The sequence below is a fragment of the Hyalella azteca genome, unplaced genomic scaffold (assembly GCF_000764305.2).
Source record: "Hyalella azteca isolate HAZT.00-mixed unplaced genomic scaffold, Hazt_2.0.2 contig11177, whole genome shotgun sequence".
In the NCBI taxonomy this organism is placed as follows: Eukaryota; Metazoa; Arthropoda; class Malacostraca; order Amphipoda; family Hyalellidae; genus Hyalella; species Hyalella azteca.
In genome coordinates this window covers 158,757-230,845 of record NW_025941185.1, presented here as the reverse complement: position 1 = coordinate 230,845, position 72,089 = coordinate 158,757, and the positions used below count along the sequence as shown (strand labels likewise).

The 72,089-nt window shown below is 39.5% G+C and overlaps 3 protein-coding genes across 5 annotated transcripts in view; all 3 read left to right on the top strand.

Annotated features, from left to right (window-relative positions):
• Window positions 1-19,401, top strand: part of LOC108677948 (replication protein A 70 kDa DNA-binding subunit) — a 26,928-nt gene extending 7,527 nt beyond the window's left edge. Inside the window, exons 4-15 of one of the 2 annotated variants that reach the window (XM_018166267.2) lie at window positions 1,744-1,906; window positions 2,614-2,746; window positions 3,117-3,279; window positions 3,608-3,712; window positions 7,993-8,089; window positions 10,487-10,584; window positions 10,990-11,118; window positions 11,410-11,521; window positions 15,631-15,823; window positions 16,481-16,583; window positions 16,972-17,118; window positions 17,457-19,401. In XM_018166267.2, coding sequence (XP_018021756.1) covers window positions 1,744-1,906; window positions 2,614-2,746; window positions 3,117-3,279; window positions 3,608-3,712; window positions 7,993-8,089; window positions 10,487-10,584; window positions 10,990-11,118; window positions 11,410-11,521; window positions 15,631-15,823; window positions 16,481-16,583; window positions 16,972-17,118; window positions 17,457-17,564 — 1,551 coding nt within the window. In that variant the 3' untranslated portion in view covers window positions 17,565-19,401. Of the gene's footprint in view, window positions 1-1,743; window positions 1,907-2,613; window positions 2,747-3,116; window positions 3,280-3,607; window positions 3,713-7,992; window positions 8,090-10,486; window positions 10,585-10,989; window positions 11,119-11,409; window positions 11,522-15,630; window positions 15,831-16,480; window positions 16,584-16,971; window positions 17,119-17,456 lie in introns of both variants that reach the window. The other variant, XM_018166268.2, reaches the window with a different exon arrangement.
• A 7,776-nt stretch (window positions 19,402-27,177) lies between these two features.
• On the top strand, window positions 27,178-42,579 carry LOC108677947 (replication protein A 70 kDa DNA-binding subunit). Of its 2 annotated transcripts, none has more exons than XM_018166266.2 (15): window positions 27,178-27,329; window positions 32,733-32,780; window positions 33,458-33,640; window positions 34,037-34,199; window positions 34,995-35,112; window positions 35,460-35,622; window positions 35,999-36,103; window positions 36,565-36,661; window positions 37,157-37,269; window positions 37,800-37,934; window positions 38,229-38,340; window positions 38,996-39,188; window positions 40,395-40,497; window positions 40,975-41,121; window positions 41,521-42,579. In XM_018166266.2, the coding sequence occupies exons 1-15, from the start codon at window positions 27,297-27,299 to the stop codon at window positions 41,620-41,622; spliced, it is 1,815 nt and encodes a 604-aa protein (XP_018021755.1). In that variant the 5' UTR covers window positions 27,178-27,296; the 3' UTR covers window positions 41,623-42,579. The 2 variants fall into 2 exon arrangements, with proteins under 2 accessions (XP_018021755.1, XP_018021754.1); XM_018166265.2 differs by having other exon boundaries at window positions 34,980-35,112.
• Window positions 42,580-59,995: 17,416 nt separating this feature from the next.
• LOC108677946 (replication protein A 70 kDa DNA-binding subunit) overlaps window positions 59,996-72,089 on the top strand; it is a 17,036-nt gene continuing 4,942 nt past the window's right edge. The window contains exons 1-3 of the mRNA XM_018166263.2: window positions 59,996-60,126; window positions 60,885-60,972; window positions 68,219-68,289. Coding sequence (XP_018021752.1) covers window positions 60,940-60,972; window positions 68,219-68,289 — 104 coding nt within the window. The 5' untranslated portion in view covers window positions 59,996-60,126; window positions 60,885-60,939. The remainder of the gene's footprint in view (window positions 60,127-60,884; window positions 60,973-68,218; window positions 68,290-72,089) is intronic.

Sequence of the window (72,089 nt, the reverse complement as noted above, 5' to 3'; positions counted from 1 at the left end):
AGTTCACAACTATTTTAGAACGGCTTTTTCTGAGCCAACAAGGAGCAATACCGACAGACAGCATTCGATAGTCGATAGGTACCATCGAAGGCATCGATTCCCGCCATTGAAGTTCACAGAATGTAAACAAATCCAAAGCCTCTGATTGGTCAGTTGGCCAGATGTTTTTGATAGTACGCTTTTAGCTAAGCCTTACGTACGAATGTTTTGATAATGCCAAAATTAGGGTTTACTTACGTAACACGTAACTTTTTTGTCGGAAGTACAAAAAGTTACGAAGTTTTGATAATACGGCCCCAGGTTTGATCGCATCCGGGCAGGAATATCGTCCTTATACCTGAAGAAAGAACCAATTTTGAAATTATTTACCAGCAAAAGATGCAAATTAATATTTGTGAAATATTTCATGAACAAAATCTTCAGTTCTCTGGACATAGTTTCAAACGCACTACCTACCAAAATAGAGCAATGTGCAATTAATAGTTTTCTTACTATCATATTCAGTCACAGTTTCAGAAACCTTTCTGGAACTTTCACCTTACCTTTCTGATCTTCAAGCATCTCTCTCTCGTGCGGGTCATTTCTTTGAGTATCTAAACCTCAAACATTCTTCAATAAAATTCTCCATGGAATTAGAATCCAACAATTTATTGTTGTTTCTCGATTGTAAATTTACTAAATGTGGCGGTCGTTTTCAAACTTCCGTGTATATCGAAAACAGACATTTACCGGCTTGGGTATGAGCTTCTATAGCTTCTGCTCGTTTTGTTTTAAATTGAATAATCTTCAAACTTTGATATAATGCGGCTATAGGGTTTTTTCTACTACCGTCCATGATATGCATTTGGAATTCTAATTTATTCGTAATATATATCGACTGGATGGTTTTCCATCGTGCCTTGTGTTTAGTAAAATCAAACGCTTCTTATATAACAAATTTTCTGAAACTGTGACTGAATGCGATAGTAAGAAAACTATTTATTGCACATTGCTCTATTTTGGTAGTGCGTCTGAAACTATGTCCAGGGAACTAAGGATTTTGTTTATGAAATATTTGCCGAATATTAATTTGCATGTTCTGCTGTTTAATAATTTCAACATTTGTTCTTTCTTCGGGTATAAGGACCTTATCTCTGCCCGGATGCGATCAAACCTGGAGTACAGTTGTACGTGCTGCGCATCTGCGTACGTTGAAATGACCTCGCGTAATTTCTACATCCGGGTTTCTGAACACCGCGGCGGGAGCTATCGTTCGAACTTGCTTCTCGGCAAGCCTCCTCATTCTTCCGTGCGCCTCCATGTTGAACAGTGCGACGTGGCTGTATCCCAGAGTGAATTCAGGATACTCGGTTCCACTTCTGGCGGCTTGGATTTGGAGTCTACATATGTTCAAACGAAAACCGTGTCTCAATAATGCGTTTAGTTCATATTTTTTTAAAATTGCGAATCGCTAGGATTTTATGTTTTAGTGTTTTTTATTAAGTTTTATTCTTTTCTTGACTCCTAGGACTAAGTTGTTCCATGAGTCCTGTTTTTCAATATAATTTCCCTAGGTCTTGTTTAGGTTTTATGTCTGTTTTAGAATTTTGACTTATAAAATGATTATATTCATTTATAGATTGTCCAACTGATGATGGAGCTGAACTCCGAAACATTTTCAATATCGATATGGTGAATTTGTTTTGCGTTTTCTTTGTTAAATTCTTTGTGCCAGCTACTTCATGTGGGCTCACGCCTGTGCAGATGATGATCATCCTGGGTCTGGAAGTCCTCCTAACAGCTGAAGATGTTGGAGGTGAAATAGGGAACCCTACGACATATGAAAGTGGGACATCAAATGCTCCTGCAGCTGCTCCTGCCGCAGCTTCCAATCATTCCATCACCCGACCCTCTCCTGTAGCTAATGGTGTGTGCCCCACTGATGTGTATGCGTATCATTTAGAAATTTAATGGTGTGAATAATCATTAGTTATTCAGTTTTTTATGCTGAATGCATAGTTGTACTTTGAGACATTCCCTGCATTTACTAGGAGTGTTTCTAGCAAGAGGCTAATACCTAGAATAGAACCATGCAGCTCAGTCCCTGATTAGAGAATTGAATCGCAGTTATAGGCTGGAAAAATGTAAATTCTATTCCAGTTTCAATTGCAAACATACGTTCTGTTTGACTTGGCAGTGATCAAGTGGAATGTTTTACAAGAATGAAACCTTGAGCAATCTTAGCTTTATTCTAAGCTAGCGTCTAGCTTCATTCAAAATAATGATAAATAATAAAGGAAATATTATAAAGCAATTTATGGTAATTGTTTGTGGTTCATTTTATTTTTGGTGTAGGAATGCATGTTTCCACGAACTAACATTACGTAATGCCAATATTTGGGCCTTTTTCACTACTGGTGGAACATCGAGACTGAGACCATGTTCGAAGCCAGACCCATGAATTTCTGATCATCGTTCTAATATGTGGTTTATCAATATTTATGGATGATTGAGTTCTTTATTACAATGAGAAAGCATGTTTCAATGAGAAAGCAAGTTTCAATGAGAAAGCAAGTAGCTTAATAGCGTCGTGAGAATTATTTGCTGGAGATCTTGGTTACTGACACTTTTTAGGCCGGGCTCCTTTAGTGCAGCGCAGTGCACCTGGAAATGCACCCGCTGCAGATGGAGGAGGTATGATGCCCCAGGCTCCTGATGGCTTCCCTAAAGTTCGCCCCATACAAACACTTACACCTTATCAGAACAAGTGAGTTATCTGTTGGAAGACTTATTGTTTCTGTGCTTATAAAAGTCAACTTTGCCAAAAGAGATCACGATAAGTCTCACTTATGACACATCCTTGTATGTATTTATTTTTTGAATGAATATTGCAATCATTATTTTTTGACCATAGTCTGTAGCACAATTCTTCTTTTTTCCTTGCCTTTTTATTCTTTTCAGTATCCAAATCTACAAATTAATTTCTTGGCAATTGACATAACTTATATTTCTAATTTCATGCAATATTTTTGAATAGTTTCCTAAGGTTATTTTGACAACTGTTGAATCTGCTGCAGTTTCTATCGGACTTAATCTAAGTCTCCGATTGCTTTAAACCGTATTTCATTAATTTTCAGATGGTCAATTTGTGCTCGGGTCATCCAGAAGTCAAACATTCGTACCTATAGCAACTCGCGCGGTGAAGGGAAGCGTTTTTCCATGGAACTTCTTGACCACTCGGGTGAAATCCGAGCCACTGCCTTCAATGCCGAGTGTGATAAATTCTACGATATGATTGAGGTGAGACTCGTCAGCATTTGTGGCTTTGATTATTTGCAATTAACTTTTATTGATATGGATAACCAGGGAAATTTCATCTAATGACGAGTATCTTCTCGCTAAATTGACAAATAAGGGCAAATGTAGTTGAAATGTGCTAAATTCGTGTTGGGTCTTATTATATATTTTAGTAATTAATCAGGGTGATTTGGTGATTAGTTATATACAGCTCCTTTGTATTTCTATTGTACTGAAAAGGATCCTATTAATTAATTTGGAGATGTAGGTATATTAAATGCTACTTAAATTCTGATTATGATCTGTAATTTCTTTTTTTTTATTTTCTTAGCCCAACAAGGTGTACTACATCTGTTCAGCGACACTCAAGACTGCCAACAAACAATTCACTTCTGTTAAAAACGATTATGAAATGACTTTCAATTCTGGAACGAAGGTAAGACGTAATTTGTATTGCATTGCTTTTATTTTTAAGGAAAGGCATGCTGCCGTTCCCTATTAATTGGTTTTCTTCATTGTCAGAAATACCTCAACCCTGAAGCCAGAGTTTTTGACTAAATTGGGTTCCAGTTTCCTTGTTTTCTCCTCTTGTATAGAATTTGTTGATTAGAGAGTAGGAAAAATGCGAATAGAAGTTATGAGGCGAATTGGTTGTTCTTGTTTATGTGGGGGGGACTCAGGATTGCTTAGGGAGAAATCGAAGCGACGCTCCGTTGCGGGTTGCGGGGTATATAAGTAGCTGGGCGTGCGTCAGGTGGCAGTCTCGAGCTAGTTAGCCAACTGAGCGGCCGTGTGGTCATGTCGGTGGTCTGAGTAGTATTGATGTACAAGGTGAAAGTAATACAAAAGTGACGAATACCTTGATATTAAAGAAATCAATACGAAAGTGACGAATACCGTAAGATTGACGACAGGATTTCGAAGACACCTGCGAAAACCTAGATGCGCTTGAGCAAAGATTACGGAAGCTACAACAGTGACCGAATTAAAACAATGACGATCTGCTATACGACTCGAGTTATTACCTCTTGGTGGGAAAGAGCCCGGGATTGACTCCACCGTAAGTCGAGAGTCTGCACCAGCACAGCCGCATCAAGAATACCATCGAGGAGACGCCAACACAAGGATTCACACCGGCCAACTCAAAGATTCTAATAACTACGGTAAAGTCGACCAGCCCTCAGTGTCCGGGTGTCTCCATTCCAAACCTGGTAATGTACCAGTTGGAAAACTTATGAGTAAAAGATCAAGGCAGCCAGCCGCTCTAGTTGTCAATGGCGTTTCTTAACAATGGTGTCGACAAATAACTCCCCTCCTACATAATATACAAATTTGAAATTTGCATTGGTAGTCTGGAATTATTTTCAATTCACAAACATTGAGATGAATTATGTAAACTTTATTGCCACTTTCATCGCGAGTAAATTTTTTGACCCATGACGATCGTAAAACGCTCAACTTTTTTAACATTCTCGTGATAATAGTTAATTTAACTATTTATTCTTCATTGATAGTTATACCAAGCATTTCTGAATCATTCTTCTAGTATATTAGATATATAAGTAATCCACAACAAAAAGATAAGTGAAACTTCCGTCGATTTGTCCAGGTTTCGTTGTCATATGTTGTAGGAGGAAAGAGTCACGGGAGGACAAATCATCACTTTACACTTCAAAAGGCAAATGAAGTTTCATCCTCTCACTTCTTCCTCACTCTCCTCCACGCCCCTTGTCAAGTGCTTTCGGGGCTGTTAATTTTAAAGGACCCAGACGTTTCAATTACAGTCTTCGTTGTTAGCTCGAGTGACGTGACGGTTTATGTTTGATCAGATAGAAAACTCATTGTACTGTGGTGAAATTAGACAATATTCGGGCAGGACTTGTTTAGTTGTATAGTATCTTCGAGACTCCTGCGTCCCGAAATAATTTTCTCGAAATGAGCCGGGACAGACGAAACGAGACGAGAAAATTCCGGGAAAAAAATAACGGGACGACAGAGGGTAAAATTTGTCCCGGAATAAACGTATGAACCGAGACAAGACTTCTGTCTCGGACTTAAAAACTTATTTCCCGGTTAATTATGAACCGGGACGAGACAGACAGATTTTAAACGAGACATAACGAGACGAGACGAGATTTGTCTTAGTTATTTAAAGGGGAGGGGTATACCCTAAAATTTTCGGATTTGGCTTTTCCGGTTTTTAGTCTCATCTTAAAGCTGACATTCTGCCCTATCCAACGGTACCATTGCCATCTCTGTACGTTGATTTATGCTTTCACGACAGATCATGAACTGGGGGCGGGTGGGGGAGTTCTTCAACAAATTAGATAGGAGTTAATTAGCTGCTCAGCACTTTAAATATAGTGTCTACTTGAATTGCGCTTCAGTTACCCGTTTAGTCATGCAATATCTACACATAGCCTCAGATCAATGAGCTGTGTGTAACTCCGGCTAACAGTAAATCCGCTTTGCACAACACAGCCACTGCTTCACAGCGCCGGAGCGCAACAGGCCCTATCGCAACAGGCGCAGGTTAGGTTAGGTTAGGAGTAGCCTGTTGCGGCAGGGCCTGTTGCGCTCCGGCCAGTTGTGGTCCGGCACTGTGAACCAGTGCCTGTGACTGAACGGCGCTGTTGTGGTGGGCGCTACGTGTCGAAATCCGTGAAGATACCCGGCTGCGTTACGCTCTGGAAGGTATATGAATCGCACTGTGGACTTGGGCTATGCTGACCTGTAGCTATCAACCCCCGCTGTCTGCAGTGAAGATGAGAAGTTTTTGCGGTAACTTCGGAATATCGAAAGTTTTTTAAATGGTAATATAAATGTATGCCTAAACGTGCTCTCGGACACGTCACTATCCTGGCCAGATGCTGCGGTCGAAATTTACTCTCAGTTCGCCCAGTGTGCCGAGTTAAGCAGAGTTGGAGCGTCCGTGAATGGGGCTCTTAAGGCTGGTAGTCACAGTGCGGCGGAGTCCTATAGCGAATAATTCGCGACAAGGATGTGGAAGACTTGTTCTGTGTTCAGATTGGCAAGTTGCTATGCATGAGCTTTGTTGCCTTCGTAATATAAGATCTGAACCAGTACCCATGCTTTGGTCTACGGCCGGTTTTCAGGTGGCCAATGGAATGGCCTGCGGTCGGCTAGAACTAATTGGCCTCGGCCGACCACTGACCATCTATTATTACTCGCCCCTCATTGTGCTGCTCTGTACCACAAGAGTGACAGGCTGGTTATTTACAACGTGTGATTCCCCTCAGTCTTTCTCAAACTCCCTTATCTGAACTGCAGCTTCCAAAAAAATGTAAAATCTCTGATTTAGCAGTGATGAAAACGTTTTTCGTTAGAAAATATCTACAAAATAGAGGTTGATTCAAATGTGTCTTTAATACTGATCAATTAAAAATAAATAATATTTTTCCTTATGTCTCACAAATTTAGGTAAGTCGCCTTGTATAAAGAACATGCTGAACATCAGTGTATAACCTTTTCCTCTATCATAACTGATGCTATACAAAATTAACATATTTTTCTCACTGTAGAGAAATTGTAAATAAATAGCTGAATACGCATGAAAAAAATTCAGATTGATATTTCATTTACGAGCGGAATCATAGTGACTATACTTAGTGATAGAATCTCATTGGGATCCAGCTAAGCCTGCCTGATCGAGGGCTCTCGCGGTTCTCAATCAGAGCTTTGAGTCAGACAGTTTCTTTTATCTCTCTAGAGGCGGGTGTTTTAGCAGAGGGCGGCTAGTCGATATCTGATTAACCATCACAGTTGTTATTCCTAGCTATTGTCTCTTTTCTTTAATGAGGTATGTGTCTGATTTTTATAATATACAGTGGGGGGAAATAAATATTCGTACACTTGAAAAATCGTATTTTAATGTGTGTAAGTACACAAACTTAACAGGAAAAGTGATTTAAATTATGTATTGAGACGCATAGTATTCAAAAATACTATCAAAAGAAATTAAATCTCAATGCAACAAAAAACAATGCAACATGTTCACTTTTCGGGGTGAAAAAAGTTTTGAGATTTAATTTCTTTTGATAGTATTTTTGAATACTATGCGTCTCTATACATAATTTAAATCACTTTTCCTGTTAAGTTTGTGTACTTACATACATTAAAATACTATTTTTCAAGTGTACGAATATTTATTTCCCCCCACTGTAAGTAATATAGGACGTGCTGAATCTTCCCATGTGTTGTTTATACCCTCCTAGTCAAGCGTCACGGCCAGATCGAGAATCGCAACCGCGCCTATATAGTTAGTCACTACGGCCAAACCAACCTGACAATAATGCATATCTGGAACTGTAACGCAACGTAAAACTGGAAGAACAATTGATTCCGATTGATAGTCGCAAAATGTGAGGCTATCGGAATACAGAATAGGTGTTCAAGTTTTTTTGCACTGAAACAAATTTAAATTTGATATAAACAGAGAAGTTTGATTTTTTGGAGGTATAAAGGTTATTGGCTGTTTTATTTTTTTGCATATATCTGTTTATATATTGGCTGTTTTTATTTTTTACATATATCTGCAATACTTTCATTTCAAGTCACTTCTAGAGTTTCTGATTCTTTTCAATCTAGAATTGATTATTTTCAATCCTATCACCAACTCGGTAATTGTCTTCTATAAAATTGAAATATATGATGCTGTTATGAGTAGACATTTAATTTTTATCTCTACTTCTTCAGGTGGTCCGCTGCACCGAGGAAAAATCTATTCCCGCCTTGCAGTTTGATTTTGTCACCATCGACCAGTTGGAAAACGCCCAGAAAGGCACGATTGTTGGTATGGTTTTATTTTTTGTTTACCTCCCATGGTGTAATTTCTTTTGATACGTTATTTATCGTTAACTTTTGGAGATGAATATTTTCGCATACAGAAATAGAGGCATTTTCAAACCGCGTCAAGATAGTGAAAACGCCCAGGAAGGCAGATGTTGACTTTTCCTGTCGCACTGCCTTTAGTAATTATATATGTATATGACCTGTGGTTTGACTCGGTTGTAGCGTGATTCGAGGATATTAAAGAACAGCATATAGATTAATACAATATTATTGATTATAATGTTAGGTTTACAGTCTATGGTGATACAAGAGTATATGTTGGAGCTTCATCACTGCTGTCTTCGGCTTTCGATTGATTAGTAATGAGTCTAGAGTATATACGCGTGACGTTCTCCTTTCTGACATTAATTAGGCGTTACTGTCCTGTTGATATGGACAGGATTAATGGGCTGCTTTTTTTACTAATGCAGTGAATATTTCGAACTGTATTAAGGACATGAATGTGGCCGAGTCATGGTCACTTCTCAAGGACATGGTTATGTCTGCAGTTGATGCGTGTGTACCTAAAATTAAGCTTGGTGGAGCCAAAAAAACTCGGTGGATGAACAGTACAGTTTTAGCTAAGCTGAAAACAAAGAAGAAAGCATACCAGAGTTATTTACAGACTCGTAACGATGCTGACTATAACCTATACGCAAGAGCTCGAAATCAAGCTAAAGAAAGCTGTCGCACCGCAGTAAAAACCCTCGAAAAAAGTATTGCTAAAAATGCAAAAAAAATAACCCGAAAGCCTTCTTTTTGTACGCTAGCTCGAAGTGCAAGATGCAGAACGGTATTTCTGATTTGAAAGTAGATCAGCGAAAGATATCCTCCGATGAGGGCAAAGCCAACATACTTAATCATTTTTTCAGTAGCGTATTCACTGAAGAGGACTTGAACAGTATTACAGCTATTGAGGAGCGCCCAGTCGGCTCTAAATTAACAAGCTTTGAAATACAAGAAGAAGAGGTTCTCAAGCGCTTTATCGCTGTAAATCCAAACAAGTCATGTGGACCAGACGGCTTCCACCCCAGATTACACAAAGAGTTAGCAACTGTCCTAGCCGGCCCTCTGACGTCACTTTTTCGAAAAACTTTGATCGAAGGAATGTTGCCGGCTGACTGGAAAGAAGCTCAAGTGACACCATTGTTCAAAAAAGGTGACAAAATCTGCCCGGGCAACTATCGCCCTGTCAGGTTGACAAGTGTCGTTTGCAAGGTAATGGAATCTGTTGTGAGGCATCGATTGATAGATCATTTGATTGCTAATAATCTCCTATCAGACTGTCAACATGGCTTTATTGCCGGGAGATCCTGCACCACTAACCTCTTGTCGACTCTGAACGAATGGACCCGCCTGCATGCTGGGCGAAAGGGAGCCAATAGATGCAGTGTACCTCGATTTTGCCAAGGCATTTGAAAGTGTCCCACACGAGCGGCTGTTGCGTAAATTGAAGTCTTTGGCAATTGAGGGTAATGTACTCAAATGGATCAGAGATTTTCTAGTAGGGAGGCGACAACGTGTCAGTATTAATGGGTCCGTATCAGACTGGGCTTCAGTGCGCATCATATGTTCAGTCTTAAATTGCCTAGCAAATTACGGACCAGGCAATAAGTCCAGCAGCTATCTCAATCAATCGTCAGCTATGGAAAGATCGGGTTCCAAAGGCCGGATCCCTTGTGAATCAAGTCTCGAAAAGTTCAAGAATCGGCAACAGGCCAGGGGCCTATTTCTTCATCGCCGACACTTCTATTCTATTCTATTCTACACACGGCGGTCCTCGCCCAAGACTAAAGTTCCGGGTTTTTATACGGAGCTTATATAGCTTCGCTATTCAACGTCACCAATGTCGTGAGTCGCTATCGCGTTGAACAAGGGAAGGCTAACACAAGGGAAGGTACCTACCTACATGCTATGAACATACCGCAATGAAGGAGATTATCTTTCAAAATGGAAGATACTAACGAGGGAATATTCAGGGTCGAATGGTAGTAAACATTGTCACTTAACCGCAGGCCTCTAATTACTGTTTTAATAAAATTGTGAATTCTATCTGTTGAATGAAGTAGAATTAAAATTAGTGCCTCATTGACATAAATTTATAAATTTATATCAAACGAAACAAAATCCAAAGAATCCTAAGAAGGGAAAAATAGAGGCTCCAAAAAGCCATTGAGCATTCAATGTACAATGGCATCTGATAGTTCAAGTCCTAACTAATTGAAGATATAATTACTGCGTCAGTAACTTGAATTTTATAATAAATATATTAAACAGAGTAAATTATAGAAGTATCATAGAAATGGAAAGTAGAGCCACACGAGAAGGCATTATGCATTGACTGTGAATTTAATTGCAGATCTGATTGGTTTGTGCCGCGATTCGTCAGCTGTTCAGCAGTCGCCGGGCAAGAAGCGAAAAAGAGAAATTTCTATTGTAGACCACACCAATCGAGCTGTTAGTGACCATAACCTTACATTTCTATTGTAGACCTCACCTCTCTATTGTAGACCTGTTAGTGACCTTAATCTTAATCATGCAAGAAATCTTAACCGCGCTATTAATTTGTAAATAGAATTAAGAAAAAATCTCATCATTTATACATCTTTAGCACTAATAGCCAGTAGGAAATATGTATATAAAAGCAAGTTAATCATTAGGTGTCATTCATTTCAGTTAATAACATATATGAGGAGGATGATGCATAGTTAGAAAATTTCAAAATTGATTTTGGTTTTTCTTACATTCTGATGTAACGCTTTAATGAGTCGCTTTAATAAGGTAAAGTTCTTAAATTTCGATCGTTTATTTTGTTGTATAAAAAGGAGACAAGAAATCTGATTTATTAATTTGTTTGCTCAGGTATCGCTGACCCTGTGGGGCGAGCAAGCAGAGAAATTTGACGGTACTGGCAATCCCGTGATCGCGGTCAAGAGGGCTAAAGTAACGAATTTTGGTGGCTTTTCCCTTTCTCTAAACGGCTGTTATCAGGTTAATTTTGTTTTTGTATTGGGGATTCGTCTAGAAATTCTTTTAAATTCAAAGTGTAGTTTCGCTTTGAACGTTTCATTTTCGGTTCACCCAGGCATTAAAAATTGCTTGACTAGTTTCTCAGTTACAATGATACGTAGAGCGAGTATTGGGATACGAGTACGTTTGATACAAAATTTCGATTGGTTAAATTGACTGACGTTCATTACACAAAGAACGACTAAAATTCACCACTCGATATAAATGCAAATTTTACCTGGCTTTGGACTATGTTCATGTTTCATTTCACAGGTTAACCCCGACATCAGCGAGGCCCATCAACTGAAAGGCTGGTGGGAACAAGCTGGTTGCAACTCGTCAGACATCATCAACCTGTCCAACCAGCGTGGAGGTGCTGGTAATGGTGAGTCTGACGTGATTGAATAGAAATTACATGGGCCTGTAATTCTCAAAGGTATGTGTCTAGTAATTTTTAATGATACGTCTCTTGTAACTCTCAATTCTATAGGATACTTTGCGATGATTATGATTGCTATCGGTAATTTTAGAATTGAGTGACTTTTGGAAATCAGGTGTCAGGAAATAGTTGGGAGCTTTTATTGAAATACTGTTTATAAATTATTGAGCTCTTCTTATCTTAGCTGTCACTCTAGAGGCCATAGTATAGTAGTATAGTATCTTCCGCATTAAAGAGTAGGCCTGGATAGGCCGGTCGCCGATTTTTGTGCTTTTCTTGACTAGACTGGCCTTTTGATCAGATCTTTTCAACGGACGGTAGATTTAAAATCGATTCTAGATATCAGTTGTTCCGTAGGGTACGAGGCATTTTAAGACTAAACATATGCTCTTGCATGGCCTTGTCTAGTCTGTTCTTGAACGCGTTCATACTCGGAGCGTCAACAATATCTTCAGGGAGGCTGTTCCACATGTCAGAGACTCGAAGCGAGAAGTAATGTTGTCGCGTGGATAAGTTGCACCGCAGTTTTTTAGTTTATAGCTGTGGCCCCTGGTGTTGGTTCTTGTTATGTTATGTTAAATCTGCAATTAACTCAATTTACCTTGTAACTGTCTATGTCCCTATTAGCAATAAAGGGTTAACCTGTCATTCTTCAACCCATGTTTTCAAAATGATTCGTATCGTAATCGAAAAACTTGTTTTGTCTCAAATAATTAAGACAAATCTCGTCTCGGCTCGTTATGTCTCGTTTCAAATCTGTCTGTCTCGTCCCGGTTCATAATTTACCGGGACACAAGTTTTAAAGTCCGGGACAGAAGTCTTGTCTCGGTTCATACGTTTATTCCGGGACAAATTTTACCCTCTGTCCCGTTATTTTTTTCCCGGAATTTTCTCGTCTCGTTTCGTCTGTCCCGGTTCATTTCGAGAAAATTATTTCGAGACGCAGGAGTCTACTCGAAACTAGTTAACATCGAGTCCACTGGTCGCTCCTCAATAGCTGGAATACTGTGCAAGTCCTCATCTGTGAAGACGCTGCTAAAGAACTGATTTAGGACATTGGCCTTGCCCTCGTCAGAAGATATCTTCCGTTGATTTACACTCAAATCAGCAATACCATCCCTTGTCTTGCACTTCGAACTAGCATACAAGAAAAAGGCTTTCCGGTTCTTTTTCGAGTTTTTGGCAACGTCTCTTTCAAAATTTTTGACTGCTGTGCGACAAGTTTTTTTAGCTTGATTTCGAGCTCTTGCATGCAGGTTATACTCAGCATCGCTACGAGTTCGTAAATAACGCTTGTAGGCTTCATTTTTTGCCTTAAGCTTTGCTTTAACCGTATTGTTCATCCACTGTATTTTTCTGACTCCACCGAGCTTTATCTTAGGTACACGCGCATCAACTGCAGACATAACTATGTTCTTGAGCGTCAATGTCAATATGACCAAGACTCCGCCACATTCATGTTCATGATACAGTCCGAAATTTTCGCTGCACTCACTGATTCACGAAGTTTAACATAGTCGCCTTTCGCAAAGTTGAAACGTTCACGCTTCCGAGGCGTCTTTTCTGTATAGCTTAATACTAAAAAACAATGACTGTTGGTGACTTTTGCCCAACGGAGCCTCGTGGCGAAGTTCTTCTACCATTGATTCTTCAATAGTAAACACTAGGTCTAGAGTATTTGGAGTCTGATTACCTCTAAAATGGGTTGGCTTTGTGATGTGCTGGTATAAAAATGAGTCTCGCACAGACTCCATGAACAAGGATGAAGGGTGATTCTCATCCCCTGGACAGGATTCATGTGCCCAGTCTATTTCTGGATGGTTAAAGTCACCAACGATTAACGTATGCGACCTGCTGAAAGTCATGCTTGGTAGAAGACTGTTCAGTACTTTATCGTTATCAGAGGAACTGTTGGGTGATCTATACAGGACACATATAAGGAGGCTATCCCTACTTTTTAAAGAAAGCTCGCACCACACTGATTCTCTAGCTGATTGGTGCTCTGCTGATAACTTAACTTGTTGGGCCCCATAAAAGGTTCTAACCCACAGAACTACACCTCTACTACACTGCTCTTCGCTTAAATTATGAAAGCAATCAAAACCTGGCAACTGAAATTCCACTGGTAAAATTTTCCCCCCGTGATTTATGGGAAGTGTCTCTGTAATACAAATAATGTCTATACACTCGTTTCCGATCACAGTTAACAGTTCATTTCTTTTGTTCAAATTTTTGTTCAGTTCATTTCTTTTGTTCGAATCAGAGTTCGTGTAGAAACATTTCAAAACTTTTTGTGCACTTCCATCTTGATGTATGAGTAAACTTTTTACCTTATTTACAGAACTGGATTTATATACATGATTTCCACTATTTAATTGTCTTCCATCTCCCCTGACTGTTGGCGAGCGGTCGGAGTCCTCGTGAGATCTTGACTGGTGTTAACATGATTTTCCGTGTTTCTGCGTCCGTTTCGCTCCAGCCATTTCTTGCGGAACTCCGCCCTCTCTAAAGGGGTGGAATCTTTCTTCACAAAAACAGACTTGAATTCAACAGTTTCTCCTAATTTTTTCGCTGCTTTCAGCACGCTCCAAGCCTGGACCGGATCCTTCACAGTCACCATGTATAGAGGTCTGCAGGCGTTATTAGCAGTATTCTTGGAGCGCAACCTCTTGCACGATGCAATATCAACCGGTGTGCTTTGTTACAACAGTCTGCCACATACTTACTGTCGGCCATCACACGTTCGTTCGTCTCAGATGCGGGGCTTTCGGGAATGCCGAACCAAACAAGGTTTGACTTCCTTCGTTCTCTGTCTAGTAATTCGCGGGAGCTTTCGCTAGCAATTTCAGCTATGTCCACGTTGTGATTCTTCAGTTCCATCTTTTCCAAATTTTCTGTATTTTTCCGTTGAGCTCTCTCTTCGCTCAGCTCTTTGCGCAACGAGCTCAGTTCATTACTCAAAGAGCCATCTAAATTACTCAACGTGTTCATCTCTTTCCGATAATTGTTTTCCATTTCAGCTCTAAATGCCGTGAACAGAGCGAACCACTTCTCTTCCATCTGCTTCTCGCTTTTCCTGGAACGGAGAGTCGATTTCTCGCAGTCGCTGCAGAACCAGTGAAACGACTTTGTTTTCTGTAGGAAAGAATATTCTTCAGAGCTCAGCTTCGCGCAACTGATGCAAATGAAGTCCTCGCAGTGTTCACAGATGACCATCTGATCATCTTCTCTCAACGAGGTCTCTTTGCAGAACTTGCAAGCATCTTCAACTACGCACTTCGATCTCCTGTTCGATTTTTTCGGTGCATCTTGTTTCAAAAAACCGCATTCCTTCTTAACAATCTTGTTTACTTTCTTCCCAGCCATCGAAATATCTTCTTTCTTAATTGTTTAATGGTTTCCGGGTTCCTTCACTGAGATTTAGCTAGGGTCTCTCACAGCAATAAATCACCGGAAACAAGCCTGTTTAACACAACCGCCTGACGGTAGTAAAGTTCCGGAAGTACAGCACAACCGCCTGACGGCAATAAAGTTCCGGAAGTACAGCACAGCCACCCGACGGCAATAAAGTTCCGGAAGCAATTCAAAGCAGGAAACAATTAAGTCGGTCAGCCTCCAGGAGCGACTACACAACACGTCTGATCTCCCCCGCGTCTCAATCTGAACTCAATATACTCAATCTGAATATACTATGGAGAATAATTATAAGTTTGTAACTCCGTCAGCTGATCACCGTTGGATTTTCAAGCTTAACCCATCAATCACAGACAAGAAATCTGTCACTCTGTTTACTTAGGCCGCTGTTTGTACTTGTACCGCTGCATATACTTGGATCACTACGCGTGTTTAGGCCACTACATGTACTTGTGTTGCTATGTGTAGTTATGTCGCTATATGTACTTAGGTCGCTACTTGAACTTAAGGTCGCTACGTGTACTTTAGGCCGCTACGTGTAATTTGACCGCTCCGTGTTCTTAGGTCGCTACATGTACTTTAGCCGCCGACTAAACCTATGCGGATTTCTATAGTACGACCCTTAATGTTTGCATGTTCAGCTGTAGGCGCAAATGCCGTCTTCAAAACCCTGCTGGAAGCCAAGAAGGAAGGTCTGGGCAGCCGCAACCAGCCTGATTACTACAACGCTAAGGCCATCGTGACGCTCGTACGCAAGGAGAACATCCTCTACCAGGCCTGTCCCAACGATGGCTGCAATAAGAAAGTCAAGGACCACAACAACGGAATGTACTGGTGCGCTGTCAGTTCCTGGTGCATTTGATATTTTTTAGCTGCTATGGTACTTGAAAAAATGTAGTCTATAATTGGGAAATATTCCTACTCTCTAATTATGATTGTATTTGAAAATGCACTTGAAGAATTTAGCCTACTTCTGCTTTTGAGAAACATTCCAATTTACGAACTATGATGGAAACACAAGTTTTCAATACCGTGTAAAGAGAAAAGTATGACGATGATTTCACAACATTTCAATGGGTCCGCCATTTTTACCTTATTTAGCTTGAAATTCAAAAGAGTAACTCTTCAAATTGTGTGCATTGATTTTTTTGCAAGTTTGTAAAAGTATTGGACGAAAATCGCTTATAATTTCAACAAGTATTATGTATCTGTTTTTATTTTGCTTTCATTGATACCCTATAATGAGATTTTTCTTTGTCAGTCATATGATTGAAGAACTTAAATTACATACGATACATAATGATTTGGAGACATTTAACAAATTTGAGGTTAGGAAACTCTTATTTACTGTAAATGCTCGCACGAATCCTCCTGAGAAATGCGTGTAAGTTTTAGCTTATGTTGCTAGTGTTGTTACCCTTTTTAAAGGCACCTGCTTTTGTTATTGAAACTCGTTAGTGTGTAGTTTAGTCTTTACTAGTACGTTTTCAGGTGCGAAAAATGCTGCAAAGAGTTGGACAGATTCAACTGGCAACTCGTGCTCAATTGCAACGTGGCAGACTTCACGGAGAACCAATGGGTGACAGCGTTTCGGGTATGTCTCTAACTTCTTAGATTTAACTTCTCGAACTTACTTGTTAAGATAAACTTTCAGTTTTACTGAAAAATTAGGTTCCTTCAATTTCTAACAACGGCGTATTTGAAGCATTAGCATCAGGTTTCTGAAAAGGAGAAAATGTCAAGGTGAAATGGGTTAAATTTGAAGCAATTGTACGTACGTGTTTTGGTTCGGTTGGTGTAGTGTATAAGTGTTCGAGTTTTAGTGTTGTTTACACTAATTTTATTGAGAATATTGAGAATATTCAAATTTAATCTTAAATCAATAATGAATAATACATCTACTTTAGTCCTTACATCATTGAATCTTAAAATTTTGTTATTCACAATAAACAAAAAGTTATTATGATTCGTCTGTTCATCAGGACCAAGCAGAGTTTATGCTGGGCTCTACAGCTCAGGAACTCGGAACTCTGAGAGATCAGAACCCAGACATGTTCCAGAGCATCATCGCTGGAGCCTCCTTCAAAGAGTACAACTTCAGGCTGCGAGTCGAGATGGAGACTTACAATGTGAAGATATATTTTATAATTTGACACTGTTTTCTGGTTTAATTTTTTGGTGCAACGTAAAGTCATTGCATTTATCAGGCAAGGTATAAATTTTCATTTCAACCCCTGAAGCTTCAGGAGTTAAGCTGAAGCCAAAAGCTTCAGCTGAAGTTAAAAGCTGAATGAATCTGTCATCTGAAGGAACCGTACACGGATTATTTTATCACTATTCACTTATAATATTCTTTGATTGAAAATGACAGCTCAGCATAAATTGGTTCAATCATTTCAACTAGATGCGAGCACCTGCTCAAAGAAATCTTGAAAGCGATTATTTACATCCTCTTTTTCCCTTTCAGAATGAAAGCCGCCTCAAGACTAATGTCATTTCCGCCGCACCCGTGAACCCCGTGGAGCTTAATCGGCGACTTATTAAGGAAATCCGGGAGCTTGTCACGTTAACATAAGCGTGTAAAAATAATGTTAATCAATCATTGATCAAAACGTTCAAGAACTTAGCTAGAAAATTGGATAGATACTCGAAACGTGTTTGAAATATTGAACGCGAAGCATTTTTGATAGTGTCAGGTGGTCGGTTCTGTGACCACCTGATGGGTTTATAACTGAGATTCAGGGTACTTTATTGTTCCAAGTAGGAATAAGGCAGGACAAGTGAAACGCACGGTTAACACTAAGTCTATTATAATTATAAACTGGCTCGGTGAGTACAGAAGGAAGGGGATTGACCGGTACAGCAGAAGTATGTGCAGGGCAGTACAATACTGCTACGACTGGCGGGCGGAGCACTGGCTGGGCTATATAGTCCTTGAAAGGGATGACGTCACTGGGCGTGAATCTACCATGTGCAGTACAGAACAAGCTAAACTGATGACGAATGAAAACCTTGGTTATGGTCCTCATGATGATAGATCACCGGACAATAGTGAAGTTAAATACGCTAAAAAAGGAGGATTTTCCTCCCGGAAGCTGGAATTCAAGCCACGCCAACTCTGAGTGGGCCGGCGTCTTTATAGCTCTAGGCTAGAGGCAAGCGTGAAAACATCTAGATTTTAACTTTGTTCAATTATGATATTGTGTTAAAAGTTTCTTATATAATGCACTGCATGATTGTACTGAAATTATTAGGCCAAAGTTTGCTAATAAATTTCGGGATATATTGGAAAGTTTCATGTTTGTAAGTGAGCGCGGGTCGCCATTTGCATAGACTGTGAATCCAAAACACGTGTGGGCTCTGTATAATCCAAGTGTAGAAAATTAAGTTAGTCTGAGTACCTGATTACGACCGATATTCTATTTTAACGATTACAATGGATTATTTAATTCAACTAATTAGCTGCCTATCTATTTCATTTATCTCATGTTGACGTATTCCATCTCGTGGAGCTTCGTTTGCCCTATCAAGTTGTTGTGTGCTCATGAATCAATACTGTCCAGTAGCTTGTTTTTACATATCTCAATTGTTGGAAGTGTGATCTCAGTGACCAGTTTAAAATGTTGAATTTGAATTGAGGGAATTCAGACAGTGGTTGTGCTGTCGGAATTTCAGTAGATCAGATTTACTCAAAATTAGGTTTTCCCTGCTCCTAGAATGTATGATAACCCATTGGTCTTTCTTATCGTAAATACGACACTGTATTATTCTAGTTTTTTTAGTACACTTACTGAGCCTTCAAGCAAACGTGAGCAACCAATGTCTCGACAGGAAGGAATTTCATGCAAGTTATGATAATGCTAACACTACCTAAAAAAAACAATTTTATTTGCTTGAGTCACACAAAGACTGGTAATAACTGAGAGTACTAACTTGGATGCCTATCTTATATACCTAGCTGATTTATTGTGCTCCCAGATATATGCTTAAATTCGCTTGAATCGCTGATAGTTTTGAATGCCGGTTTCCCGTACGCCAGACCTTGTCCATACTATGCTGATACTTGCATTTGAGAAAGCTATAGCTTATGTTTGGAACCAATGTGCAGGAATTTATTCGAACGTCTTCATCTTGATTTCAAAACACAATTTGTGAATCCTAGAATTAAACTAGGTTATGGAATGCTCCTCCTTCAATTAAGTTCAGTTGCATTGAGGGGAGTGCAGTTTTCAATTTCTCTTTTTTTGATGCTTTCCGAGTATTATGTTTAGAGCAATAAATAGTTGACCATGCCCTTGTAAATGTTCTTAGAACAAAATTGTTGGTATTTGGTGTTTAGTTAGAATAGCTCCGACGCAATTCCACGTGTGCATGATTTTTACGTCTGCAAGATTCATTAAACGGTTTATGAAATAACTCCTTTTTGACCCTTATTGACGTCAAGTTGACGTTTGGCGGATAAGATGATAAGACAGAACGTAAATTCCCTCCACGATTGAATTATTCCTTGCCAGTAAAAAACGTTAGCATCGGGGCGGTGGTGTAAATCGTTTCATCCGGGCAGTGGAGTGAAAAGCGTTCACTGCTGAACGAATGAAAATACCTTCAAAAACTCATGAAATAAGGGTAGGGGGCTCCCCATTACCCTATTTGGAAGAAAGTTTTGTCAAAACTGTTGCCAGCTGTTTTGAGGACGAGGACTATCCAGAAGCGGCTTTGGTTAGAGTCGAGCTGGAGCTTAGGTGCTCCCAACTCGAGCTTCGGCGCAACCAGCTTCTTGCTAAGGTCAGGAGCGTCAAGGCCAGCAGAGAATCGGGACAGAGAGAAATGCAAAGAGAGCATTTCGTCTAGATCCGTTCATCCGCGAGTTGTTAGAGAAGGTTGTGCACGGAGCGATCGTGCAAGCCAGTTCGGGGGAAGTGTAGTCAGTCTGGCTCCCTCCATCGCTATCAGAGACAGAGATGCTCCTGCAGCTGAGCGCGTTAATGTGCCTGTCGTGAACGCAGAATAGAAGTGCACCAAATTTTCATAGATGGTGCAATTAATGCCGCCCAGACGGCAGTCATGAAAGCCTCCTCGAGATTTACGCTGATTTCCGATTTCTTTCACACAGGGCAGCAAATACCGCCAGCATCCGACGTTATTTACCGCCGAACCGTAGCGGACATACGAAATGTGCACTGCTGTTCACACACGATGGCTATAACGCAACGTAGGATTTGACGCCTGACGCCCGCGTGTGTCCTGCTAAAGCTGCGGCGGTAGATTTGCCGCGACAGTTTAGCCTGCAATGGTATTCAATGTAATCTTTCATACTGAGCTGTTTTTCACGCCGACGCCACTCTATTGTGGTACAGACAGTGGGTCGGCGAGGGTGTATGCAGCTCCAGCTACTAAAGGAGGTAAGGATAATTAAACTCATTTCTTCTTGTTATTGACTGTAATGAGTAATGAATTAATTTTGAAAAAACCACTTTGTGAATGTTGCCTTCTCCTTCTTGCGGCCTTAAATTCACTATATTGTGAATTCAGCACCGCCCTGAACGGAGCGCCGTGCCTGTCTTGCCTACATTGGCTTCTGAGATTCTGCGAGGAGCGCGGCGTTAGTCTTACCAACACGAGTAGTGGGACATATAAGAGTGATAGCCATGTAACCGTAATGCACTTGGCGAGGGGACAGGACGCCCCAGGTAAGCGTCCAACAAGTTAAGCCCCTTTATATATTTTCATGTATATTATATATTTTCATATCTATTTCAAAATATACTTTTTCATGTATCATTATGTTCATGTAACAATATCAGTCTATAATCTATCAGTCTTGCAGTGCTGTTTACTATGCACATTAAATTCTGATGTCATTAAATGCACTGTCTGTACCATACTAGCTAATGGCGTGAAAAACCGCTTAGTGTGAAAGATTACATAGAATACCAAAGCAAACTAAACTGTTGCGGCAAATCTACCGCCGCAGTTTTAGCAGTACATACGCGAGCATCAGGCGTCAAATTCTACGCCGCGTCAAAATCCGTCGTTTGTGAATAGCAGTGCACATTTTGTACGTTTGCTGAGGTTCGGCGGTAAATACCGTTAGACGTTGGCGGTAATTGCCGCCCTGTGTGAAAGGGGCCTTAATTAGTGTTCTCATCGGCAACCCAAACCAGCGCGCCAACGTCGCCAATCCCGCCGTTTCTCTATGCAAGTTTTCAATAGAGATAAAATGAATGTGACTCCAGTTATATTAATATGAACGGTTTACTTTGTCAACGATATTGAACATTTTTGTTTTTTATTTATTATTAGAATCACATGCATCGAACAAGATTCACAGATTTATACTATGATAAAATTGAAGATTGGTGAGATGAACCTCGCTTTCAAGTAGTATCCACCTCACTCGAGCTTCAGCCAGGAGCCACTGTCACAAATCTGAGCTTCTGATTGAAGGAGCAGGAGCGGCTGGTGTTATCAATTCTCCCATCAGCCTAAAGATAACCACACTCAAAAAACGCGATAAATTTCCAATACTCAACACTCATGGTTACTTGGGGAAGTCTATTCATTGGAGGATACATTACATTGCTGCGACATCGCATCATTTTCTAACATCAACTTTAAATAATCAAGATTTATATAATGAAATTTTGGTCATAATTTTGTATCTACAGCTCTCGTGTGTTTATACAACACTTCTCTTTAATTTCACTTCTTATGTTTGTCTATCTGTCTGCTACAAATCTTATAATCGAAATTTAACACACTTCTACTTATCCTATCGATCTGAAATTTTGCATACTTGCGTAAAGTTGGAGACAATGCATGAAACGAATGGCAAAATAAATGATTTAAAATTGAAAAAAAAAATTTTCAATGTTAAATAAATTGAAAAAATAATTTTGTGAGCTACAAATCTTATAACTAATATTTGACACACTTTTACCTGTCCAATTGATCTGAAATTTTGAACACTTGTGTGAAGTCGGAGACAATGCATGAATCAATTGACAGAATGAATAATTTTGAAAAAATATCGGAATAATAAATAAAATTTAAAAATTAATTTTTTTAATATTAGAAAATAAAATGAGAAATTCGTTGTACATCTGTAACATTGAAGACACTGGAATCTTTAGAAGTGTTGTCTTTAAAAAGTAATTTTTAAACGTATATTATTTTCTCACTAATCGCATGAGAACGTTCTCTTTGAATATTCAAATCGAATTTTGTTTAACATTCAAGCAGTATGAAAACTGTTCCCATTTGAAACGGAGAATGGGTTTTCATGGTATGCTGTTAGTCTATGATAAGTCTCTCGTTACGTAGAAGGCCTACAGTATATAGGCTATATTATCCTGAACTTGTATGTCACGCTGTACTTGCCTTTCCATTTTCTTCGCTAAACGCTGGAAAACGAAAGAGTAAGGTATAAAAATGTGACGTCTTTGAAATGTACGAAAAGTGTCGTTAACTGCAACTATTCTTACTCCACAATAATTTAGTGTTCGCGTCTCTTTACTAACCAACGTGATGTCGCGTCTAAGATGCGTAAATCAGCTACAAAAGTTCGAGGAGTGTTAGGTAACTAACAATATTAAACCTTGGTCTTGAACTTTATTTCCGAAATAAATATAATTTACCTATTTATATATTATTGCATTTTATCTCTGACACAAACGAATTATATGTGTTTAATTTCTCTGATAGTATAGCGTGCATAGTTATTAATTCTTAGGACTCATTTGTAGTAATAATAAGCTGGCCCTTTGACATAATTTTTTCGATAAATTTTGAACGAAGGGATCTTGCCGGCTGACTGGAAAGTTGCCGGCTGACACCATTGTTCAAAATAGGAGACTAAAGCTGCCCGGGCAACTATCGCCCTGTCAGTTTAACAAGTGTCGTTTGCAAGATAATGGAATCTGTTGTGAGGAATCGATTGATCGATCATTTGACTCTTAATAATTTATCAGACTGTCAACATGGCTTTATTGCCGGTAGATCCTGACACCATTAACCTCTTGTCTACTCTGAATGAATGGACCCGCCTGCTGGACGAAAGGGAGCCAGTATAGATGCAGTGTAACAAAAATATAACATATTGATCTCGGCGCTGAAGTGTCGGCCTGATGTGGCCTGTCGCCGATTCTTTTCCTTTTCGTGCCTTGTTCACAGAAGATCTAAAATCGTGTCATTTTACCGGATCTTTTCATGACTGACGATAGTTTGAAGTCAACGATGTCATCGGGGAGGCTGTTCCACATGTCGGTGATTTGAAGCGAGAAGAAATTTTGTCGCGTGGAGAAGTTGCGGCGTAGTTTTTTTAGTTTATAGCCGTGGCCCCTGGTGTTGGTTCTTGTTTCAAATTCTAGTAATTCTTTGAGGACCTTGTATAAACCATGAGTATACTTGTATACTTCAATGAGGTCCCCACGCAGACGTCGATAACTGAGGCTTGGAAGCTTCATAATCTTCAATCTTTCTTCATAGGACTTGCCCTTCAAGCCTGGAATTATCCTTTTTGCATGTCTTTGAACATTCTCTATTAAATTTATGTCCTTTTCAAATCTCGGTGACCACACAACGTTTCCAAAGTCTAGATTCGGGCGCACGACAGCAACAAACAACTGCTTCATCGCTTCTGCATCTAGGAACTCGTATGAGCATCTGATTAGTCCAAGAAGTTTGTTGGATGTGTTAGCTTGCGTTTCAACATGCTTAGAAAATTTCAGCTCATTGTCGACAACTCCGAGATCTTTTTCCACACTAGACTTTTCAATCATTACTCTCTCGTTGCAACCATGTCTTCTCACACTGTAATCCTGCTGTTCATTGTTCTTCCCGCGGTGAAGTACTTTACACTTGTCAGCATTAAACCGCAGCTGCCACATATCAGCCCAGTTAACTAAACTGTCAAGATCATCTTGCAATTGCGCCTTACTTGACGCATCCTTCACTGTATTATAAAATTTTGTGTCGTTGGCATACATGGAGCACACGCTGGAGACTGCTTCTGGCAAATCGTTTATAAAATCAACGAACAAAATAGGCCCAAGAACGCTTCCTTGTGGCACGCTACTGCGCACTGATGCCCAGTCTGACACGGTTCCGTTAATACTGACACGTTGTCGTCTACCTACTAGAAAATCTCTGATCCATTGGAGTACCTTTCCCTCAATTCCCTAAGACTTCACTTTACGCAACAGCCGCTCATGCGGAACACTGTCAAATGCTTTAGCAAAATTGAGGTACAATGCAGCCATTGGCTCCCTTTCGTCCAGCAGGCGAGTCCAATCGTTCATCGTAGATAATAAGTTAGTGGTGCAGGATCTACCGGCAATAAAACCATGTTGACAATCTGACATGAGATGGTGAGCAGTCAAGTGATCGATAATCCTATCCCTCACAACAGATTCCATTGGCTTACAAACAACACTTGTCAGACTGTCAGGGCGATAGTTGCCGGGGCTGCTTTTGTCACCTTTTTTGAACAATGGTGTTACTTGAGCTTCTTTCCAGTCGGACGGCTAAGTTCCTTCGTTCAAGTTTTTTTTGAAAGAATACTGTCAATGGGCCGGCCAGAACGGTTGCTATTTTTTGAGCAATCTGGGATGGAAGCAGTCTGGTCCACATGACTTGTTGGGATTTAGAGCTACCAGGCGCTTGAGAACCTCTTCTTCGTGTATTTCAAAATATGTTAACTTCGAGCCGACTGGGCGCTCCTCAATATCTGGAATACTGTTTTACTGTTCAAGTCCTCATCTGTGAACACACTGCTGAAGAACTGATTAAGAGCGTTAGCCTTGCCCTCATCAGAGGAAATCTTTCGTTGGTCTACTTTCAAACCAGAAATACCGTCCTTTGACCTACACTTCGAACTAGCGTACAAAAAGAAGGCTTTCAGATTCTTTTTTGCATTTTTAGCAATATTTTTTTCGAAGTTTTTCATTGCAGTGCGACAAACTTTTTTAGCTTGATTTCGAGATCTGGCATACAGGTTATAATCAGACTCGCTGCGAGTTAGTAAATAACGCTTGTAGGCTTCTTTCTTGGTCTTTAGCTGAGTCTTAACTGCACTGTTCATCCACTGGGACTTTTTGACTCATCCAAGCGTAATCTTGGGTACACAAGCATCAACTGCAGACATAACCGTGTCTTTGAGAAACCACCATGAATCAGCCACATTCATGTCCTCAATACAGTCCGAAATATTCGCCGCATTCGCCGTTTAACGGAGTGTATCATAGTCGCCTTTCGCAAAGTTCAAACGTTCACTCTTCCGAAGCGTCTTTTCTGCACAACACTTAAGATTGAAAAACAATGATTGGTGGTGGCTTTTGCCCAACGGAGCCTCGTGGCGAAGCTCATCTATCATTGATTCTTCACTAGTAAACACAAGATCTAGAATATTTGGGGTCTGTTTACCCCTAAAATGGGTTGGCTTGGTGATGTTCTGGATTAAAAATGAGTCTCGTATAGACTCCAAGAACAAGGATGCTGGGTGATTCCCATCTCTTGGAGAAGATTCATCTGCGCAGCCTATTTCTGGATGGTTAAAGTATCAGACTGGGCTTCAGCGCGCAGCGGCGTGCCACAAGGAAGCGTTCTCGGGCCTGTTTTATTCGTTGCGTTTATAAACGATCTGCCAGAAGCTGTGTCTAGTGTCGCAAAAATACGTCGTAAGAAGTACAGTTGCAGGGTGATCTTGACAGGTTGGTTGACTGGGCTGATAAGTGGCAACTGCGTTTTAACGTGATGTAGCGGATCTCGCTGCATGAGAATACATGGTTGCAACGACAGAGTGATGATAGAATAGAAGTGTCGGCACTGAAGAAATAGGCCCGTGGCCTGTTGTCGAAGTCGACAATGGAAAAATATTAAGGAGTTATTGTCGACAATGAGTTGAAAATTTCTAAGCAAATTGAAGCTCAAGTTAATAAAGCCAATAAACAACTTGGACTGATCAGACGCTTTTACGAGTACATAGATGCTGAAGCGATGAAACTGTTGTTTGTCGCTGTCGTGAGTCCGAACCTAGAGTTTGGAAACGCCGTGTCGTCACCAAAACTAGAAAAAGACAAAAATATAGTCGAGAGTGTTCAAAGACGTGCAACAATGATAATCCCAGGATTAAAAGCCAAGCCTTATAAAGAAAGGTTATAGATTGTGAAGCTTCCACGCCTTTGTTATAGACGTCTGCGTGGTGGCCTCATTGAAGTATACAAGTATACCCACGTTTTGTACAAGGTCCCAGAAGGATTACTAGAATTTGAAACATGAACCAACACCAGGGGCCATGGCTATAAACGAAAAAAAACTACGTTGTAACACATCCACGCGACAACATTTCTTCTCGCTTCGAGTCACCGATGCGTGGAACAGCCTCCCTGATAGCATCGTTGAAGCTCCGAGTGTGAATGCCTTCAAGAACAGACTAGACGAAGCTATGCAGGAACAAATGTTCTGTCTCGAAATGCCTAGCACCTTACGGGCTTTGCAATAAGTCCAGCAGCTATCTAAATCAATAGTAAGGAAAGATCGGGTTCAAAAGGCCGGATATCTTGTAAAATCAAGTCACGAAAAGTACAAGAATCGGCAACAGGTCATTGGCCTATTTATTCAGTGCCGACATTCCCATTCTATTCTCTATGTTTTCCAAATTTATCGGATGTTTATTATGTGATTTGCAAATTTCTTGATGATTTTGATAAATTTTCCGATGATAACTTGCTTATAATAAGTATTTGAGTCTCAATTTTTAATTTTCATGTACGGTTCCTACTTGCTTTGAAATGTTAAACTTGATTTTTTTATATAAGCGCTGATGGTATGCTCATCCTTAATAATCAATTGCATAAGATTCGCTTATCGATCAATGTTCATGATGGCAGTTTTACATAGTTTCTAGATTTATATGCACAATTCATTAAAGAAAAGATATGTAGTCCCTGTGAAATTTCTTACGTCCATGTAAAATTTCCCTCATTTCCTAAGTCTCCCAGTGGCTTACTAAGGAATTAATTAGTCCATTTCATTGCAGTTTTTTTATTTTGTTATACTTATTTACGAGTGAGTAATAATGTAGGTTTTAATGTTGATGGGCCGTTTTCATTCAGATCATCATGCGTCTTAAGAGGAACAAAGGAAATATATTGAGGATCTTCATGACTCTACTAGCGTAACAAAACTGGCTGGAGCTTTTCACCAGACTACCACTAGCAGCCCGCCAAAGTAACGCGTTTTAACTGGCAAACACTAAACCAGAGTATTCACGGCCGTTGTTCATTAGTTACTTGCATTAAATTGCAAGATGGCGGTTCAACTTTCTGCTGGTTCTATTGCAGTGAGTTATACTTACCTGTTACTCAGTAAAAAATAATTTTATTATATTCCGTTATGTTGCTATGTAATTACAATAATTCCGTTCAGAGTAGCTAGGCCTAAACTCGATCATTCGATGGTCAATTCTCAATTGGTCATACTCATATTGTCGCAAAACTTTGAGTTAAGCGCTAATTACCCTGCGCTTATTTGCTTGTTGCTACATGAAAAAAATATATATTTTATAAGTATGCCTATTAATATAGAATTATTGCAAATAATTAGTAAGTAGGTAGGTTAGGTAGCTAGGCTGATCGCTGGTGAAAGATAACTAGGAAAATTGGAATTACTAGGTACTAGGTAGGTACTTGTCTTGTTGTCAAAATTGTAAACTGAGTCAGTATGTAGTATGTGAATGCTAATTCCACTATAAATTTGAATCAATACTTTCTGTCACCAATTTGGCAACACCACAGGCCACTAACTTTGTCACCAAACTTGTGTTGCTGACATTCAAAATTAATTGCCTATTTTTTTGTCACAACTGAAGCTTAACTTTCTATTTTCTAGCACAATTGAAAAGGTTTCTTGGTTGTTATGTTGCAACTTGCAATGATCAATAAAAGCCTACATATCATAATTCTGAACAGTGTTGTTAGCCTGTTAGGGTAAATGCAGTATATTCCGACATCGTAGGTAATTCCGTCACTTCTCTAGTTTTTCCTTTATATTTAGCTTTGTTTTAGTTCCATGCATTCATTGATGGTTGAAAATGAAATGGTGACGTCATACATTTGCGTGTCAAAATACTGCAAAAACACTAGGTCTTGGGCTCTTGGCCATCTAGTCATTCTAGTGGGAAAATATTGAGATCCAAAGAGAGACAATGCATGCCACCTGGTGAGATCATCGAAAAATGTGTCAAATTTGACAGTTGACCTTGCTCTACCAAATAGTGAATAACTGTTTTTATAGGAACTAGAAGAATATTATGGTTTGAGAGTTGAGACTTTTAAATACGTCTGTGAATATATTAGGAATCCTTTAAGTAAACTTGTATTCGCTGATTTCAAGTCGTAAATAAATTAATAGAGGATTAAGTTGAGTGATGGATTTAGACCCATCAAAACTAATTCTGACACAACTTGAATTGGACACACAGATCGTTCCAAGCTTTGTACAAAAATTGAAATTTGCTTAATTAAAAGCCTAATAGTAATAGCTGTTAATTAAAACGTAATTAAGTATTGTTCAATATTCGTTAGTGTTCTAATTCAAAGCCGTGTTGTATCCCAATACAACTTGCACAGCGAACGGAATTTGAATACGTGGATGTCGGCATTATGTATCAGTTAAATTTGAAGTGCTGATGCAATGCGACTCACCACGTGTCGAATATTGCCACACACAGTGACGGAATATAGGGATTTGGTAGGTTTCCATTCTAAAGGCTTTTTAATAAATATGGCAACATTTTGTGACGTTTCATCATTGCTGACGCGTAGTGAAGTGTTTTGAGAGTCACGTGAAGGCAACAGAACTTACGTACCGTAAAATGGGGTAACTTAGACCGGCGGGGTAACATAGACCACTTTTCGTTTTTTTAACAAAAATCCCCACAACTCAAAAACTATTTGACATAGAAAAATTTTGTCAATGGGCATTAAAGGCCTAATACTGAGGCTACATAACACAATAGAAAGATTTGAAAAGTTTGCATATCTTATAGGTTAAAAAATTCAAAATGTGACCCATGAAAAAAAGCTATTATTTAAAGCCTGTCAGAGTACCTCCTCCAATTTTTTTATTTTTTGGTTAAATAACTCCAGGTTTTGATGCATCGTAGTAGAACTCTTCTAGTTACATATGCAAATGACAAATTTTAGGAAAGTGTCATAGTTTGCAAATGGGGGGCCCCCATATGGGGTAACTTAGACCACCTAATGTCAGCCCTGACGGGGTAACATAGACCGGCTTGGAAGTTAATATAAAATTACCATATACAGCAATCCCTTGGTTAACGCGGTTAATAAATCCCCGAGTTTTACCGTGTTATGCAAAACCGCGCTAATCAAACTTAAGAAGATATGGGAATAATTATAATGAATCCTCAAAAATAGCAAAGTTACATAATAATTTTTTTTACACTAAAATTCATCATATTTTTTTCTAAGTAATAGGGGAAATAAATAAAAGAAATGCGAATGAATTAACGTATTGTTTCCCGTGCGTATTGTTGACTCGGGGAAACCATAGGTCTTCACCGATCTTCGTTTTCGTTTCACCATTATCAAAACGCTTAATTATTTCAAGCTTGGTCTCCAAAGTGATATCTTTACGTTTAAGCGTTCCCTTTTTGTCCATAATTATGACGGTAATTTATCAAGGAAAATTATGCAGTTTGATAAAAATGAGCAGTAGATATAGCAGCGATCTTGACCAGTTGAAGGCTAACGTGTAACTAGAGCACCGGCATGGCGCACTTACCGGCGAACGTTGCCGAACTCGATCATTCGAGTTATGAACGAGACAAGGCGCGGTTAAACCGACTCTGTAGTCAGCACAAGTGCCTACGGAACAGGACCTTATTTAAAGAATTATTGGCTGAAATTCATAAAGTAACAACATTTGGCGAATTTTTCCAAAAGTCGTAACAAAAGTAACAACATAAGATCTAATAAGCAAAAAGTAACACTTTTGTTACGAACGTAACACCTCCGGCTAGAGGCGGGAAAATGATGCGTTGTGAAAAAAAAGTCGCGCTAATCAAAACTGGCACCGCGTAGATTAAGGGTAGGTCGCAAATTTTTTTTCCGCGTTAATCAAAACCGCGGTATTCAAAACCGTGCTAATCAAGGGATTGCTGTATAACATATTTTATGTTTGACAGCCTATTTATGTTTTTTCTTTATGTTTCAGACTCTACAGTTACCCCAAGAGCTGGGGTAACAAAGACCACCACTTTTTTTTTAAATTACATAAAGACTATGAGAGGCAGGAGCCAGCAATTTATGGTAAGTGAAGCTAGAGTATAGACCTGTATTTTGCATGTTTCAATTCAAGTTTAATTTAGCTAGTAAAAAAAAGGCATTATTTATGAAAAAAAAGTGGTCTAAGTTACCCCATTTTACGGTAACGCATACGTTTTTTTTATAGTTTTTCATTTCTCGATGCGTCCTTAATGTATCGGAATATACCGCGTTTACCCTAGGCTTTTATTGGTGAATGGCAAGATAAGTGCAGTAGGGTAAACGTGGTATATTCCGTCATCGTGGGTAATTCCGTCACCTCTCTAGTTTTTCCTTTATATTAAGCTTTGTTTTAGTTCCATGCGTTCGTTGATGGTTGAAATGGTGACGTCATACATTTGCGCATCGAACTAATGCCAAAACACTAGGTCTTGGCCATCTAGCGGGAAAATATTGAGATCCAAAGAGAGACAATGCACGCTACCAGTGAGATCATCGAAAAATGTGTCAAATTTGACAGTTGACCTTGCTCTACCAAATAGTGAATACCTGTTTTTATAGGAAGAATATTATGGTTTGAGACTTTTAAATACGTCTGTGAATATATTAGGAATCCTTTAAGTATACTTGTATTTGCTGATTTCAAGTGGTAAATAAATTAATAGATGATTAAGTTGAGGAATGGATTTAGACACATGAAAACTAATTCCGTCACAACTTGAATTGGACACACTCAGATTGTTCCAAGCTATGTACAAAAATTAAAATTTGCTTAATTAAAAGCTTAATAGTTGTTAATTAAAAGCGTAATTAAGTAGTGTTCAATATTCATTAGTGTTCTAATTCAAAGCCGTGTTGAATTCCAATACAGCTCACACAGCGAACGGAATTTGAACACGTGGATGACGGCATTACGTATCAGTAGAATTTGAAGCGCGGACGCAATACGCCTCACCACGTGCCAAATATTGCCACAGACAGTGACAGAATATAGGGATTTGGTAGGTTTGCATTCTAAAGGCTTTTACATAAATATAGTAACATTTTGTGACGTTTCATTGTTGCCGGCGCGTACTACGGTGTTTTGAGAGTCACCTAAAGCAAACAGAACTTGAGTAACGCATACGTTTTTTTTATAGTTTTTCATTTCTCGATGCGTCCTTAATGTGATGGAATATACCGCGTTTACCCTAGCTCCTGTGTCCAAGCATGGAAAAATTCTAGCATTAGGGCCACGACTGGAGCTTTCCCACCGTAATCCCGCGGCCCTGCCATTTCTGGAATCTGTGAGATTTCCACCAGATGAATTACCTATCTAATTGTTAACAAAAGTGCACGATTGGGCCACAAGCCCGCAACCACAACATTCCTAATGTATTAAAAATTTGTCAAGTTGGAGCTGCAAGATTTCACAAACAAGTAGGAAAATTCCAATCCTGCAGCTGTGTCCATAGTAGCAAATGAGAATATTTTTTATTGCCCTTCAACTAGTTCATTTTTTAATCCTATAACTAAAGTATAAGTAGAGCAGGGAGGATTTTAAATACCTGCTTTATCATACCAGATACCTAAAATTATTTAAATATTGAGTAGATGAGAAAATAAAAAATTAACTGATTTGAAAAAATCTCTGGATTGCCACTATGCCCCATAACCTGACTGGCCAGTGGCCACTTGTATGTCAATGTGTCATTGATGGTATCATGGTAGTAACATTTATACAGGGTTCAAATTTTTACTGGGTAATTTAGTAGGTAATTAAACTTGAGCATTTGAAGTTATGGTTTAATTAATTCAATTTTCATGCTTTCAATCAAGATTAAATTTTTAATTATTATGTTAGAAGAGATTGGGAAATAAAAATATTGTAATAATTTAGAATAGAATTTATAAAATATAGAGAAATGTAGAAAATCAAGTTCCACCTCTTTGATCCAATATGCTGTTTTGATTTTGCACAACTTGCCTAATAACATTCATAAGGATTAGAATTGTTAAAATTGAAGAAATTTATGATCATAAAAATGTACAAGAATGTAAATGATGTAGGTATTGAATTCCAAAGTGGAGAATTGGGCAGAAGCCACCCATGAATTAGCAAAAAAGCCCATGAATCTGGCCATTTTCACCCATTCCTTAAGCCTTTTCTCAATTTCTTCAGTTAAAAATAATAATACACAATTTTGCCCACAATATTTAATAACTACTTGTGAAACTATCATTTATGTCCCCCAATTTTAGGAAACTTTTGCCTAATATAGTAATATTCCTAATTGGATTGAATTTGCATTATTTATGATTATTTTGTTTGACAAAAATAATCTTATCATTTTTTATGATTTATGAAAATTTGCTACTGCTTTCGTATATATTGTATAATATTTCCCCTCTTCAATGTCAATCCAATTGAATTCCTGTTTTATATAATTCCTATGTATGTATTTTTTTTATTTCAGGCTATCAATAATGGAGAGAAGCCCGAGGATGTCATTCTCCAAGTTATAGTAAGATAGCAACAAAGTAATTTGGACAATTAATGGATGAATTATCTATGAATCTTACCTCATTATAGTTGAATTTGCATGCATTATACATTCTCATTTAATAAACTCTGTATTAATCATTATTAAAAATCTGAATTAAGATTTTTCAAAAGACCAATATCATCTTTTTAATAGTTGTGCTTAATTTATTATAGAATTATTATTCTCTTAATAACTCATGATTTTTATACACTCCCTATGCTAGAAGCTGCTTACATTATGCATTAAAAAACTAAGGTACCTACTTATGGTGGCTCCAGGATTGTATAAAAATGTGGTTCTAATTTTTCCTTAATTCAAGATATCTTCTCATTTATTTATAATTATGCCGCTAATTTTCCTAAATATCATTGAGGCATTTTTTTAGAGTCAAAGTTGTGAATGTAAATTTTGTTATTTTTTCCTACTCACTGCAGGAATTAAGGATAACTACCCTCAGATGTTTAGCACATTATAATATATAATATTTTTATATATGTGCTTGTAACACTTCATATTTAGTTGAAAATGTTAACCATGAAGTTATTTATTCATTTTTTTTTTTGTATTTTAACAAATGCAATGTGGCCTTTTTTTGTAGTGCCTGCCTAATTTCCAATTTAGTTTTACCAAAGATCTTATGTGATATGTAATTTCAGGCAGTGCGCAAGTTTCCTACAGGAGACCGGTGCCGCCTGCTTGTCTCTGATGGAGTTCACCGATGTGGATTTGCAATCATGGCCACCCAACTCAATCCTATGATCAACAGTGGTGAAGTTGCTCAACATGCTGTTATCAAGGTCACCAAATATTTTTGCAACCAAGTATCAGAAAAAAAGAAGGTATGTGGCTGTAATATTATTAAATTTAGACATTCCTTATCCGTGGAACTATCATAGTCTAGTGTCTACTAGTTTATTGACATAATTATTTGGCCCCTCTGATGTCTATCATATTATATTAATTTTGATCATTGGATCAAATTGTGACAATGATCTGATGTGCATCTGATTTATATTGAGCTTTTCCTCTTTTTCAACAGAGAGTGAATATCACATGTGAATGACATAAAGTGATTCATTTTGTGTGTATTATTAGTGATCAAATATTTTTGCACTCTAAACTGAATTAAATCAATGACAAATTAAAAGTTATTTTAGTACAAGTCAGGGAAGTGGTTGGTCACTACTCACTAACCATTTGTGCCAGGTATTTCATATGGGCTCATGCCTGTGCAGATGATGATCATCCTGGGTCTGGAAGTCCTCCTAACAGCTGAAGATGTTGGAGGTGAAATAGGGAACCCTACAACATATGAAAGCGGAACATCAAATGCTCCTGCAGGTGCTCCTGCCGCAGCTTCCAATCATTCCATCACCCGACCCTCTCCTGTAGCTAATGGTGTGTGCCCCACTGATGTGTATGCGTATCATTTTGAAATTTAATGGTGTGAATAATCTATAGCTATTCAGTTTATAATGCTGAAGTGTATGTATTGTATTTTGAGACATTCCCTGCATTTACTAGGAGTGTTTCTAGCAACAGGCTTATACCTAGAATAGAACCATGCATCTCAGTCCCTGATTTGAAAATTGAATTGCAATTATTAGCTGTAAAAATTTCATTTCTATTTCAGTTTCAATTGCAAACATACGTTCTGTTTGACATTGCAGTGTTCAGTGACATGTTGTAGAAGAATGAAACCTTAAGCAATCCTAGCTTGGTTCAAACTGATGTCTTGAAATGAGATTAAATGCCTAAAGGCTTACCTAACACCATCTATGTTAGAGTATGACAAAAAATAATAGATGCAATATCATATCGCACATTTATGGTTTATGGTGCATTTTATTTTTAGTTCAGGAATTCATGTTGAATGGAACTAACATTACGTAATACCAGTGGTAGACTATCACTTCTGGGACTATCACTTCTGGTAAAACATTGAGAGTGAGACCATGTTTGAAGTCGGACCCACGAATTTCTGATCATCGTTATAATATGGAGTTAATCAATATACCTATATAGATTAAGGAGTTCTTTATTACAATGTTCAACAATAATTATTACAAATCCTTTTCACTGCATTTGGATTTGTCAAGTTTCATTGAGAAGTCGAGTAGCTTAGTAGCGTCGTGAGAATTATTTGCTGGAGATCTTGGTTATTGACACTTTTTTTAGGCCGGGCTCCTTTAGTGCAGCGCAGTGCACCTGGAAATGCACCCGCTGCAGATGGAGGAGGTATGATGCCTCAGGCTCCTGATGGCTTCCCTAACGTTCGCCCCATACAAACACTTACACCTTATCAGAACAAGTGAGTTATCTGTTGGAAGACTTATTGTTTCTATGCTCATTTAAAGTCAACTCGACCAGAAGAAAACACAATAAGTCTCATTAATGATGTTCTTGTATGTATATATTTTTGGAATGAACATTTAATCATTATTTTTTGACCATAGGTCTGCAGCACAATTTTTTTCATCTCTTGCATTCTATTAATTTATTTCATGGCCATTGACAATGAACTTATATTTCTGATTTTATGCAAAATATTTGAATAGTTTTATAAGTTTTTCTCAACAACTGTTGATTTTGCTGCAGTTTCTATCAGATTTCATCCAGATATCCGATTGTTTTTAACCGCATTACACTAATTTTCAGATGGTCAATTTGTGCTCGGGTCACCCAGAAGTCAAACATTCGTACCTGGAGCAACTCGCGCGGTGAAGGGAAGCTTTTCTCCATGGAACTTCTTGACCAGTCAGGTGAAATCCGAGCCACTGCCTTCAATGCCGAGTGTGATAAATTCTACGATATGATTGAGGTGAGACTCGTCAGCAATTGTGGCCGTGATTATTTTCTACAACTAACTAATATAAGCAAATATAATAATATTTGCATGTAATAATTTGTTGCAAATATAATAATATTTGCAACAACTAACTAATAAGCAGGGAAATTTTATCTAATGATGAGTATCTTCTTGCTAAATGGACAAATAAGAACAATTGTAGCTGAAATGTGCTAAATTCGTGTTGGGTCTTATTTTATATTTTAATAGTTCATCAGGGTGATTTGGTGATTGATAATAAATATCTCACTTGCACTGAAAAGGGTACCATTAATTGATTTTGTTATTTAGGTAGATTATATGCTACTTAAGTTCCGATCTTGATTGGTAGGTATTCTTTTTTATTCAGCCCAACAAGGTGTACTACATCTGTTCGGCGACACTCAAAACTGCCAACAAACAATTCACTTCTGTTAAAAACGATTATGAAATGACCTTCAATTCTGGAACGCAGGTAAGACGTAATTTGTATTGCATTTTTTTAAGGAAAAGCATGCTGCTGTTCCTCATTAAATGGTTTTCTTCGTTGTCAGAAATACTTCGAACCTGTAGCCAGAATTTTTGTCTAAATTGGGTTCCAGTTTCCTTATTTTCTCCTCTTGTATATAATTTGTGTGGTTGGTTGACAAATTGATGTTGAAGTTTTTTTGCACTAAAACAAATCTAAACTTGATGTGAACAGAGAGTTTAATTTTAATGAAAATGAAGGGAAGAAGGTTATTGGCTGTTATATATTATATATACATGTTTTACTTATATCTGCCATACCCTCATTTTAAATCACTGCTAGAGTTTATGGTTCTGTTTAATCTAGAGTTGTTTATTTAAGTTCCAATCATGAACTTAATACTTGGTCTTCTTCTATAAAATAAAAATATATGATGTTATTTCTATTTTCCAACTCTGCTTTGTCAGGTGGTCCGCTGCACCGAGGAGAAATCTATTCCTGCCATGCAGTTTGATTTTGTCACCATCGACCAGTTGGAAAACGCCCAGAAAGACACGATTGTTGGTATGTTTTTTATTTTTTGTTGAACTTCTATGATGTTATTTCAATTGTTACATTCTTTATCGTTAGCTTGAAGGTGAGTATTTTTGCTTACAGAATAAAATGCCTTTCCAGACTGCTTCAGGATAGTGAAAAATAAGTTCTTGCAGGTTTCTAATTACTACTACTTGAAAAAATTATTAATTGAATCTGTTAAATGAAGGAAAATTAAAATGAATGTCTCATTGACCTAAATTTGTAAATTTATATCAAACGAAATCAAATCCATAGAATCAAATGAATGGAAAATAAAGGCCCGTAAAAAAGCCATTGAGCATCTAATATATATAAAATAGCATCTGATAATTAATGTCCTGACTGTTTGAAGACATAATTACTCCATCATTAACTTGAATTTTAGAATAAATATTCAATATTCAGTAAAATTAGGAGTAGCATCAAAATGAAAAATAGAGCCACACAAAAAGGCATGCAGTCAAGAGTTTAATTTAATTACAGATCTGATCGGTTTGTGCCGCGATGCGTCAGAGGTGGCCACTATTGTCCAGCGCTCGACGGGCAAGGAGCTGCGAAAAAGAGAAATTTCTATTGTCGACCACACCAATCGAGCTGTTAGTGACCTTACCCTTAAATTTCTATTGTCGACCACACCAATCGAGCTGTTAGTGACCTTANGACCTTAACCTTATATTTCTATTGTTGGCCACTCCAATCGAGCTGTTAGTGACATTAACCTTATATTGCTTTTGTCGACCACACCAATCGAGCTGTTAGTGACCTTAACCTTAATCATGCAAGAAATCTTAACAACGCTATTATTTTGTAAAAGGAATAAGGAAAAAAATTCTGATGAAGCATATATAAATTTTCTTCACAAATAACCGGTATTTGTATATGTTGCTGTATATGTATATAATATATGTATAAACAAGCACGTTAATCATTAGGTTTTATTTCAGTTAATAACATATATGAAGAGGATGACGTTAACAAGTTTCAAAATTTTCTTGGTTTGTCTATCATTCTGATGTAATGCCTTAATGAGTCGCTTTGATAAGTTGATTTATTTACAATCTGATAGTTTATTTTGTTGTTTTAAAAGGAGACCAAATAAATCTGATTTATCGGTGTGTGTGCTCAGGTATCGCTGACCCTGTGGGCCGAGCAAGCGGAGAAATTTGACGGTACTGGCAATCCCGTGATCGCGGTCAAAGGAGCTAAAGTATCAGATTTCGGTGGTGTTTCTCTTTCTCTTCTCGGCTCTTCAACACTTCAGGTAAATTTTGTTGTTCATGTTTTCGGGATTTGTCCAGAAATTCCTGTAAATTCGAAGTGTAATTTCACTTTCAAGTTTCCCTTTTCTGTTCACGCTTGCAGGAAAAATTCTCGGAATAGGTTTTCTGTTATAATGATACATAGAGATACGAATTATGATGCGAGTACGTTTGATACAAAATTTCGAGTAAATAAATTAATTGACGTTGATAACACAAAACGCCTAAAATTTGCTACTCGACAGAAATGAAAATGTTACCTTGCGTTTTACTAGTTCATTTTGTTCATTTCACAGGTTAACCCCGACATCAGCGAGGCCCATCAACTGAAAGGCTGGTGGGAACAAGCTGGTTGCAACTCATCAGACATCATCAACCTGTCCAACCAGCGTGGAGGTGCTGGTAATGGTGAGTCTGTAGTGATTGAATAAAATTTATGTGGGCCTGTAATTCTATGTGTCCAGTAATCTTAATGATAATGATACGTCTTTTGTAACTCTCAATTCTATAGGATGCTTTGCGATGATTATGAATGCTATCAGTAAATTTTTATATTGAATGATTTATGGAAATCAGGTGTCAGGAAATAGTTGGGAGCTTTTATTGAAATGCTGTTAATAAATTATTGAGCTCTTCTTATCTTAGCCGTCACTCCAGAATCCATACTATTGAGAATAGTTACAAGTTTGTAACTCCGTCAGCTGATCACCGTTGGATTTTCAAGCTAAACCCATCAATCAGAGACAAGAAATCTGTCACTACGTGTACTTAGGCTGCTCTGTGTACTTGTACTGGTGCATATACTTAGATCATTACTTGTGTTTAGGCCTCTACATGTACTTAAGTTGCTATCTGTATTGAGGCCGCTACATGTAATTTGGCCTCAATGTGTATCTAGCTCGCTATGTGTACTTATGGTTACTACAGCTACTATTTAGGTCTCAGGTCGCTACGTGTAATTTCGGCCGCTACGGGTACTTAGATCGATACATGGATTTTAGCCGTCAACTATACCTACTTCTGCGGGTTTCTGTAGTACGACCCTTAATATTTGCATGTTCAGCTGTGGGTGCAAATGCCGTCTTCAAAACCCTGCTGGAAGCCAAGAAGGAAGGTCTGGGCAGCCGCGACCAGCCTGATTACTACAACGCTAAGGCCATCGTGACGCTCGTACGCAAGGAGAACATCCTCTACCAGGCCTGCCCCAACGATGGCTGCAATAAGAAAGTCATGGACCTCAACAACGGAATGTACAGGTGCGCCGTCAGTTCCTGGTACAACTTTATATTTTTTAACTGCGATAACACTTGAAAAATGTAGCCTACAATTACTCAAATGTTCACACTTTCCATCTATGACTGTATTTGAAATCGAACTTAACCCTTTAGCGGGCAAGCTACTATGTGTGATCACTTAAAATCTTCCAATAAAGCTCAACTTGTCCTCTGGTTTATGTTTAACTTTAGGGCTACGTTATCACGCCTCTGACAATCTCCAATCTTCTGCCTATCAATCTATGAATAACTTCACCCCTCAGCCATGGAAGGAACTAAAATATGGTCATTTAAATAAAACTTCTGACTCGGACAAAGAAATTAACGCTCTTTTTTGCATTTTTTTAAAAGACGGAAGAAGCAATATTGATTTAAGTAATTTAAAGTAACTGAAGAAAATAAAATCAAATTGCAGCTTGATACTTTCTTTTTGCATTTGATTTGATAATTGGAAAAATTTCAATTTCAACTTGCGTAATGACCGCGTTTTACACCAATTTTAATCTGCAATTCATTCCAATATCATGCAAAATTTCTAAAAAATGCATTCGAGCAAATTTATAACTGTCCACACTTTCTCGTAGTGGCTTCAGATATTCAAATTTCTGCACATTTCTGTGTTTGCCTGCCTAATTATTAAAGAATTTAGCCTACTTTTGCTTCTGAGAAACATTCATATTTTGTAGCTATGATGGAAACATAAGTTTTCTGTGCCGTGTCAAGAGGAAAGATGTCAATGCTTACACAACATTTCAATGGGACCTCTATTTTTTGCTTTATTATAGCGCAAAAATTCAAAAGATGTACGTAACTCTTCAAATTGTGTACTTTAATTTTTTGCAAGTTGGTAAAACGTATTGAACGGAAATAGTTCATAATTTCAACGAATATCACGCATCTGTATTTATCTTTCTTTTAATTTATGGATACTCAATAATGATATGACTTTTTCTTTTAATCATATGAATGAAAAATTTAAATTACAAACAAAACTTGATGATTTGAACACATGTAACAAATTTGAGATTAAGAAGCGCATATTTACTGTAAATACTCGCATGAGTCCTCCTGAGAAATGCGTGTATGTTTTAGTTTATGTTGCTAATGTTCTTATCCTTTTTAATTGGACCTGCTTGTATTATTGAAAGCTGTAAGTGTGTAGTTTCATCATTACTAGTACGTTTTCAGGTGCGAAAAATGCTGCAAAGAGTTGGACAGATTCAACTGGCGACTCATGCTCTCCTGCAACGTGGCAGACTTCACTGAGAACCATTGGGTGACAGTTTTCCAGGTAGGTCTAGAACTGCTTAGATATGTGAAGATAAACTATTAGTTAGTGTGAATAATTATATCCCTTCACTTTCTCATGAAATAATTACATCCTTTCACTTTCTTTTTGAATAATTACATCCCTCCACTTTTTTATGAAATCTAGCGAAAAATTAACCATCGCGGTTCTGAAATGGCAAAGTGAAACTTCAAATTCTATCCTTGATCATGATAGTTTGAATTTAGAGGGAACGTATAAACATATTTAGGCTCAATTGCTTAAATGTAAGAGCGTACGAGTTTGTCATATTTACGTTATTCTTTTGAAAATTTTTGAATTTAATGGTAAATATTAAATAATAAATTACTTTATTCTGCACCGTGTAGAAACCTAAATATATGTCTATCGTTCTTAATTTCCAAAGGAACAGTTATTATGATGATTATGCCTATATTCCGATGTATTTAGTACCGTTATTATGATTCGTCTGTTCATCAGGACCAAGCAGAGTTGATGCTGGGCTCAACAGCTCAGGAACTCGGAACTCTCAGAGATGAGAACCCAGACATGTTTCAGAGCATCATCGCTGGAGCCTCCTTTAAAGAGTACAACTTCAGGCTGCGAGTCAAGATGGAGACTTACAATGTAAGGATATGCTTCAGAATTTCGTGGTTCTGGTTCCTTGGATTTATTTTGTTATGTTACGTAAAATTAATGTGTATATTCATCAGGCACTTAATCAAGTTTGGCACTTAATAAATTTTCATTTAAATACCTAACACCTCGCTAAAGGTAAGAAACTGAATGAATCCATTGTCTAAAAGAAACTTCGTTAAAAGGGTATTGAACTGATGATTTGATTATATAAGCAAATATTTTCAAATTACCTAGCGAATCTTATACGGATCATTTTTTATCTTTATTCACTAATAATATTCTTCGATTGAAAATAAGAGCTTAATCTAAATTGATCGAATCATTCGACTATATACAATGACCAGATCGAAGAAATTTTCAGTGTTCACTTTCATTCACTTTTTTCAGGATGAAAGCCGCCTCAAGACTATGGTAATGTCCGCCGCACCCGTGAACCCAGTGGATCTTAATCGGCGACTCATTAAGGAAATCAGGGAACTATCTGCATAGAAATAAAATTCTGGAGGTTCCTGCATTGAAATATTATTTCCTGCGGCAGATAAATAATCGCTCCTCCTGGGAGCCAGAGGGAAGACCACATCAATGTTTGATCAAATCCTGGGATTACAACTTCACGATTCAGAGTGCTTCAGAGAAATGTTCCGATTAAAATATCATTCATGTTCGCAATATATCATTTGTCGTTGTGCGTCATTGTCGAAGAATCTTCGTAGCCTTATCGTAAATTTCTAATTCTGTTCGCACCATCCACTGACAACGCTTGATTTATTACCAAAAAATTTCTATTTTCATCATATGCGTAGAGGTTATATATTATAAGAATTCATATATAATACACAGTTGAAATTTCTAACTCTCTTGAGCCATAAACGTATTACATATTCTCATTTATTTTGTAATTCTGTCTTATTGTGCGCTGTTTACTTTCCACAATTTTCTGAGCTCATAGTTGTGATGAATTTTGGTTTGTCTTTTGTGTTAAGTTCTATTTGATCGAGATTCCTTGATTATAAACCAAAAACAAGTCTATAATCTTTGTTGCTTTTGGCCCTCTGTTGATTGAAAAATAGAGTGCAACGTACACGACAGTGCATTTACTGAGCGCTGCACTATTTGTATTATTTATTCTGTTCTTCTGAGCGCTGAGCACTGAGATTTAAAAGCGCTAAAATTAAAGAAAATTTGTTATTCCTGTGCTTATATTTCATCACGGAATAGTTCGTGTCTGATGATTTACTGCATCATTTATTTCTGGTAATTTCCATTTTCTATCTTAAGGAAATGTATGAATTGCAGAATTGTAATGCATTCTCATCGAATAAAGTCACGAATGCTGTTTTCTTTGCAAAATGAAACTGTTCGACATTTTACGTTTTCGTGTCGTTCTATGATGATTTTCGTAGATTTTTGTTTTCTTGATGCGAATAATAAATTCTTATCGATTCATGGAATTTTAAGTGTCCTTTAAACTAGAATTTAGTGATATTAAATAATGGATATTCTTCTCCCCTTGAAAGTTTTGGCACTGAATGGAGGTCGGGCTATTGGCTTTTCAACGCTACCCCATTTGAAGAAGAGTTCATCTCACGCTGTCATACAACTTCAATAAATTGAAATATACCCGGGGTCTCCAGGTGAAATTTAAGAAAGAGAAAACAGCGTTAAAAACAAAACACTGGTTCTTAAAATTTTTCCTAATAAAAAAATAACTTCCTTCCGAAGTTAAACTTTACCGAAAACCCATTAATCTCTCTCAACCTGATCCTAATTTCCTCGCTATTCAAATGGGAGAATTTGATTGCATTTATTTAAGAACATGCGTAGAAATACAGTTACGTATGCCGACATATGTGCTGACGTGTAGTCTCGTAAATATCCTGAACTTATTTCTGTACGCGAAAAATTAACATTACGTACAGCCACGTATAAACCTAAAATGGTATTTACAGAACGCTGATGTATCATTTTCACAGACTCGAGACGGTTCAGTGAAATATTTGCTCAATTCTCTGATTTGCCAGTTCTTTTATTTTCGAACTTGCAATCTCTGATAGCTTTGATGGCTATCAAGCAGCGGGCGGTTTGAAGGCATCCGATGATTATCCAGCCGGAATTAATATGTTAATTCCAGCGGCTAAAAATTTATTTATTTGTGACTATTATGTGTGACTTTGATAAGGTTGACTTACAAGTGGCGGCTGATATCTAAAGTTATTCCTGGATACTGCACTCTACGAACGCGTTACCCTGCCAAACAGCGGTCACATGCTGCGCTGTTACAACACTTTTAAAATCGAGGGAATTGAAGATGATAGGGGTCGCCTGCCGAAGACCACCATTGCCCTGGATGTAATATGGACGGGTACGCAGCCGTGCACCACCAAATTTGTGCACCAATCGTATTGGCAGACGACGCTGGGCCGTACGACGTCAGGCTTATTTTTCTGTGGGCTGATTGGTCTAATTCAATGGATGTGATCTGTCTGGTGGCGTGCGGCTGATAATGTTACAGTAAAGAAGTGTTGTAGGCTACGTTCTTCAGGGAAGGGATCATGATAGTCCATTCGAAGCAAGGCAGTGGTGGTCTCCGACAGGCGTCCCTAATGGACCATCATGATTCCTGCCTTCCGGAACGTAGCCTTCAACACTTCAGTTCAAGCCGTCCGTATCTAGGCCGTGGGTCGAACCAGCCCTCACCCGAACGGCAACTTGTCGAAGGACGATAAATTTTGGAACAGAACTATGCTATCTGAAACCTAACCTCAGATGCGGTGAACGTAAAATTACGTAATTTAACGATGCCCGGAAGTCAGATTCGATCCGCGGCCTAGTGGTGCACGGCAGGTTCTATGCGAGGCCGGAGGAAGACAAAGCCGAGTGGTTCACGGCTGATTGGTGGATGTCCGGAGAGATCCAAGGCGTTCGATGCAGGGCTTATAGGTGTACAAAATTGGTGGTGCACGGCTGCGCTCCCTGGAACTGCGTGCATCCTGCCGTGCACCACCAGATCGTCACTTTTAGTTCAACATCCGGGGTTGGGTTTCAGAAAGCATAGTTCTGTTCCAAAATCAATCGTCCGCCGGCGAGTGACTTCCGCAGCTTCGCTAAATTACGTAACTTTTAGCTCACAGCATCTAGGGTTAGGTTTCAGATAGCATAGTTCTGTTCCAAAATTTATCGTCGTACGACGCGTGGCCGTTCGACCGTGGGCTGATTCGACACACGGGACAGATACGGACGGCTCCGGCGCGCTCCGTCCGGGTGGTGTAAAAATTTTTCGCGTGTTGGCAGACGACGCTGGGCCATACGACGTCAGGCTATTTTACTTGTGGGCTGATTGATCTAATTCAATGGATGTGATCTGTCTAGTGGCGTGCGGCTGATAATGTTACAGTCAAGAAGTGTTGTAGGCTACGTTCTTTAGGGAAGGGATCATGATAGTCCATTCGAAGCACGGCAGTGGTGGTCTCCGACAGGCGTCCCCCACTGGCGACCTGGGCTGGTTGGTCGCAGTCCGTTGTCCGCAAGTTACAGTTCAAGCTAAAGTCAGAGTATGAAGTGATGATTCGATGCAACGTTCAGTGGTGCATAACCATTACTCTCTGGGCTATTCGCTTCAGAATGTGGTGGCGTAAAGCTCCTAATATTTAAAGCAAGATGATGTCACGGGCTGATTACCGACGGATGGCTTAATCCGCGGCTGATTGGTGGTCATCCGGAAATATGCTAGGCGTTCCTTTCAAGGCTGATTGGTGCACAAATTTAGTGATGCACGGCTGCGTACTCCTTTTCGTGGCTTGTTCACAGAAGATCTAAAATCGTGTTGTTTGACCGGATCTTTTGAAGACTGGCGATAGTTTGAAATAGCTACTAGACTTCCACCGGGTTCGATATGGTGCTAGACATTTTAAGTCTGAGCATGTATTTTTCCATAGCTTTATCTAGTCTGTTCTTGAACGCGTTCATACTCTTAGCGCCAATGATGTCATCCGGGAGGCTGTTCCACATGTCGGTGATTCGAAGCGAGAAGAAATGTTGTCGCGTGAAGTTGCAGCGCAGTTTATTTTAGTTTGTAGCCGTGGCAAGTCGATAACTGAGGCTTAGAAGCTTCATAATCTTTAATATTTTTTCGTAAGAATTGCCCTTCAAGCCTGGAATTATCCTTGTTGTACGGAATACGGATAATATCCTTGTACGGATAATTTGATCATAAGCCACCTTATGATCAAAATCAATGAATTTCAACAAGACTCTAAATGTAAATATTTTCAAGTCAAACAGAATAATAAAAAAGTTTATTGCCACAAATAATTTCAATTATTGGACGGCTGCTTTCAAAGCGATTTTCCCGATCCCGAGAAATTTGTAAATTTTGCAAGCTGGGATCGCTTAACGTCAATGACTCAGCAGCTATCTCAATCAATCGTCAGTTATGGAAAGATCGGGTTCCAAAGGCCGGATCCCTTGTGAATCAAGTCACGAAAAGTTCAAGAATCGGCAACAGGCCATGGGCCTATGTCTTCAACGCCGACACTTCTATTCTATTCTATAAACCGCAATATCTCTTTTAAAGAGGTAGGCCAAAAAATATTTTCTGATCGTGTGGAAGAAAGAAAATTGATCCACAGGAAGTGTAATCGTGGGTGTGCTAAAATAAAAGCTTGTGGTGCAGCTGTATATAAATATTTAAGTTTCTAAATTCTAATATAGTTCATAGCTGAAGCTACTATACTCACTACTAGCTGAAGCTACTATGCTACATAGCTACTCATCCCAATAGGAATCATTGAACTTTTTAATTACCAATTATTTCAAACTGCGTGCAGATATTTACGAGATCTGCTGCTTGGCTATAACATAACATAGTGATGTCGGCGCTGAAGTGTAGGCCTGATGTGGCCTGTCGCCGATTCTTTTCATTTTCGTGCCTTGTTCATAGAAGATCTAAAATCGTGTCATTTGACCGGATCTTTTCATGACTGACGATAGTTTGAAATAGTTACTAGACTTCCACCGGGTTCGTCATTCCAAAATCTCGTCGTTCCCGCAATTCATAATTCAAAATCATAATAATAAGAGCATATGAATGATAATGAAATAAAGACCCTTAGAAAATTAACATTTTACAGAGAAGATAACACTCCACTTTTATTCTCGTTTCAAAATATGGAAAAACAATTTTGCGTCCTTCAAATTAAGAGTATTTAACAAATTTACCATTAAATGTCCTTTTTTATCCGTTATGATTCTCCAATCCTTTCCTATTATTCCAATAAGAATGGAATTACAGGTCCAGGTGATATCCCAATACGATAAAGATAAATGTCGCGGATAAGCGCCCCAACAGCCTCTATATATTTGTGGAGCCTGACTTACAACACACTTTCAAATCATGGGTGTTTCATATATAACAGCGGTGTTACAAACTCCCAGAGACCTACAATCTTTGGTAACTTTTTAAGATAAGTATCGCGATAAAAATGTAAGATATGCGTCGTGATAAATACGTAAGATATGAATCGTACTATATTTTCCATTTTCGCTTCGCAAATTCACCTCCGAGGAGCGCACCTCCGACATGCTACCTAATACTCGTATTAAGACCACTGAGTGCTATATCTTAATGATGCGTAAAGATTAAATAACAAAACAAGGAAAAAAATAATTATTTTTGAAGTTGCAGTTGAAACGCAGCGGCTAAAAGGCTCTGAAAGGCTTGAAATTGTCCGCGTATCTTATTTCAAATGTTATCAATGATAGGATTTGTTTGTTCAGCCAGATCCTAAAGTTTTAATTCTATTAGTATCATCCACTGACAACGCTCGATTTATTACCGGATAACCTATGTGATCATACTTATTAAGGAAAATTTAATTTTCATCTTGTTCATATGCGTAAAGTTTATTAGAAGAATTTATATATAATATACATTTGAAACTGTTACTGAATATATGTGGTTAAATTCTGTGCTTCAATATAAGGTAAACTGTAGGTTTCTTTGAATTTGGGGCCTTATAATGTTGTTAATATTTGTAGATTTCAGTTTTTGTTCAATCAGTACCTGTTCTATCAATAATTTCATCGCAAAGAGAAGCGCTATTAAATTCATTATATTTTAGCAAAAATTTATCAACGACTGGCTCAGTCATCAATTGAATTAGGAACTTTGGTCTGAGTAATAGAGACAGCAAAATTCACGTAGTTGATTTAAATATAACTTTTGAAATCAAAGGACAAAATAAATGGAATTGGAAGAGGAGAAAAGACTGAGTAACTTATCAATCGAGAATTTGAAGCGGACACGCGATGAAGGTGTTTATCACGATATAGCCCGTTCATAAAAAATAATAATTATGAAAAAGGCTTGACGCGATACACGAAGGATGAAGCTAATATACTTCAAAATATGTATCGGTTACGGCCCGGGTTGATTCCTTTCATATTTGAGAACATTTTGAATCAATTAGTTTATTATTAACTTCCACTCATAGTTAGTTGGTTTGACAATATTATTTTCAAATTTCAAGTGAAAGTCACAAAAATAAATTAAACACGAGTTTGGTGAAACATTTTTTATGTAGTTATGTGTTACAGTTCATGTTGTTAGTCGGCTACTTCTCGGGTACAGCCACTTGGTACTTCATGTCTGGCAGCACACCAACTTGCCTGGAATCACTGGACGAGTCATGTACGCGCTGTTGGGTACGCAGCCGTAGATCAGAAATTTAACTCTCAAATCAGCCCTGGAGCCAACTTCAACCATATAAATGGTATAGATATTCCTGGCCCCTAAGCTGTAGTCAATTGACCCATGTCACCACACGAACTTTAAATCAATAAATTCCGCGCAGTTGGAGTTTGGATTGTGATCGGCAGCGCGGAAAGCTAAGTATGAAGAATTTCGTTTTATATTTTTCTCCTTGTCAAATGAGGAATACGTGCATTTACTGGATAACTGAGATTTATGAGTGAGCATGAACTGTTTGCGAGAACATCAGTGATTCTTATTTTCTCTAATGAAGGTGTCATGTGTCCAACACGTTACCAAGGCAACGCATTATACTAGGGGTAAACAGACTCCCAATATTCTAGAGCTCGTGTTTAGTGTTTACTTGTGATGAATCAATGTTAGATGAGCTTCGTCACGAGGCTCCGTTGGGCAAAAGCCATCACCAATCATTGTTTTTCAGTATTAAGTGCTGTACAGAAAAGTTGCCTCGGAAGCGTGAGCGTTTGAATTTTGCGAAAGGCGACTATGATAAATTCCGTGAAGCAGCGAGTGCAGTTAATATTTCGAACTATATTAAGGACATGAATCATGATGAATATGGGCTGAGTTATGGTCATTTCTCAAGGACACGGTTTATGTCTGCAGACAGTGGAATTCTAGAGGGATATTTAATTAACAGTGCATATAGGCCAGGCTTGGAAAAGCTTGGAACTTGGCTCAAGGCTTGGAAAGGCCAGGAACTTGTAGTGGCTAAATAATATTCTAGTGTATAATCTTCAAGCTGAGAGATATTATAATTACTTTGAGATTATTAGGTGTAAAGCTGTACTTTGTCGCATAGTAAATACCGTAAATATGACGATGCTCGTGAACGTCATGGCCGATAGCTGCCACAAATAAATTAAGATAAGATAATCGTCATCGTAAGCCAGTAAATCACGGCCAGTCCATACCTATAAAGTGTTCCGATAATTTTACAACAGTTTTAAGCCAGTAATAATAAAGAATATTCGTCAGTAAATCATATAATAAGTGTAAGCTAAAAACCTCCCTCACGCGATTCTTGCAACATCGATCGGAGCGGAACCGTAGAAGGTTCTATTCTGAATCGAAGCGTGCTGTGCTCGAGTGACTTAGAAGATATCTCTAGGATATATTTCAATTAACCACTGGGTGAGTGATTAATGATGCAACCTTGTTTTAGATAAATGTTCTGTGTAGTTATTCTAGCCTTTACATTTAAAATCGAGTGTTAATTAACTAGGAAAGTCTAGTTGACATCATCGGCTAGGCTGGAGGAACGCTCTCCTAAGGACCCGATCTTGCTTAGCCCCTAGTTCAAGATGGAAGCAGAGTACCGTAGAGCATTGCAGTACTACATCAATAGTAAACCTTTTAGCCTTTTGATGTTGATTCTCATGGTAATGATATTAAATATTATTATATTAATTGTGCCTAATGCCAAGGAAACATTGAGTGGCAACAATAGATTCAGCCAGTATTGCCACTGTTTAAGTTCAGAACTTGATAATGGTTGATAAATTGAAGAGTTAGGTAAATTTTATTCAACTTCAATGTTTATTGTTGAGGAATTTGAATTGATTGAGCCTTTGCAAGAAGAATTTGAATATAACAGAATGAACTGTAACTTAGACCGTGAATTGGGAAATGACATAACGAGGAGTTAAATTTTAAATTGTATTTTAAATTGATAATGATTAACGAATTATAGTTTGTCTATTAAATCAAATTGAGCGTCAATAACCGTTGAATACCTTTTTAATTGGATTTATGCGCTGGAATGTGAACAGTGTAGAGTTTCATTTTGAAGATTTGGATGAAATAACTTCATGTCGTATTAATTGAAATTATAACCAATATGTGTTGATTCATTGTGTATTAAAATTCTAATTCTAACCTATTTTGATTCTATTTTATAATATGATTGCTTATGGATGATTGTGACAAATTGATTTTAGAATATCGATTTTGCTTCAGTTAGTTCCAATAACATTGAAAAGTCATATTTATTAGCATTGTTCAAATGTGAGATAGGCAGAGGTTGGCAGTAGCGCGATACATGTAGCGGCCGCTACATTTTCAGTAGCGGTGCATTAGCGGTAGCGGTGCTACATTTAAGGCAATGTAGCGAAAGCGGTAGCGCCCGCTACATATTTAAGTAGCGATACGAGGTTTTACCACTACAGCGCTGCCGCTACATTTATAGATAAAGCCTTTAGATTTTACTTAATAGTATTAAATATTTAAAAACCGGCATGACACATACTTAATATAAATTACAGAATAAAAATGTACAAAAGATTTCGGTGTAATGTTGTCAACCTCAGCCTGTTACTAGTGCCAACATGTTGGTTGTTACTTGTTAAGTTGTTACCAGTTACCACTTACAGGTATTTTTCATGTTTCAGTTTGCTTACAGTTATTTTTAGGTTTCATCTTCCCTACATGGATGTCTACTTTAATCTACCAATCTCAAAAATAATCCACGTACATATACAATAAAAAATTGATTTTTTATACGTATTTGTGGATAATTTTTTAGATTGGTAGATTAAAGTACACATCCATTTAGGGAAGGTAAAACATAAAAGTAACGGTGACTTTTATTTACTGTATCTAACCCGTACTAGTTCGGTTAGGTTAATTGCAATAAAGTTGCATTGATATGTTTTGAAAATGTTCATTAAATGTTTATGAGTAAATTCCAATATCAGAACAATACATATATAGAGATTTCCAGTAATTTTGGCCATTGTAGCGGCTAATGTAGCGGCGCTACATTTTACTGTAGCGGTAGCGGTAGCGCTCGCTACAATCTAGTGGGTGTAGCGGTAGCGGTAGCGCCCGCTACATTTAGAACATGTAGCGGGAGCGCCGCTACATTTCAAAGTAGCGCTGCCCAGCTCTGGAGATAGGTATACAATTAGATAAATTCAATTGGAGAACTTTAGAAAATGTTAACTGGAAATTCTGAATTATCAGTTAAATACCTTGGGTTAATTTTCCATCTAAATTGTGAGTTAGCTTAGGAGTTTAGAAATAACATTATAATTCTCTGATGAATCTCGGATGCCTTTTATTAAGAGGACGCATATTATTAAAATTTATTTAGATGATCCTTTTGTAAGTACTTTGCCGACGCTTAAAGATGCCTTTGATTAATTAAGTTACCTTGTTCTCAGGTCTCACTTGGATATCATACCTAATAAACAAGAAAATCCTGGACGTTCTTTATATCCATCGTATCACCTGAATTCCTCCAGTTTTACCTCGACCACGCTATTAGCCATATTATTCCTGCATTACCGGTTACTCAACTCATTCATTGGTGACCCCAGAATGACATTGTTAAGAGCGAAGATGGGGTATAGGATACTTGTCATCGGTTGTTACAGCATTAAGTGCGCGAAAGTCGCCACACGGTCTCCAATCTTGACTTTTGTCCTTAGGGACAAGATGCATAGGAGAAGACCAGGGCGAATTCGATCGTTGGACAATACCAGCATTAAGGAGGAAGCTGAATTCGGCTTTAGCCGCGGCGAGTTTAGCGCCTGAAAGGGTTCGAGTTTTGAAGTATTTAGGGGAGGAGTTTCCGGTATCTATGAAATGCTGGATATTACAAGTTGTAGAGTTAGAAGAAAGTTGCAGAGGTGAAGTGAGGACAGGATACTTGGATATGCGAGCTTGAGCGCGAGGGTCAGGTAGAGTAGCAGTGACAGAGTAAGTTTGCAAAGAGTTAGATGAAGTTTTAAGGGGAATTTTTTGCAATTTGTCACAGCTAGGATCCAAGAGGACATTATTTTTACAATCGACCAACAGACTTTGTTTGGCAAGGAAATCAGTACCGAGGATAGCGTTTACCACATCGGCCACCACAAACGACCACAGAAAACTCCGGACTGACCGAAATCCTATTTCTGCATCTAGTTCGCCGTAACATTTTATGGGTGTACCAGTAGCAGTTGAAAGGGTTACGGCAGTAGGGCGAATGATAGAAGCAAACTTAGGGTCATAAGGAAGGATGGAAATGGCAGCACCGGTATCCGGTATCGATCCGGTGATACTCCCTAATTCATAGGGAGTATCACCGATAGTGGCAGAAATAAGTGGCGGGGATCCGACGGTGGCAGTATGAACGGCCGCCGTGGTTAGTTTTCCGAAAGGTAGGAATGGTTAAGTGAGTTTCGAGGAGCAGGAGAAAGAGAAGCACTGCGGTGAGGAGAGTTAGAGCGAGAAGGTGGACGAGAGCTAGGGAGGACATTAAGTGAAGGATTACTGCCATTTAACCAACACCAAGGTTTGCAGCTTTTGGCCTTAGGGCCAAAGAAATGTGACTTCTACAGGTTACCTGGCGTTGCCCGCTATGGTATGGGCGCAGTCCGATGTCGTTGTTTTGGAATCCGCTTGATGTGCCTCTGTCCTGGTTGAAGTTTCCGCCATTGTAAGGACGCAGTTCCAGGTCAGTGTAGTAGGGTCCTCTTGATGCGTTTCTGCGTTTCTGTCCTGGTTGAAGTTTTCGCTCCTCTTCGTCCGGTTAGAATAGTCTTGTTGTTGCTGCGCCGGGATGTGGTTGACAAAAGCAATGTTGTCGGCATCAGTATTTTGAGAGGTTTCCACTGGGTCTCGAAGCGATGGAAGGGTGGTCTGAACATTGTTTATAGGTAGAACGGGGGAACGGTAGGACATCAATGTGTCTGCAACACGTGCCATCTCCTCCAGCGGTTTACCTTCATAGGTAACTAGAATGAGTCTGATATCATCTGGAACGCTTTTTAAGAACTCGATTCGTACGATATCTTCTCCGACGCTTAGTTGGTTTGCTATCTCTTGTATCTTGCGGAGGCAGAGGGTTGGTTTTAGACCGACGAAATTCCCTTGTTGTGCCATGAGTTTGTCGAAGAGTTGCTGTTTTGACTCGCTGAATGTCGTTATGAGTTCCGCCTTGATCCTCTCGTAATCGTCTCCAGATGCTGTTTCTTCGCTTAAACCGTTGAGTGGCAGATTAGTGTAAACGTAGGAGAATTCGGTGGCATGAGACGTAATGCGTCCTAACCGGAACTGGTGTTCCGCTTGACTGAACCACCTCTTTACATTAAATTGGTTGAACGTCGGAAGCTTAACTGGCACATGTGCTGCCAACATGGCAGTAAGTTGTTCACCTAATGCAACAGCGTTCGCATTTTCAGTGGCGGGATTGGCGGCGGTGGTGGCGGCGTCGAGTGGATCCATCTTGCGAGGTGTCGGTGGGTAGGCGTCCGGGGTTTGTTATAGTAATGTTAAATGGGGATGTTCGATTTATGCTTTCGGCCTTTTCTGAGAGTGGGAGATATTTAATTTGGTGTTGTATCGGAGTGGGAGTTAAGGTCGTGTGTTTGTATCCAGGGGTCACCAACGAATGAGTTTGAGTAACCGGTAATGCGGGAATAATATGGCTAATAGCGTGCTCGAGGTAAAACCGGAGGAATTCAGGTGATACGATGGATATAAAGAACGTCCAGGGTTTTCTTGTTTATTAGGTATGATATCCAAGTGAGACCTGAGAACAAGATAACTTAATTAATCAAAGGCATCTTTAAGCGTTGGCAAAGTACTTACAAAAGGAATCATCTTAATAAATTTTAATAATAGGCGTCCTCTTAATAAAAGGCATCCGAGATTCATCACAGAATTACAATGTTATTTCTAAACTCCTAAGCTAACTCACAATTTAGATGGCTAAATTAACCCAAGGTACTTAACTGATAATTCAGAATTTCCAGCTAACATTTTCTAAAGTTCTCCAATTGAATTTATCTAATTGGATACCTATCTCACATTTGAACAATGCTAATAAATATGACTCTTCAATGTTATTGGAACTAACTGAAGCAAAATCGATATTCTAAAATCAATTTGTCACAATCATCCATAAGCAATCATATTATAAAATAGAATCAAAATAGGTTAGAATTAGAATTTTAATACACAATGAATCAACACATATTGGTTATAATTTCAATTAATACGACATGAAGTTATTTCATCCAAATCTTCAAAATGAAACTCTACACTGTTCACATTCCAGCGCATAAATCCAATTAAAAAGTAATTCAACGGTTATTGACGCTCAATTTGATTTAATAGACAAAATATAATTCGCTAATCACTATCAATTTAAAATACAATTTAAAATTTAACTCCTCGTTACGTCATTTCACAATTCACGGTCTAAGTTACAGTTCATTCTGTTATATTCAAATTCTTGCAACAGCTCAACCAATTCAAATTCCTCAACAATAAACATTGAAGTTGAATAAAATTTACCTAACTCTTCAATTTATCAGCCATTATCAAGTTCTGAACTTGCTATCAACAGTGACAATACTGGCTGAATCTATTGTTGCCACTCAATGTTTCCTTGGCATTAGGCACAATTAATACAATAATATTTAATATCATTACCATGAGAATCAACATCAAAAGGCTAAAAGGTTTACTATTGATGTAGTACTGCAATGCTCTACGGTACTCTGCTGCCATCTTGAACTAGGGGCTAAGCAAGATCGGGTCCTTAGGAGCGTTGCTCTAGCCTAGCCGATGATCTCAACTAGACTTTCCTAGTTAATTAACACTAGATTTTAAATGTAAAGGCTAAAATAACTACACAGAACATTTATCTAAAACAAGGTTACATCATTAATCACTCACCCAGTGGTTAATTGAAATATATCCTAGAGATATCTTCTAAGTCACTCGAGCACAGCACGGTTCGATTCAAAATAGCACCTTCAACGGTTCCAGAGCTATCGACGATCTCGTCGCCAGTTCCTCCCTCGCCTTCCTCAACGAGGATTCCCATACCCGCCGCCCCTCACACGGCCCACCCTCCTCTCCGGACCTCGCAATCATCAGCGATCACCTTCTACTCGACACCTCCTGCACTCCTTAAGTCGCCCTTAACTCGGACCACCTGCCCATTCTGATTCACCTCCCTTCCTCCGTCGACTCTTCGACCCCCCGAGCTACCCGCTCATACGTCAACTTCAAAAAAGCTGACTGGCTCGCCTACACGGCAGCCATCGAAGCGGCTCTCCAGACGGTCCCTCCCCCAACCTCGTGTGGCAGTTAGTCGACCTTGAGGGAAATCTTGATTGCTGCAGCCAGACAGCATATCCCTGCCGGCTTCCGTAAGGATTTCTCCCCCTCGGTCAACCCTGGCACCCGGTTGCTCATTTAGCAACGGGATGACATCAGGGCACGTTATACAACAGACCCCCGGCTCCCAGATCTCAACCTGGAAATTAGTATTTCCATCCAGGCCCACGCCAGAAACACATGGCGAACACACCTTGCGTCGTGCTGCAGGCGCACGAACCAGTCCAAGCACTGGAATCTCCTACGCTCCCTAGCAGGAAAGCGTAACCGCCCTCCCCCCAATCAGCCAATCCAATTTGGTCTGAATACTCTCTCATCTCAGCGCAAGATCTCCTCCGCCTTCTGCAAGTTATTTACTTCGCTTGCTTCCCACTCCCAAATCCCCTCCACCCGCCGCCTCATACGTAGAATCCGGGCGGAACATCCCCTTGACAGGGACTTCTCCCCGTTCACACCCGACATGGTGAAGCTCGCTATCGCGGCTGCCAAGGACTCGTCCGCTCGGGGCCCGGACGGGCTCACGGTCCTTCATTTTAAGCACCTCGGACCACGTGGTATTCAATTCCTTACCCGCATTTTTAATATCTCCGTCGCCACAGCCTCTATTCCATCCATTTGGAAAAATTCAATAATTATTCCAATCCTCAAACCGGGCAAACCCGGTAACCAGGGCTCTTCATACCGCCCTATCTCCCTCCTCTGCCCTGCAGCCAAGATCCTAGAGCGACTTGTGCTCCCTTACATCTCGGGTTCTCTCACTATCGTCCCCTCGCAACATGGTTTCAAGCCGGGACACTCCACTGTCACCGCCCTCCTCCCGCTCGCGCACCAGATCACGACGGGCTTTAACTCGCGGCGCCCTCCAGCCCGCACAGTCGCCACGGCGGTCGACCTCTCGAAGGCTTTCGACAGTGTCGACCACCCCCTCCTCCTGAGCATGATCGCGGCCTCGGACCTAAATCACAACCTGGTCCGCTGGCTGTGCTGCTACATCCGAGGCAGGCAGGCATCTTGCCTCTATCTCAGGACCCAATCGCCTGTCAGAGCCATCCACTCAGGCGTTCCCCAGGGCTCGGTGATCTCGCCAGCCCTCTTTAACCACTTCATTTCCGACGTCCCAGTGCCTACCCCCAATATTGCCTCATACGCGGACGACCTTACCATCTTCGTGACGTCCCCGAGACTCGACGCTGCGGAGGCCGAGCTTGTCTCGCTCCTTCGTAACGTCTCAGACTGGTCGGCAGTCAAGAAACTGGCCGTGGCTCCTGGCAAGTCCTCGGTCACGCTCTTCACCCCAGATACGCACCAATCCCGATACCACCCATCTGCCACCATCTGCAACGGCATCATCCCACTGGACAAAACCCCCAATATCCTAGGCGTCACCTGGGATACACACTTCACTTTCTCCCCTAATGCAAGAGCCATAGCCACGAAAGCGACGGGTTCCATCCGCATATTAAAAGCCCTTGCTGGCACCAACTGGGGCTTCTCCAAGGAGGACATAGTTGCCACCTACCGTGCCATCACGCGCCCAATTCTCAATTACGCGGCCCCCATCTGGTTCCCTGTTGCCTCCCGCGCAGCAGTTGCCAGCCTGCAGACTATACAGAATACTGCATTGAGACTAGCCACCGGCTGCCTCAAAATGGTTGTAAAGGAATCAGGACTCACTCCAGAGATCCAAGTGAAGCTTGGAAGATCCCAAATTACGGTCCCTGAGTTAGTCCAGCCAATCGGGTCCACAGCCGCTCGAGAGCAACCAAACCAAGCCAAGGGAGGTGACAGAAACGCAACAGATTCTTAAACTGCCAGGTAGGAGGATGATGAAGATGAGGAGCCGGTACGTTTACTCGTGGATGAGTAGCCCTCTGGTGGCCAGTCAGTGGGTCTATCTGTCATAGAATGCATGGGTTAGCAATCGCCGGTCTGGAACATTCGGGTCTAAATGGAAGGCATGATAAGAGGAGCCAGAGGCGATTACAAGTGAACTAAACACAAGTGATAATCTAACTGGATACATTGACAACGACGAGTAAGGCAGGTAAACTACTAGGAATCAAATGTCGGTCTTACCGAAGGTGGACGACTAGCAGCGCGCTATCCACCTCCCACGAGTTCTGAAGAGACAATTAACAACAGCGGATACCTGCGGCTAGTAATTAGCTATGATGACGTGGCGCTGTTGCCATATCAGATGGATTTCCCTGGCAATGGTCCCGATCTCCCATTTGCACCAGGAGACCGGCGTCCTCCCTTTGCCCGAGCACCTGGACCTGGCCTGCGCCCAGTTCCTCGCCAGCGCCCTCCAGCCCTCCCATGCCTCCTTTCGCATGGTTTCTGCCCCTCTGGGTGACCGCCCTATGAAAGCCTCGATACATTCGAGGTTCGGCCATCTTGTCACACCACTCTTGACAAATGGTATCCTGCCTGCCGGGACATACGGTGAAGCCAAGCGGTCTCTCCGCAGGGAGATTACCTCCCGCGTGGCGGCGACTGCCGCCATAAACGCTGTCCTTGCTGCCCCGCCACCGCTGATTGCTTCAGCGGAGACCTCACTCCCTCGCCCATACCGCTCAGCGTTATCTCAGCTCCGCTCGGGATACTGCAGCTCCCTGGCGTCCTATTCCGCCAGGATCGGACGCTCCCCTAGCTCCGCCTGCCCTGAGTGCGGGGATCCCCTCCAATCCGTTCAGCACCTTTTCGTCTGCCCCGCCTTCTCCACGTCTCTCAGCGTCTCCTCACTGTGGGACAGCCCCGTGGAGGCAGCGGCTTTCCTGGCCACCCTCCCTGCCTTCGTCCACCTCCCTCCTTTTCCGGTTCCGGCCCCCCGCCCGCCACCAGAGCCTCCCCCCCGGCGAGCGTGACGGTCGCAACCAACAACAACAACAACATTTCTCCTCGCTTCGAGTCACCAACATGTGGAACAGCCTCCCTGGTAGCATCGTTGACGCTCCGAGTGTGAACGCCTTCAAGGACAGACTAGACGAAGCTATGCAGGGACATATGTTCTGTCCTGAATTGCCTAGCACCTTACGGGCCTTGCAATAAGTCCAGCAGCTATCTCAATCAATCGTCAGTTAAGGAACGATCGGGTTCAAAAGGCCCGACCCCTTGTGGAATCAAGTCACGAATAGTACAAGAATCGGCAACAGGCTACGGGCCTATGTCTTCAGTGCCGACACTTCTATTCTATTCTATGTGAAGTTGTATGTAACATTGTCAGGATGAGCGCCTCCCTAAGCCAGCGGCATATCACAGAATGTCTGTTATTTAATCATTGTTTGATCGATCCATTCCATTGATTTTGAATCAATTAAGGGGAGCGTCTGGCTAAAATTTATCTTGGCTATTTACAGACGAATCACTTTGAAACTTGATACAAATATGTAAAACCGAAAAATATACAGCTTTTATTCATGCCAATTTTTCGAAATAAATGAAAGAAAACGTGAAATTTTTAGAAAACGGCCAAAAAAGGGGGTACTGTAGAAAAACTATCTCCTAGAAATTTCAAGCTACAACATCGAGACATACATCATTCTATGCGTAAAGACCATGTCTATCGATTGGTCTTAGTTTTTTTTGAATTTCGAATTTTTGTGGGTGGGGGGAGCATTTTTTGGGAATTTTTCAAATTTTTTTAGATTTCTCCCTATTTCCCCCCCCCCCCTTTTCAAAATACTTTCAGAACTATAACGAAATTGAAAAAAGCTAAGACCAATCTCTAGATAATTTATTTGCGAATCGAATGGTATATCTCTCATTGCTGTAGCTTCAAAACTGTAGGAGGAGATAGGTTTGCCGTGACAATAAGTGTGGATGTTCAGTAGAGCCCTACAAAGTGGCGCGCGCCTCGAAATAGCCATTCGATGTTGCCAGGAGGAAAGACTAGACGATACTGGAGCTTAATTTCTGTCAAAGATGGTGCGAACGACTTCACGAGAACAGTCCCAAACGACTGCAGGGGGGTTACTGAAGCACAGCCTGTTCACACTGGCTATTTAACTGCACTGCGGGGAATTTCCTCGTATGTTATATGTTACATAACTCCACCACCCTTAACCCTTTCGCGATCTGTCGTGAACGCATAAATCAACGTGCAGAGATGGTTTTGGTACCGTTGGATAGGTCAGAATGTTAGCTTCAAGATGAGACTAAAAACCGGAAAAGCCGAAATCCAAAATTTTAGGCCAGACGCTCCCCTTAAGCAAGTCAACCGGGAGTTCTGTTCTAACCGTTGAGGCAAGAGGTTTCTTGTGCTGAGCTCCCGTGACAGTAGCCGGCTTCGGCCGGCTGCTACGTCATTGTTCTGGAACTATCTTTCTTGAACTTTGAAAATGCTCTGCTGTCCCGCTCCGAGGCGTTGAGCCGGCGAATGGTACGAGTTACGACCAGCTAAAGTGAAGTTTAACTCCTGAACACCTATTCTGCCCTGGAGTGGGGCTTTCTGCCCTGGAGTGGGGCTTTCTGCCCTGGAGTGGGGCTTTCTGCCCTGGAGTGGTGCTCTCTGCCCCGGCGTGGTCTCCACTTTGGTGGCCCCGTTCTGCAGCTCTTCATCCATTGAGAAATCTTCAGCTTTTTTTCAAGACACCCAATTTTGTACCTGAAAACAAAATTCAGTCAAATTCCTTGAACCGTTCTGACATGGGGCCGCATTGAACCAGTCTTCAGAGGCTCCCATAAATTCCAATTAAAGAAAGAAAGCAAGTCAACCATGCAGCGTCAACTCACAGCGATAATTATCATGAGCTAGATTTAGTAGTTTCTGTTCTGCCCTAAAATATAATTCTTGTGGAGAAGGCATTGTAATTGCTACCGGTAGTTTCTACAGATGATCATTCTAATCATCGTAAATTGATTTAGCTTCTCGTTTAGGCTAATACGTGTCAAGTGTGATTGGTTGCATGGGAATATCGTCTATATGAGAATGTACGAGATTGTCAGAAAAGCTGCCGTGCTGTGAAGTGAACTGGTCTTGGTTCAATCTAAATACTGTATTCCATGTATTTGCAGGTATTGTAGTAGAAAAAAAGCTATTCGTTAGAAAAACATTGAACAAAGTACACGTTCGTCTTTCTAGAGTATCTAGACCCTCAAATAAGACCGTAAGTTAATGAATCTGTGCGAATTTGCCTTGGGTCAGGTTAATTACCGTGCATTCAGCCAGTATGTATACTAGGCCAGTAACCTATCAGTAGTTAATTACTAAATGCAGCCAGCCAGAATGTAAACTAGGCCAGTAGTTAGGCAGGGTGGCCCAGTGGTTAAAGTTCAGAGTACCAAGATTGGCGCAGAGAGGCGCGGGTTCGCTCTGTGCGTCAGTTTCTGGTCAGAATCGGCAAGAAGGCCGGGCGGTTAAGCACAGCAGAATTGTAGCAGTGAGTTGCGAGTTCAAGACCGCGAAATGCTGTGAATGTTCTGCGATGTTAAGAATCGGCGACAGGCCTGCGGCCTAATAAACGCTGAAACCGCTATTAATATTATTATATTATAGTAACCTACTGGTAGCCTCTTGTCAGATTCTCAAGAAGTCATCTTGTTTTTGCTATTACTGAATACCTTGAATCGGTTAGCATCACTTGTGGTCAGATAGATGTAACTCCATCGACGGTTCATGATCACCCGTTCCATGCATTATATGTACCTTATATTGATGCTATAAGTTATGAAATCGGCTAAGATCGTGAAACAGACCGATGAGATTAATTAGATTAAGTAGAGTACGATTGGCCTCATGTCTTGAATGCTCCACTCGCTTGAAATTAAGCAGCTCCCTTCTGGAACTGTGTTCATTAAACTAATTATCATTCTATGATCTCAATGTCTTGTATGTTCGCACTCTTATAGAATCCTGTACGTGCAGGTTTGGACTCCGAAACATAAGGAAACACGGATCAAGTCTGAACTTCATTGAAAACATGGCAGAACAACTTCCGGCTGAAAACATTTCTGTAAGTTATAATACGAATAAATGGTCTACTCAATTGATAAATCTAGATTGAATTCAGTGTCTTGTTTAAGTAATGCGACACAAAATCTTTAAACTTCAAATAATTTTAGATGTGCATAATATTAATTTATTTGCCCCTACACGTGAAATTTTATTGTTATTCCATGTTAAATATATCGTTGTTCTTTTTAAGATACCTGTAATATAATTTTGATTTTTTTCGCGTTATTATAAGGCATCTGCCAGCGCGGTTTCGTAAGTTAAGAAATTGAATGCGGAACAAACTGTTATGTGGTTTCAAAAATCTAATTTTCGAAGCGGCACGCAGCTTGCCGTTTTGCATTATATATGTGTAGGGAAAAACTATTTAGCTTCTGTGTAAGTAGAATTGAACTAAAATTTAGGAAACCCCTGATTTGAAAATGCAGTGACACGCAAAAGTATTGGATACATTACACTTTTCTTCATATCTCAAGTTAGAGTGCAAGATTTTACCTGACATTTGGTCAGTATATTGCTAATGGTACTATAGAAACATTATATAAAAAGGATAGTAAGCAGTTTTTAGATTTTATTAAAGAAGTAGAAAAATTAACCCACGCAAAAGTATTAGGTACATTTTTAAAAATGAACAAAAATAACTTTTTAAGGGACTCCAAATTCGTTTTTCACTCTAAACGTTCCGCTAATCTCATATCGTTATATAATTGGCCAATCAGAGCAGCTTGCTATTCTTTACAAGATTTTGTGTTCCGGTGAAGGTATTATTCAGCTTCATCTTCAAAATTTAATTTAAATTGGCTAAAACCCGAGAGTTGGCGACAGATTTGCGTCAAAAGATCATAGATTGTCACAAGAAATGGAAGGGGTATCGAATAATATCCAAAGAGCTTGAACTATCATTAAGTACAGTTGAAAATATCATCAGGAAGCTATCATCCTGATATCACCGAGCATGCTATTGCAAACCTTCCAAGACCTGGTCGTCCAAATAAACTAACAGACAGTAATGCAAAGTGGATTAGCAGAAAGGTAAAGAAGAACCCGTTTGTTCCTAGTAGTGAAATTAAAAGCTACCCTGAGGAAGCTGGGATTGATGAAGCGACCCTGAGGAAGCTGGGATTGAGACGCATCATGGGTGTTTCATATATGATCGCGGTGTTACACACTCCCAGAGACCCACAAACTTTGATCAATTTTCAAGATATGTATCGTAATAAATATGTAAGATATGTATCGTGATATATTTTCAATTTTTCTTCGCAAACTCACCTCCAAGTCCAACGCACGCACCTCCGACATGTTACCTGATACTCGTATTATTAACATGACATAGCGATGTCGGCGCTGCAGTGTAGGCCTGATGTGGCCTATCGCCGATTCTTTTACTTTTCGTGCCTTGTTCACAGAAGATCTAAAATCGTGTCATTTGACCGGATCTTTTCAGGACTGACGATAGTTTGAAATAGCTACTAGACTTCTACCGGGTTCGATATGGTGCTAGGCATTTCTAGTCAGAACATATATTTTTCCATAGCTTTATCTAGTCTGTTCTTGAACGTGTTCATACTTGGAGCGCCAACGATGTAACCGGGAAGGCTGTTCCAAATGTCGGTGATTTGAAGCGAGAATAAATGTTGTCGCGTGGAGAATTAGCAGCGCAGTTTTTTAGTTTATAGCCGTGGCCCCTGTTGTTGGTTCTTGTTTCAAATTCTAGTAATCCTTCGGGGACCCTGTATAAACCATGAGTATACTTTTATATTATAAATCATGAGTATACATCTATATTTCAATGAGGTCCCCACGCAGACGTCGATAACTGAGGCTTGGAAGCTTCATAATATTTAATCTTTCTTCACAAGACTTGCCCTCCAAGCCTGGAATTATCCTTGTTGCACGTCTTTTAACATTCTCTATTAAATTTTTGTCCTTTTCAAATCTCGGTGACCACACAACGTTTCCAAACTCTAGATTCGGGCGCACGACAGCAACAAACAACTGCTTCATCGCTTCTGCATCTAGGAACTCGTATGACCGTCTGATTAGTCTACGAAGTTTGTTGGATGTGTTAGCTTGCGTTTCAACATGCTTAGAAAAATTTCAGCTCCTTGTCGACATAAACTTCGAGATGTTTTTTCACACTAGACTTTTCAATCGTTACTCTCTCGTTGCAACCATGTCCTCTCATACTATAATCTTGCTGTTCATTGTTCTTCCCGAGGTGAAGTAGGCACTTTACACTTGTCAGCATTAAACCGCAGCTGCCACGTATCAGCCCAGTTAACTAAACTGTCATCTTGTAATTGAGCTTTATTTTACGCATCCTTCACTGTATTATAAACTTTTGTGTCGTCGGCATACATGGAACACACGCTGGACACTGCTTCTGGCAGATCGTTTATAAAAGCAACGAACAAAATAGGCCCAAGAACGCTTCCTTGTGGCACGCCACTGCGCACTGCAGATGCCAGTCTGACACGGTTCCGTTAATACTGACACGTTGTCGTCTACCTTCTAGAAAATCTCTGATCCATTGGAGTACGTTTCCCTCAATTCCCGAAGACTTCACTTTGCGCAACAGCCGCTCATGCGGATCACTGTCAAATGCCTTAACAAAATCAAGGTACACTGCATCTACTGGCTCCCTTTCGTCCAGCAGGCGGGTCCATTCGTTCAGAGTAGACAAGTGGGTAGTTGTGCAGGATCTCCCGGCAATAAAGCCATGTTGACAGTCTGATAGGAGATTATCAGCAGTCAAATAATCTATCAATCGATCCCTCACAACAGATTCCATTACCTTGCAAATGACGTCAGAGGGTCGGCTGGACAGTTGCTAACTCTTTGAGTAATCTGGGGTGGAAGCCGTCCGGTCCACATGACTTGTTTGGATTTACAGCGATAAGGCGCTTGAGAACCTCTTCTTCTTGTCTTTAAAAACTTGTTAATTTAGAGCCGACTGGGCGCTCCTCAATAGCTGGGCTACTGTTCAAGTCCTCTTAACACAGGCATGTGGCTCAACGGGATAAAAATAAATAGTCCAGTAAATTTTTCTCCGCTTTATTTCATAGGGGTGACGTAAGAAACTGCACAAAAGGGTTAGAATAGAATAGAATAGAAGTGTCGGCGTTGAAGAAATAGGCCCATGGCCTGTTGCCTCCCTCATCAGAGGATATCTTTCGCTGATCTACTTTCAAATCAGAAATACCGTCCTTCATCTTGCACTTTGAGCTAGCATACAAAAAGAAGGCTTTCGGGTTCTTTTTTGCGTTTTTAGCAATACTTTTTTCGAGGGTTTTTACTGCGGTGCGACAGCTTTCTTTAGCTTGATTTCGAGCTCTTGCGTATAGGTTATAGTCAGCATCGCTGCGAGTCTGTAAATAACGCTGGTATGCTTCCTTCTTTGTTTTCAGCTTAGCTAAAACTGTACTGTTCATCCACCTAGTTTTTTTGGCTCCACCAAGCTTAATTTTAGATACACACGCATCAACTGCAGACATAACCGTGTCCTTGAGAAGTGACCATGACTCAGCCACATTCATGTCCTTAATACAGTTCGAAATATTCACTGCATTCACTGCTTCACGGAGTTTATCATAGTCGCCTTTCGCAAAATTCAAACGCTCACGCTTCCGAGGCGTCTTTCCTGTACAGCACTTAGTCTGAAAAACAAAGATTGATGATGGCTTTTGCCCAACGGAGCCTCGTGACGAAGCTCATCTAACATTGATTCGTCACTAGTAAACACCAGGTCTAGAATATTGGGAGTCTGTTTTACTGTTTACTTCTATAATGGGTTGGTTTGGTAACGTGCTGGACTAGGAAAGAGTCTCTTACTGACTCCATAAACAAGGATCTGGGTGATTCTCTTCCCTTGGAGAGGATCCATCTATCCAGTCTAGCTCTGGATGATTAAAATCACCAACGAACATCGTGTGTGACCTACGGAAAGTCATGCTCGGTAAAAGACTGTTTAGTACTTTATCGTTATCAGAAGAACTGCTTGGTGATCTATAAACGACGCTTATGAGGAGGCTATCTTTGCCTTTGAGAGAAAGTTCTCACCACACTGATTTTCTAGCTGATTGATGTTCTGCAGATAACTTGACTTGCTGGGCCCCATAAGAGGTTCTAACCCACAAAGCTACATCTCTACCGCACTGCTCTTCATTTAAGTTATAGAAACAATCAAAACATGGCAACTGAAATTCAACAGGTACAATTTTTCCCCTTGATTTTTAGGGAGTCTTTCTGTAATACAAATTATGTCTATGCACTCGTTTTCGATCACAGTTAATAGTTCACTTATTGTGTTCAATACGGAATCCGAGTTCGTGTAAAAACATTTTAAAGCCTTTTGTGCTTTTTCACTTTGATGCATGCGTTTACTTCTTACATTATTTACAGGCATGGATGTATGGACATGACTTCTTACTTGTCTTCCAGCTCCGCTGACTGACCGTGTGCGGCCGGTGTTGTCTTGACATCGTGAAAGTGGTTGACCTGAGTCTCCATGCTTTTCCGCCTGAGTCTCTCCTGCCATTTCTTGGGAAAAATTTCTCTCTATAAAGGGTAGCATCCTTCCTAACAAATACTGAATTAAATTCTGTGAATTCACTTAGTTTTCTCGCAGCTTTAAGCACATGTCCGACTGCTGGGCTGTATCCTGCACAGTTACTAGCAGCGGTCTACAGGTGGTAGCGTCTTTCGATCGCAGCCTCTTGCTTGCCGTTATATTCACAACGGCGTTAAGGGGAGCGTCTGGGTCCAAAATCGAAATTTTAGCTTTTCCGGTTTTACGTCTCATCTTAAAGCTTACATTCTAAGCTATCCAACAGTACCAAAACCATCTCTGTACGTTGATTTATGCGTTCAGGGCAGATCATGAAATGGAAGGAGGTGGGGGAGTTCTTTAACAAATTAGATAGGGGAAATTAGCCGCCGAGCACTATAAATAGGCTGTCTGCTAGAGCTGAGCTTCAGTAGCCCGACTGGCGTCCTACGGGGTAGTGTGCTAGCAGTCGCTCCCACCATCCTTGACTGGAATCAAGCTCCAGTAACGCTTAGTTTCGTAGCCTTGCTACATTGAGTGGCTATTCCTATGCGCGCGGGACTTTGTCGCGCTGTCCTGAAAAGTTAACTTTTTGTCACGGCAAACCTATCTCCTAGAGTTTTGAAGCTACAGCAATGGGAGATATACCATTCGATTCGTAATTAAAATTTTTTTAGAATTTCGTTATAGTTTTGAAAATATTTTGAAAAAAGGGGGCGGAAATTGGAAAAAAATCGAAAATTTCTCGAAAATTTTGGGAAAAATGCTCCCACATCCGCAAAAATTCGAAATTCGAAAAAAAGTTACGACGAATCGATAGATATGGTCCTTACGCAATCGAATGATAGGCGTCTCGATGGTATAGCTTTAAAATCCTAGAAGGAGATAGTTTTCTACGGTACCCCCTTTTGGGCCGTTTTCTAAGAATTTCATGTTTTCTTTCATTTTTTCGAAAAATTAACACGAACAAAAAAGTCTTAGAATTCTGTTTTACATATGTGTACCAAGTTTCAAAACGACCCGTCTGTAAACAAAAAAGTTTTTTCACCACCCAGACGCTCCCCTTAAGTGCCTTGGCACAGCAATCGGTAATGAATTCAGCATTCGAAGCATTTCTTTCGGGAACGTTAAACCAAACAAGGTTAAGTCTTCTTCTCTCTCTATCCAGCAGTTCACGAGTGCTCTCGCTTTCGAGATCAGAGATGACCTCTTTGCGGTCTGTACCTTCTGTGTTATCGCTATTTTCTGTTTTGTGCAGATGAGCTTTCATTTTCACCAGCCCGTTTCGTAACGAGTGTAATTCGCTACGCAACAAGCTCAATTCTTTCTTGTAGTTATCCTCCATTTCGGCTCTTTCTCAACTCTCGCTTGCTGGTTTCTTCCATTTCGGCCTTTAAGACAGAAAACATAGAAGAGCACTTCTCTTCCTTAATTTTTTCGCTTTTTACAGCGCTAAGTGCAGGTTGTTGGCAGTCCTGGCAATACCAGTGTACTGACTTGTTTTTGCGAATAACCGAGCAGTCTGTCTTGATCAACTTTGCACAATTGTTGCAGATGATATTCCCACAACGATCACAGGCCACTGTAGCGTCAATATTAATTAATATTAAAAGTTACAAAACAATTAACACGTTGACTACGTATTGGTACATATGCGTACCACGAAATGTATTTCTCCAGTAGGTAGTTGTACATAATTCAGGTTGCCTGAAATCGGCCAAATCCGAGAACAAAAAAGGCCAAAAAAGGCCGATAATTCAATGTATAATAGTTTATTTGTAGGTTCCGCTATAGAAATTTCATTTATTTTCTTTTTTGCAGTATTTAAAATTTAATTAGGAAGTACCCCTATAATAAATTTTAGCCGATCAACGCAATTGAGAAAAACTAAATCACAGAATTTGTCCGGAAAAAATGACCGACTGGCAAGCCTGCTTAAAAAAAGTACAAAAAATGAAATTATAGTACAAGATGAAGCAATCGTAGTCAACGTGTTAAACACGAGTTTAGTGGCACGTTTTTTTGTAGTTAAGTTTATCACTTTATGTTGTTGGTAGGCTGCATTTCGGGTACTGTCGCTTGCTACTCAACATGCATAGACTGATTATGACAATGTTATCGTACGTTTATCTTTTTCAAATCACTGCATCTCGGTATTGCATCTAGCACGCTCACGTAAATCTTTACTCAGTCTAGTTCTAACTTCTAACATCGTGAAGTTGGCAGAGCAACTTCCTGCTGCAAATATTTCTGTCAGTTATAATACGATTGAATGGTCGACAGATCTAGATTGACTAGATCTAGACAGATCTTCATACGCCGCTAGATTAAGGAGTATATTTCATATTATCTGCTTGCATTTTATACAAAATCAGAAGTTGCCATTTTTTAATTTGTAGTTTAGATAAACCAATGGCAATACGACATTTTATAATTGCTAATCAATAAAGAAAGTCAAAAGTCTTGAGGCAAAGGGTCATTTCTAGCATGTAGTACGCTACGCTCTACAAAAGTTATTAATTGGTTTATCATTTCTCAAACACAGATTTGACAATACAGTTGTAGCGATGAAACTGTCTACAAACTTCATGTACAATTGACACCTTCTTTTTTCATTTATTTTCGTTTTTCGATATAATTAAATATTTGTGTGTTACAAAACTCATCTATAACACAATGATTCCTCGTATTTCCCCAGGCATCGGACAGCTTACCGGATGGCTTCCCGAATGTCTGCCTCATAGGAAAACTCAAACCTTACCTGAGCGAGTAAGTAACCAGTTCAAGTTCCACGTTTGTATTTTTTCGCCCAGGCACATTTTATGCAGTAGATTAATATCGGCTTAACACCATACTGCCGGGCACGTGCCACGGTGCCAGGCACTGTCCAGTCCAATATTCTTCACTGCATTTCTATAGAAGTATTCACACCAGCCATGCAAGGCACCTGCCAAGCTCATGGTGTGAATGCTTCTATGGAAATGCATTAATGAATATTGGACTGGACCGTGCCTGGCGTATGCCTGCGTACGTGCCTAGCAGTAAAGTGTGAGCGCGACCCTCAACAACACATTTCCTGAGTGAACAAGATGGCACCATTGCTAATTTGTGATATTTTTTGAATGAAGCATAATATGATAAAAACCTGATATTCATGAAATATAATTGGAAAATTATATTTCGCAGCTGTACATATATAGGATATGAAATTTGTATGAATCGGCAAGTTTGAAATTATATGATAATAACATTCTTTTTCGTTCTCGGCTATCAAGCTTGGCACCCTTTTAGATTCGTGTCATTCTTTCACGAAGTATAGCATTCATTGAAGCAAATCTTCACATCATTTTGCCTCCTTTAGTTATTTCGGCCATTTTCCGAGAAGATAATTCTCAGTTTTAAGGGCTATATGCGCAAGTAAGAATTTTCATGAAATGTTATACATAATAAATCGCTTTTACCAAGAAATTTAAACTTTAACAAACGTTAAAACATTTCGGTGTGAAAAAACATATGTAATAACCACGCAGTTTTGCTGTGTGGGTGATGCAAGTCGATTTGATACAAGTAGAATGCTGGTAATTTGGACGCAAGAAAAAATACACACTATCATTTCTTAGTTGTAGCGAATTGTGATATTAGCTTCAGAAACTGAGTGAATATAACCTATTGATACGGTTGAATTTTTCACCAAACGAATTGATCAATCCAGCCAACACAAACAACGTGGAATATTTTATTATTTTATTTCATGATTGTTTGATCGTGGTTCGGGATTTTTAAAGGCAAGATGTTCATCATGTTCTTTCTGATTCGTTGTAGTTGATGGTATGATACAATTGAAGCATCCATTTGTCTGCAATCTTGGTTTTTCCGGATTGGACCTTTTGAGATTGAAACTTGGTTGAACGCTTGTTTGACTAGGTTTTGGACGATTCTTCTCCTGCGAAAAAATCACTATTGATTTGAACTTCGGTTTTCGATACTGGCTGGTCTGAATTCGGAGTTTATTTTAAACGTACTTCCCAACCTTCTTCAAAGGATAATGTCCTTGAAAACTTGAGCTCGGATAAAGGAATGTTCACCTGTGAACCGACGCCACAATCGCTTATTCAATATTAATATAATTGTTAGGACGTGGCTCCAAACTTGCTCTGTTTGCTTTTGTCTGAAGCACAATCAAAACAACGCGTGACTAGTCGCAGTAGCAAAAATCACGAATTCAACGGTAGGAGTTGAAACTCTTCTTGTGCCGTTGGGATATTGAAACAATTAAGTGGTGCAATAGACAACAAAGGTAACATCCACAGATCGTTGCAGTTCTGAAAATCTTACTTCTTTTCAGTCAAACAACGACTTTCTTTCAGTCTAACAACGTATATTTGTATCAAGAGCAGAAAGTTGAGACGGATTTCTTTTATTTGTAATCTAATAGCAAGATTTTTCACATGGATGACTGGAAGAGATCTGCTTTCATGTAACCGCACACCCTAGGACAATTAACACTCCCGTCAATGTTAATGTAACTTGCCAGGAATTGGAAAGCAAAAAAAAAATAACCAAAAAGTTCCCTATTTCCTTTTAGAGAAAACTCCTGCTCCATCGTCTTTTCAAAACCTAGGAAATGGGTACAAACAATTAGTAACCTAAAATTCCCATTCAAACAATCTAAACTGGAGGACATATGAACCGAAATCGAAAAGAGAAAACACACATAAATGAATTAAACATGAGCAGAAGGAACTACTTATGTACAATTTGGAGAGGAAGGAACTGAAATCTGCATTTAAACTAGGCTTCTGTTTAAAAATATACAGTGATTCTAAAATTCAAAGGTCAGAAACGCTGATTGTGGAGGCTAAACTCTAAAATCACTATCGGACGCCAGGACATTGCACTGCTTGGTATATGAATGCTTACGGCTGAATAAGGGGGATGCGCAAGCATGTTCCCTGTTCTATAACTCCTGCCCCTATACTTCATGTAACTTCATCATGCTATGGAGCTTATACATGAGGAACTGACCCGTCTAAAACAACAATTATCGGAGACCTAGAACAGACTTCAGTTGAGAAATATCTCGACAGACAAGACAAGCCTTTGGGTTTAGCCGTTGAATTTTTATATAGGCTATTATTATTATATTACAGTATATTATTATAGGCAATTAGGGTGGGCCGCCCGAACAAACAGCACGATCCTTCTAACTATTGGCTTTTCAACGTAACCGCGTATTTTGAAGAATAGATCACCTCATGCCTTCATAGCAATATGAGACTTACGTTATCAATTCTCGTTGTTCATTTTGCACTTCAAAAGCATAAGACAGGAATGAACATCAATGGCTATCAACAAGTTTCATGTAAGGTTTCCATACGGACAATAACGATATGGAATCTGATGCTAAATATGCCGTCCCAGCAGGCATCTAAAGTTGAAATAATGTTGATTTCAGCTTGAAATGTTGATCAACCAAAATTAAACGTTGAATAGACGTCGAAACGTGACCAACACTCGAAGAGACGTAGAACAGCCTATTCTCAACGTTGGAGCAACGTTGATCTTGCCACCTTGAAATTTAATCTTTTTCCAGCGTTGATGCAACGTTATCGCACCAACAAATAGAATGATGTACCTACATGTGCATATACATAGATGTGACCATTTCAGTCAGCCTATACACTCAAACATTTCACAAGCGCCAAATATTTTTCTTTATATTTTTATACCAAGTTAATGTAAAGTGAATTAAATTTTAATATCGCCACAGGAACCTTGAATATCGAATGTATATATATAATTTTAGAACAAATATTGCAAACCATATGCACGTCATACATAACGTAAATCAATGGATTGGCATGATTTTCTAGATTAATATCTTGAAAATATGAAGAAACATAAATTCCAAGATTTATTAAATTACATCATCGTACTTTGCTCGTGAACGAAAATGAAATCAATAATATAGGTATGCGTTTCGATACAATTGCAGACGCGTTTTTGTTTACAAGACTTGAAAATAGATGAAGATAATTAAGGCAATATGTATTTTTACCTTATTTTTCCCAGTGCAATTGTGAATTGGGTTTATCAAATCATTCAAATATATATTGTCTAAAAATCCCGTTGGAAAACTGCAGTTGGTATCAATTCGCCATCCTTATGCATTAATTGAAAAAGTGGCGAACAGGAATAATATTTTTCGATTAGAGTACGAGTTCACCTTATGACCTTATGAGTTTAGTACATAGTCCATGGTCAAGCTGATGCTCCGCCTTCGTCGTCCTCTGTCTCCAAATCGTCGATAGGCAGGTCACCCCGCCCTCGGGTCCCAGATTAACGTTGAACATGTTCCGTATATTTGCCCTCTTTTGGGCCAGCTGATGCAAGATGTTGTTGCTTGTTACTTGCTGTGGATAGTTTCCCATAACTGAACAATCCGGGATTTTCTTCCGAAACTTATACAGTTGTCTCTTGAAAGTCGCAAGGGTAAACTCCCCTCCTCTCAGCACCTTTGGTAAGGCGTTAAACAGCCTTGGTCCTACTACGGACAGTGATCCCTAACG

What these genes read in the sequence shown, in the direction of transcription:
- LOC108677947 (XM_018166265.2), top strand. Translation starts at nt 27,297, where the DNA reads ATGGCGGTTCAACTTTCTGCTGGTTCTATTGCA. An exon ending in ATGTCATTCTCCAAGTTATA is followed by an intron (nt 32,781 to 33,457) that starts GTAAGATAGCAA and finishes ATGTAATTTCAG; the next exon opens with GCAGTGCGCAAGTTTCCTAC. An exon ending in TCAAGATGGAGACTTACAAT is followed by an intron (nt 41,122 to 41,520) that starts GTAAGGATATGC and finishes CACTTTTTTCAG; the next exon opens with GATGAAAGCCGCCTCAAGAC.